The sequence below is a fragment of the Chenopodium album genome, chromosome 5 (assembly GCF_948465745.1).
Source record: "Chenopodium album chromosome 5, dcCheAlbu1.1, whole genome shotgun sequence".
Taxonomy (NCBI): Eukaryota; Viridiplantae; Streptophyta; class Magnoliopsida; order Caryophyllales; family Amaranthaceae; genus Chenopodium; species Chenopodium album.
The window spans coordinates 20,769,852-20,829,333 of record NC_137838.1 but is presented as its reverse complement, the minus strand read 5'-3'; the positions used below and the strand labels follow the sequence as shown (position 1 = coordinate 20,829,333).

At 36.3% G+C, this 59,482-nt stretch overlaps 1 protein-coding gene and 1 non-coding gene across 2 annotated transcripts; both read left to right on the top strand.

The window, feature by feature from the left end:
- The first annotated feature begins 11,058 nt into the window (after nt 1-11,058).
- On the top strand, nt 11,059-11,165 carry LOC145633338 (small nucleolar RNA R71). Its single transcript, XR_014112670.1, has one exon. It is a non-coding gene; the product is annotated as a small nucleolar RNA R71 (small nucleolar RNA).
- A 17,912-nt stretch (nt 11,166-29,077) lies between these two features.
- On the top strand, nt 29,078-29,647 carry LOC145632726 (uncharacterized). The gene has a single exon (XM_081685069.1). It carries the CDS (start codon nt 29,078-29,080, stop codon nt 29,645-29,647), a length of 570 nt encoding a protein of 189 aa, XP_081541195.1.
- Nucleotides 29,648-59,482: the final 29,835 nt, after the last annotated feature.

Below are 59,482 nucleotides of genomic sequence, written 5' to 3'. Positions count from 1 at the left end.
AAACTAAACTAATCAAAGCAATAAAACAAGTCATGATGGAAGGAGTAAAATAAATAACTAAGATTAAGAGAAGAGAAATCGTTACCAAACTAATCTGTATTAATGGAAATAATTAAGAACAAGAGTTGAGAGAAGAGTTAAGAGAGAGAAAAATCCTCAGTAGAGAGAGAAAGTCTAAGAAAGAAGATCATCAAAATTCCGTACAAAAATCCTACTTAAACGTTTTCTAAAACAAAAATTAAGACTAAACTAATCAGGTCCTATAAAAAACGCGCGCCCGATCGGGCGAAGGGCCGCCAGATCGGGCCCGCCTTTTTCTTCGCGTCCCTTCTCCGCAGCATCGCCCGATCGTGCTAGACGCTCGCACGATCGGGCGCGCTATAAGCCACGCACAGCACAAGCAGCGCCGCGCCCGATCGTGCTAAAGGTTGCCCGGTCGGGCCCTTGCTTCACTTTGAGGGTCGGACTTCGATTGGGCTTGATTTCTCGGCCCAATCCGGATTTCCTCTTCGGGTCTTGAATACTCGGTCCAAATGCCTCGGGATCCCAATTACCAAGCCCTTAATCACCGGCTCGATGACTCTAACCGACCTTGGGCTTCAAAGATGGTCGTGCACTTCTATTCCCGTAGTCGCTCCATGAAAATCCCGAGAAAATGCTCCAAAGGCGCAATTTCCTACAAAACTCAACAAAGACTACGAAAACACTAGAAAACACAAATTAGTAATAAAAGTGGCTCGAAAGAGCCAAAAACACTACTAATTATGACCAAGGGACGGGGGTAAATTATTATATAAAATGGACATATCAAAATCCCCCAAGCCAAACCTTTGCTTGTCCCTAAGCAAAGAGCTCATCAATGAACATATAAAACATACTTCACCCCAATAATCAAATCAAGTACCAACGATTCAAGGCAAATCTAATGAACATGCTTCAACATTGTAGACATCCAATTGTGTCTCCCCAAAACCAAACCCAGTGATGAGTACCTTTCACGTCGAATCATAATCGAATGAAACGAAAGTGTGGAAAGTCTAGTGTTGCGGAAAGTTTTTATTTCTTTTCTCTTCTCTCTGTTTTTGAAAACTTATTTTAAGGAAAACAGCCAATCCAGTTTGGTTGGTCCATGATATGGGCCCAGTAGTAGTGTAGTTGGATGGGGTTTGCAAAGACCTTTCCAACGATATATTATAAGCCCAATTCCGATGAATATTGAGGAAGTTATGGCCAATTTACTAAACTGGGCCCGGTTTGAGCTTTATGTACGGCCCAATGATCTAGGGGAGGGCCTAATATGATTTATCATTCCTAATGCAATTAAGAATGGTTTTAGTCTTCTAGAATCTTCTAGAAGGTTCTTTTCATTCCTAATTCAATTAGCATTGATAAATTGACTTTTGTTGACTTTTCAGAGTTTTAATCAAAATCAAATAGCATTTTTGAAGAAATTATATGATTTTATCCTCCAGTACGGTAAACTTATCTGATTTTCGAAAACGCGTTGAAATTAGGCTTGGCACCTAACCCCAAGCCTTGGCGCCTGGAACCAGGCCTGGCGCCTAGCGCTAGCCATTGGCGCCTGGCGCTAGTGTTGGTGCATGGCGCCAGCTAGCCAGGGTTGGCGCCAACCTCGTTTTGCGTGCGTCAAACTCTGTTTTGTTTAATTTATCTTTTTGGCTGATTTTCCTTATAAATATCGTATTAAAAACTCCGTTTGCATTCATCATCTACATTCATTCACCAATTGTTTTCATTCATCATACCTATTCTCATTAATCATTCATCACCAATTCTCCTCATTCGCAAGTTTTCATTCGCAATCATTAATTCATTAGCATTCTCTTAATCAATCTTTCAATTCTTTCTTACTTTGTTTTCTCATGCAAAATTCCGCATTCATAAGATCTAGAAACACCTAGCCATATTCGAAGTTGCCTTCGCCCTAGACGTGAAAGGTTTTAATTTCTGAAGGTTTGGTCCCAAATCTCTCTTTCAATTATTTAATTTAATTGTTTGTTTATTATTTTCCTTGAAGTTACTAACGTGTGTATTTTGTTATTAGAAAGAGGTACGAGGCATCGAAGAAAGTACTTTAATGATTTATTGATATTATGATGTAGAAATCATGTTTATATTGTTATTATGATATTCCTAGTATCATGTCTAGGGTATTTTTAACGTTAAATATGATTGTTACGATGCTTCCTATGTTCTTCCTAATATTTATGATTGTTAGTATCATGTTAGGGTTAAAGATTTGATTTTTATTGCTTAGTGACATGCTAGGGTTTGTTATTAATCTTGTTAGTATCATGCCTAGGATCTTGCTATTTTTATTATGCTTTAATATTAACATGAATATGATTATGATTATAATTGTTATAATTTATGATGGTTATGATTATTTATTATGTTGCTTGATGCTTATTTATTGTTATTGCTTGATCACCTTTTTTATGCATGTTTAAAGGGAATTGGTACTTGTAATCATGCTTAATAAGATAATTAATAATCTTGTTTAGGGTTAATTGTGATTATAATTTCAAGTGATCGCCAATAATAGTTTATTTGTGCATTAAATTCAACCAACATAGATAAACAGGTTTAGGGTTAATCCTATTGATTGCATGTTAATCAGAAAGCGCACATGAATACGATCAGAATAAAGTAGAGGCCTATTATTAGGGCAGGTTCAATCTCTTTTAGGTTGGATTTGTACCTTCATCCCCGAACCCTTATTTGGTTCTTGACCTTATGGAGTTGAAGATCTCTTGGATCGTTAAGGGGTGTAACCTTCACCTCGTGAATGGTTTACAAGTTCCTAAAAAAACTTGTTGGCGACTCTTTTGCTCTATCTTCTTCCCTTTTGGACGCCACCGTACTTTAGTGTATGATCACAGTGGGGTTCAAGCTAGTGGGATTTTAAAGGCTTGAAAATATTCCCTACAAACATCAATCAATCTTATTCATCTAATCACCCTTCCTCCCCAACAATTATCAAGTAGAGCAAACCACAAGAGCATATAGAATTCAAGACTAGTGCTTACACACTCAACTCTCATTTATGTGGCGAGTAAAAGATGTACTCGATCGCTCTCCAACCAACCCCTTTAATGTGAACAATACCCTCCCAACTCACACTCTCGTGTGTATAAGAACAATGAACGCTCAACCTACTAGTCGACCCGAAATATGCCAAGTCATAACTTGCATTGACAAACAACACTTTCACATTTACATAACTTCTATGCACAAGGTCGGAAGGTCTTTAAAGATTGTAATGTAAGGCTAGGGTAAAGGGTAGGATAGATTTGGGATTATGTGAGAGAAAAGCCATGCATTAAGGGACCCAAATCCTAATAAACCCATGATCAAAATAAAAGATGATCATACATCTCCATCAACATAACTAACTCCAACAACAACCACCAAATACAACTCTAATCATCATAAACAATCCCAACACTTACAATAATCACTCATAAAAATATGATAATGTAGAACTTTGAGTGAAAAACAAACTTTGAACTCATTCTTTTTTTTTCCTACTTGAATTTTTTCTCTTTTTTTTTTCCTTTTTTTTTCTTTGAACAACCTTCAAATAGAACATTTGAGCATTAAATTTTTTTTTCTTTTGCTCCTTTTTTTTTTAACTCATATTAGAAATTTCAACTTTGAAACACAATATCAATATTTTCCAATCAAAAATCAAAGAACAAATACTCTTCTTTTATTCCCACATTGTGCAAATAATGTGCACACCACAACTCCCTCACCTCACCAACTAATAGCTCCCCCAAGCCAAGCTTGGGATTAGTAACCAATGGGGCTCATATAGGCTTGTAATGTGGCTAAATAAACAATAAAAAGGCACAAGCAACAACATGGGTAACAAGAAGGGAACAAATGTATCTAAATACTCTGAAGGCCACCTAAAAGAATGAACGCCTTCGTCCTCCTCATGTGCATAATAATAAGTCATGAAACACTACTCATAGTTGCAAATCAATACTCAAATTCATTGACATGCCAGGAATTATGGACTATCACACATTTCCTAACCAAATCAACTAGTCAAGCACTATATTCACAAATAGTTGGCAAAATTGACGCATGTTTAGGAATCCAAGCAATTAAACTTCAAATCATGACCAACAAATCCATAATGCTCATTATCAATAACCAAGAATCAAAACAAATTTTCTCAAGTATGGGGCACAGGGAAGCATGATTTACAATTCATTGGAACGTATTTTTGAATTTTTTTATTTTTCATTTTTTTTGTATTTTTCGTATATAAGAAAGCAATAAAAACTACACTAGGAAAGTGTAGACACCCATTTTTGTCTCCCCAAAACCAAACCCAGTGATGAGTACCTTTCACGTCGAATCATAATCGAATGAAACGAAAATGTGGAAAGTCTAGTGTTGCGGAAAGTTTTTATTTCTTTTCTCTTCTCTCTGTTTTTGAAAACTTATTTTAAGGAAAACAGCCAATCCAGTTTGGTTGGTCCATGATATGGGCCCAATAGTAGTGTTGTTGGATGGGGTTTGCAAAGACCTTTCCAACGATATATTATAAGCCCAATTCCGATGAATATTGAGGAAGTTATGACTAATTTACTAAACTGGGCCCGGTTTGAGCTTTATATACGGCCCAATGATCTAGGGAAGGGCCTAATATGATTTATCATTCCTAATGCAATTAGGAATGGTTTTAGTTTTCTAGAATCTTCTAGAAGGTTCTTTTCATTCCTAATTCAATTAGCATTGATAAATTGACTTTTGTTGACTTTTCAGAGTTTTGATAAAAATCAAATAGCATTTTTGAGGAAATTATATGATTTTATCCTCCAGTACGACAAACTTATCGGATTTTCGAAAACACGTTAAAATCAGGCTTGGCGCCTAACCCCAGGCCTTGGCGCCTGGCGCTAGCCATTGGCGCCTGGCGCTAGTGTTGGTGCCTGGCGCCAGCTAGCCAGGGTTGGCGCCAACTCTGTTTTTTGTGCGTCTGACTCTGTTTTGTTTAATTTATCTTTTTGGCTGATTTTCTCTATAAATATCGTATTAAAAACTCCGTTTTCATTCACCAATTATCATCATCTACATCCATCATTCACTAATTCTCATGATCTATAATCAGTTTTAATTAGCATTCATCAATTCATTCTCTCTTTTTCTAAAACTTTGCTTTTCAAATACAAAATTCCGCATTCACAAGATCTAGAAACACCTAGCCATATTCGAAGTTGTCTTCGCCCTAGATGTGAAAGGTTTAATTTCTGAGGGTTTGGTCCCAAATCTCTTTTTTAATTATGTAATTTAATTGTTTGTTTATTATTTTCCTTGAAGTTACTAACGTGTGTATTTTGTTATTAGAAAGAGGTACGAGGCATCAAAGTAAGTGCTTTAATGGTTTTTATTGATATTATGATGTAGACATCATGTTTATATTGTTATTATGATATTCCTAGTATCATGTCTAGGGTATTTTTAATATTAAATATGATTCCTATGATGCTTTTTATGTTCTTCCTAATATTTATGATTGTTAGTATCATGTTAGGGGTTAAAGATTTGATTTTTATTGCTTAGTGATATGCTAGGGTTTGTTATTAATCTTGTTAGTATCATGCCTAGGATCTTGCTATTATTATTATGCTTTAATATTAACATGATTATGATTATAATTGTTATAATTTATGATGATTATGGATGTTATTATTATTATTATTTTGATGATGATTATTTTATTTTGATGATATTATTATTATGATTTTTATAATAATTATTCATAATTATTATTATGTTGCTTGATATTTTATTTATTGCTTGATCACACCTTTTATACATGTTTAAAGGGAATTGGTACTTGTAATCACGCTTAATAAGATAATTAATAATCTTGTTTAGGGTTAATTATGATTATAATTCAAGTGATCGCCAATAATAGTTTGTTTGTGCATTATATTCAACCAATATAGATAAACAGGTTTAGGGTTAATCCTATTGATTGCATGTTAGTCAGAAAGCGCACATGAATACGATCAGAATAAAGTAGAGGCCTATTATTAGGGCAGGTTCAATCTCTTTTAGGTTGGATTTGTACCTTCATTCCCGAACCCTTATTTGGTTCTAGACCTTATGGAGTTGACGATCTCTTGGATCGTTAAGGGGTGTAACCTTCATCCTATGAACGGTTTACAAGTTCCTAAAACTTGTTGGCGACTCTTTTGCTCTATCTTCTTCCCTTTTGGACGCCACCGTACTTTAGTGTATGATCACAATGGGGTTCAAGCTAGTGGGATTTTAAAAGCTTGAAATTTATTTCCTACAGAAAGCAATAAAACTATACTAGAAAGCAAATAAAAAGAGAAAAAGAAGAGAATTACCAAGCGAAAGAACACCCCCCCAAGACAAATCAAGCAATGCCCTCATTGACTTGGGAGTGTAGCCTACTCCTCATCCTCATCCATCCTCGAATAGCCCCCTCCGTCGCTAGAATCGGCTCCTCCACCACCTCCATAACCCGAACCACCTGCAAAGTAGTTAGGGTCCACATTCCCCCAAGCCCACCAAAAGGTACATCGGTCCCATAACCATGGACCGATGAGTAGTCGACATAGGTACCAAAGGCACTTGGGTTCGTATATCCACCTTGTGGATATTGGAACCAATCGGGGACAAGTGAATCGGGGGGAATAGCCCCTCGACGGGCGTAGTCATCATACATGGGGTATAAACCCCTCCTTAGGTTCCTCTCCACATACCCTACCCTTCTATTTAGAGACCCTACTCTAGTGTCCAAATCCCTAACCAAACCCTCAACTCTCCCTTGCCCCATCTCAATCCTATCTAATTGGCTCCTAAAAGCCGGGAAGTCGTAAGGGGCGTTGGGGTCTATGTTTTAGTTGGTAGAGGAAGTGGGAATATCATATGTAAAGGGTGGAGGTGGTGGATAGTGTGGTGAATGGTGATGAGGTGAGTGGTCTATGGGAGATTGGTGGGGTTGAGGTGAAGGGTGAGGTGGTTGAACCTCACCTTGACCGTTAAGATCGAAAGTGTAAGAAGGCTTCCCCTTCTCAAATTTGGTCAAGGTGGGGTTAGGTAAAGTGAAAGCATTATCCCTCCTACCCGATTCCCATTGAATCACCCACCAAGTCTCCCCTCCCAAGACATTAACCCAATTAAGGCCACCTAAATAGGGTAGGTCCATAATAGTTGGGCCGACTACCTTACCGTCATCGTTAGGGACAAATCTAAGGTGTTTGACCGCTATGTGTGTAACTAGGCCACCAAAGTAAATGGGTACCCTAGACCTACCCGCCTCGGCCGTATTGGCTACCCGTTGGAAGTGGTTGGCCATTTTGTGGACTATATTGAGCTTTTCACTCCTAGGGATCATGTACGACCCTAGTAATTCAAGCTCATCCCACCTAACATTGGCGGGTTCATGCCTTCCAAAAATGGTAAGGCCAACAAACCGTTGCCAAATCTTTGGCACGGGATGTTGTATCCAAGTGCCCTTGGCATGTTGGAGGTTCAAATTAGGATCCCCCGTAAGGGATTGATAGACAACGACAATGTTGTCTTGGGGCGGTTCAAGGGGCCTATCCGATTTTAACTCAAAAAGTTTACCAAATTTTTTCAATGTCAATCTAACATCATTATTGAATAATCGAAATTGAACATGAGAAATTAAAGCATTTGATTTTATGACATTAAAACTAGAAACGAATTCTAAGGTTAAATAATCATAAGTATCGTAATGCATGTTAAAGAAACCACTCATGCCAACTCCCTTGAACAATTTTTCTACATGCTTATCAATTCCTAATCTAATAAGGGTGGGGTGATGAATGAAACGAGTGGGAATTACCTGCCTCGTAGTGAGGTTGAGCATCCTTTGTTTTTGCTCTTGGGTGGTGATGACCACCCTCTCCCATCCCGGAACTTGCAAATCCGGGTCAATTCTGGCCTCTTGTTACCTTGAGCTTTCCCCCCTTACCGTTCTTGATCTCTTGAGAGCCATTGTGATTAGAAAATATAGGAATTGAATAGTTTCTCTCTCTTAGGGTTTAGAGAAAATTAAGAGAAAATGGTAGAAATTAGGTGTAGATTGTAGAGAAAAATGAAAGGATTAAAAATATGCAAAAAATTTTGAGTTTTGATGGAAGGATTGGAGAAGATCTTTGAAAATAAGTGAGTTTGAAGGTGTAAAAATGGAGGTTTTAGAGAGAGAAAGTAATGGAGAAGAAGATGAAAGAAGAAGAAAGTGAGGAAAGAAAGAAGAGGAAAAGTATAAAGGGGACGGCCAAATAGGCGCGCCCGATCAGGAAAGCCTCGCCCGATCGGGCGGATAATGTTGATTTCCAAAACCTTAGTTGCGCGCCCGATCGGGCGCGAACACGAACGAAAATTTTCGCCCTTTCACTCGCCCGATCGGGCAAGCTTTGCCCGACATATATCTTTTCCTTCACTCGATTTGCGCCCGATCGGGCAACCTCGCCCGATCGGGCGAAATTTGCTCGAGTTTGTGAATGCGCTTGCGCGCCCGATCGGGCAACCTAGCCCGATCGGGCGAAGTTTGCTCGACTTCCAGGTCTCTTTTCGCGCCCGATCGGGCGAAATTAAAGCTGAGATTTCCCTTGGTTGCGCGCCCGATCGGGCCCGTGCCCAGTCAGATTTCCTTAGCTTTTTCTTTGTCTTCAAATTTTTCTAAGTCTTTTGACCTCTTAAACCTATACATGTACAAAAACACTTATAAACGGTAATATTTCACTCTCCTCGCCTCTCTAAAATAAAAAAAAATAAAAAATAAAGAAAAAGGAAAACTAGTCTAGAAAGCAAGGAATACGGGTTGCCTCCCGCAAAGCGCTGGTTTATCTAGGTCCCGCACGACCCTCTTACCACAGTGAAATAACTAGGACCCTTGGCCTAACGCTTGATCGGGTGGTTTCTCACCCGGTCTAGCGGTGTTTAGGCTGCGATGCGGCTTCCTGACATACCCTGTGGGACGCCAAATCACCTTATCTGGTGGATCCTCCTTAACTTGGACTAGGCCGGGAATCTTCAATGCTACGCACTAAGAATCCTTCTTTGATTGAAGGTTGCTTCAAATTGTGATTGCGTTCAACACTTGCAACTCGATCTTGCGGAACACTTACCGTAGGCTCGATTCGCACAACTTGCTCGATCGGTTCCACCTGTTCATCTTCGAAACCAAGACCAACAGTGTAAAGCGCTCTTTCTATTGCATCGACTTCCTTCTGCCATTTGTCTATCTCATCTGAAAGGGATGTAACACAAGATACCGCCTCCAAGGGATTTTTTTCAAGAGCTTGGGGCTTGTTAGAATAATTTTCAACCACATTAGCAATAAAACATTTCTCCTCAGTCATGGAGCTTTTAGGGGCGTTATTCAGATTAAAAACAACTTTATCATCCCCTACTGATAATGTTAACTTACCACTTCTTACATCTATGACTGCTCCTGCAGTGTTAAGGAATGGTCTACCCAAAATTATTGGGGTTTGCATATCCTCAGCCATATCAAGAACAACAAAATCTACAGGTATATAAAATTTACCTACTCTGACGGGGACATCCTCTAAAACACCTAAGGGGTATTTGAAAGAACGGTCGGCCATTTGTAGAGTTATATTGGTAGCTTTTAATTTACCCATATTTAACTTAGAACACACAGATTATGGCATGACGCTAACACTAGCACCTAAATCACATAATGCATTATCAATCAAGAGATTGCCAATATGACAAGGGATAGAAAAACTACCCGGATCTTTTAATTTAGGTGGAGATTTATTTTGAAGTACGGCACTACACTCTGCAGTGAAAGCTACTGTCTCTACCTCACTAATAGACCTTTTCCTCGTCAATATTTCTTTCATAAATTTTTCATACGAGGGGATTTGTGTGATTAATTCAGTGAAGGGAACTGTTACCTTCAAATCTTTTACCACCTCCAGGAACTTACCAAACTGCTTATCCAAGTTTGTCTTCAATTGACGATTGGGGAATGGAAGTTTGATAATTGGCTTTGGGGCATTAATGCCCTTATCTGGAGTAGCCACCTTCTCTGGAGTCGTGCCCTGCAATGTAGAATTAGATATGTTAGTACTATCCTTTAGCCCTGCAGGGCTATCAACTACATTGTTTGGTTTAACGGAATCAAGATTATCATTATTTAATAAAACAGGTTCATCAACTCTGGGCATAGGGGGCCCTTCATAGTTTGAACCACTCCTTAGAGTAATTGCAAATTCTTGATCCGTAGGCCTGGTCGGCTGTGCCGGCAGAGCTCCCTGTTGGCGGGCTTGTAGAGTAGCGGAAAGTTGCGCAATTTGATTGTCTACAATTTTATTATGTGCTAGAATTTGATCTGATCAATTGTCGCATCTCTACTCTCCATGTGCTTTTGCATATTAACCAACATTGCTCTAATTTCCACTAAAGAAGGGTCAAAAGATGAGGAGGGTTGTTGTGGTTGGTTCTTCTGGCTAGCATTGGGATGATAATATTTCTGCTGCTGTTGGTTCTTGTGGTGGTGGATTTTGAACATTAGTGCTCCGGTAGGAAAGGTACGGGTGATTCTGATACCCAGGATTGTAGGTGTTGGATTATGGGTTATTCTGCCTATAAGCTTGAAAGACATTAACTTGCTTCACGGAACTCCTGCAATCCTGCTCCCAGTGACCTACAATACCACAATTTTCACAGAAAGCCTCATTAGAATTATTATTAATCGCAGAAACATTAGCTACATTAGCAGAGCTAAGATTATCTAATTTTTGGCAAATAGAAGTCAACTGAGCTTGTAGAAAGGATACAGAGTCAACACTATGTTTCCCTTTGTTAGCAAATCCTCTAGGATTCCCATATTGGGAATTGTGTATTGCCATATCTTCGATAACCTGACCTGCATCATCAACATTAAGATTCATAAATCTCTCACTAGCTGGAGAATCTAAAATTATTCTAGAGGAATTTCCAATGCCGTTATAAAAGGCTTGGATTAACTGCCATTGAGCTAAATTATGGTGAGGGCATTCTCTTTGTAAGTCCTTGAACCTCTCCCAAGCCTCATATAAAGATTCATCGGCTTCTTGAGCAAAGTTCTGAATCGCACTCCGTAGTACGGCTGTTCTCTCTACAGGATAATACTTGTTATAGAAATTCAAAACAAGAGTTTCCCAGTCAGTTATACCAAGTGTAGTTCTATTCAAGCCATTAAACCACAATTTAGCTTTTCCAGTTAAAGAGAAGGGAAAGAGAATCTCCCTGATTTGGTCTTGAGTGACCTCGGCTTGCCTAATGGTGTTACAATATTGACAATAGTTGGCAATGTGAAGATTCGGGTCTTCACCCTTGGCTCCACTGAATTGCTTCCTCTCTATCATCGTTATAAATTGAGGTTTAATTTCAAATCGAACCCCATCAAGAACCGGAGTGGGGGTGAGATGTGGAAAATCCATAAGCTTTGGTTGTGAATAATCACTAAGCTTCTTTGGAGCCGTCATCTCTGATTCTGGATCTAATGATACCTCTGAATCGCTAGAACCAGTTGGAGGATCTCGGTGATTATTGTTATTATCAATAGAATCCGCCAGGATTTGCTTGTAGAGATTTTTCTGTCTATGGAAGGAACGTTCGATCTCAGGATCGAATGGGATGTAACCTGATCTGGAACACCTGGGCATAAACAGAAACTAGAAGCAAATATGAGATTTTTCCCCAGAGAACTAATGCTCTCTGAGACAAAAGGAAAATAATCTAGACTACAAAAACAATCAGAAATAAAAATAAAACCGTTTTCCCGGCAACGACGCCAAATTTTGACAGGGTAAAGTCGTATCCCCTAATCAAAAGTAATTCCTAAGTCCTCTAACTAACGTAGATAGGGAAGTAGGGTCGATCTCCACAGGGAAACAAGTCTTTCTATTCCTAATTAACTATTATATTCTAGATTATTAGGTAACCAATATGTGAATTTGAATGTAAAACTAAACTACGAAGATTAAGAATAAGGAGAGAATAATATATAAAAGGATCTAGAGCATAGGTTCACCAATAAATAATATTCCAGGGTAGAATACAATAATCATTCATCAATGCATGTATTAATCAGATTATAAAGGGCTTTCGCTACATATTATAATCACACAATTAATTTACCGGTATTAAATCTCATCTTTTGAATCTCGACCTAACCATTTATAAATTAACCTGCCTATTGAAACTAGACCTAAACATCAATTCTCATCTGTCGAATCTCGAATAAATATTGTTAAACTCATGCATAAAAAATCTGCGCAAATCTAGTCACAGAGCATTAAATCAATCAATAGGAAATTAATCTAGCATTGACAATCAACAACAATAAATTACCCCTTCATATTATTTATGGATCCCCATAACCCTAGAAAGAAAACTACTCACACATAGTAAAAACTAAACTAATCAAAGCAATAAAACAAGTCATGATGGAAGGAGTAAAATAAATAACTAAGATTAAGAGAAGAGAAATCGTTACCAAACTAATCTATATTAATGGAAATAATTAAGAACAAGAGTTGAGAGAAGAGTTAAGAGAGAGAAAAATCCTCAGTAGAGAGAGAAAGTCTAAGAAAGAATATCGTCAAAATTCCGTACAAAAATCCTACTTAAACGTTTTCTAAAACAAAAATTAAGACTAAACTAATAAGGTCCTATAAAAACGCGCGCCCGATCGGGCCCACCTTTTTCTTCGAGTAAAATAAATAACTAAGATTAAGAGAAGAGAAATCGTTACCAAACTAATCTGTATTAATGGAAATAATTAAGAACAAGAGTTGAGAGAAGAGTTAAGAGAGAGAAAAATCCTCAGTAGAGAGAGAAAGTCTAAGAAAGAATATCATCAAAATTCCGTACAAAAATCCTACTTAAACGTTTTCCAAAACAAAAATTAAGACTAAACTAATTAGGTCCTATAAAAACGCGCGCCCGATCGGGCGAAGGACCGCCCGATCGGGCGAAGGACCGCCCGATCGGGCCCGCCTTTTTCTTCGCGTCCCTTCTCCGTAGCATCGCCCGATCGTGCTAGACGCTCGCACGATCGGGCGCGCTATAAGCCACGCACAGCACATGCAGCGCCGCGCCCGATCGTGCTAAAGGTTGCCCGATTGGGCCCTTGCTTCACTTTGAGGCTTGGACTTCGGTTGGGCTTGATTTCTCGGCCCAATCCGGATTTCCTCTTCGGGTCTTGAATACTCGGTCCAAATGCCTCGGGATCCCAATTACCAAGCCCTTAATCACTGGCTCGATGACTCTAACCGGCCTTAGGCTTCAAAGATGGTCATGCACTTCTAATTCCCGTAGTCGCTCCATGAAAATCCCGAGAAAATGCTCCAAAGGCGCAATTTCCTACAAAACTCAACAAAGATTACGAAAACACTAGAAAACACAAATTAGTAATAAAAGTGGCTTGAAAGAGCCAAAAACACTACTAATTATGACTAAGGGACGGGGGTAAGTTCCTATATAAAATGGACATATCAGCCGCCAACAAGCGTCCCAACCACATCGCAATTCCTCCTGGATCCACCCCCTCAACCAAGGGTAACGCGTATCTCCTCCCCTAATACTTCTATCTTGCCTTATGCTAGAAACATTATTGAAGCAGGTAGAAGGCTTGTGCATTCTCTCACTAGTAGCAGGGCTACTTTGAGAGTTTTCCCGGAACCTCTGCCAGATAGTGCTCCGCTCTTTGAGCCAAATTTCCCTCACATGCCGACAATGGAGTATGATTCTCAAAACTCTCCGGCCTCGCAAGATCTGCCTCTCAATGAATCGCGTATGTTGAGCTTGATGGATTGTACAGGGGGTTGGCCGAAGAAAAGAGAAAGGGAGGACATCCACTATATGTCTCGATCTTGTGATGATGGGTCAGTCAGGGAGAACTCTTATGACTTGGATTGGGTATCAAGGAAAAGACGTCAGACTTTAGAAAGGTGGTCAGAAAAGGGAGGTTTCAGTTTATGGCAAAGGGATAAAGGAATGTGTTTCGAGTTCAAATCGAAGGCAATTTCGGATGTGGATATGGCAAGAAAATGGGGGGGGGGTAAAAGTACGTTCTTCTCACCTCAAGAAATACAAGGGAAAGAGGAAAATTCAAAATTCCTCTTCGTCCTCGTACTCTAGCCCGTCCAAAAAGAGGAGAAGCGAGGAAGTGACTTCAAGGCAAACTAGTGGTGATGATGACATGGAAATTGAAGTACAAAATGCAATTATAAGCTCGATGGATGAATGTTTTGGTGAGGTGGCTGCGCCAGATCAACCCTCGATAGATATATGAAAATTCAATTTTGGAATTGTAGGGGTCTCAATGACACACAAGCCCCTACACATCCTTACTTAGTGTGGCTAATTACTACTAAATTTCCTACTTTCTTGTTCTTATCGGAAACTAAGATGTCCTTTAATGATGTTAAGCTTTTAGTTGATCCATTTACTCCAAATTTTTCTTATGGAGTAGACTCGGAAGGTACTAGGGGGGGCTTGCGGTTTTTAGTTGGTTTCATGGGGATTGTAGTTGCATTGTCCTAACTCCAAACTTTATCTTATGTAATCTCAAAGAAGTGAATGGAAGTAATAGAAATGTTTTGTTTTTGTACGGAGAGCCTAAGGTTGAGGAGATACCTAGAGTATGGGGTGAACTTTCTACTTTACTTTCTTTAACCCCAAATTGTCAAATTATGTGGGATTTTAACCAAATTGATTCCTTACAAGACAAATTGGGTGGCTCTACTTTAATTAGGGGTCTTAATGATTTTATGGATTGGCGCTTGGAAAATGATTTTATGGATGTTCTATTCTCGGGACCTCGGTTTACTTGGACGAATAAAAGGTTGAATGGGGGTCTCATCATGGAAAGATTAGATAAGGCATTATGTATTAATCAATGGTTTGATGATTTTACGAAAGGGAGAGTTCACCATGAACCAATTATGGTTTCGGATCATGCGGCAATTTGTATGAATCGGATCCAACACTTCCAAGATCAAATCGACCTTATCAACTAGAAAGATGGGGCTTAAATTTTTTAGAAATACACTTGAGGGCTGCTGATATTTGGGCGAGTACTGTGAATGGTTCAAGCATGTTTGTTCTTGCCGAATTTCTTCATTATTTTCGTGCAAAAGCTCAAAAATGGTGCCTTGATAATATAACTTTTTGGGGAGTGAATTGGAGAAATGTCACTAGTAATTTATCCCTACAAGGGTCAACGGTTTCCACAATCAGTGAGGGAGAAGATTTTGTAATAGGAATCAACAATATAATCCCGAACTGTGCAATCGATTTCCATTACTGGCAACAACGCTTAAAGGATAAGTGGGTTAGGGAGGGGGACAAGACATCCTCGATGTTGTACAAAAGGGTTAAACAAAAACAAAAGTGAAGAAAAATTATCAGTAACACCCTAGAAATTCCCTTCTTTTAAAGTACCTGTTTTGCCCTGTTTAAAACTTTAAATAGGAATATCTAAGACGTTACCGCCACCTTGAAAAATGTTAAGGCAACTATCAAAGACACACAGCGGAAGACTAATTTCAAAACCATTCAAAACAAGTCAACTTAAAAAGTCAATCAACGAAAGTAAAGTCAAATTAAAGTCAAACGAAGTAAAATAAAATCAACCTACAACTCGGAACCATTGTAGGCCCTTATTAAAACAAAACTGAACTCAAAACCCTTTTTGTTAGTCACAAATAATAATATAGTCATAAATAAATAAAGTAATAACACATTCATATACTTATAGAAACTAGCATGATTCGCTCTTCACTCATGCCCATTCATGAAAATGCTTCATCACCTGAAAAGCTTATCTCTACTCATTTCCACTACTCTCCATTAAAAATGGGTCATCATAGGGCCAAGATAAAGACAAGGCCAACAAACACACAAAACAAACAATCAGCAAAGCTGAGTACATAAGCGTAATTAACACACTAACATATAATTTCCTATCAACACACATCTTACCTCATTGCACCTGTTTTTCAAGCATACAACATTCAATAAAATTCCTCACTAGACACTACATAATTTATTTAATGTTGACTACGCATTGAACGGGTTTCCCACTCAACCTCCCCCAAATAAATTAAGGTTACTGACACGGGAGCTAACCGTGCTAGGCCAACATCAATAACCACACATAGGTGGCAGAATTCCTGCGCATAATAATAATAAAAGGAATGTACAGCGTCCTGTACGTACTCCAGTAGAAGTTGCGATCAAATATAAAGTCACATAACTCCCCCCATATGTTCATACTCAAGGTGTATACGTTCCAAGAGTTTTGGTGCGTAATCTCTTTCACTTTACGTTATTTACATATTATTAGACTTGGTGATGAGTCTTAAACCATAATCATTCAATCAACAATAATTATTCAATCAATAAAATATGCCAATTTAATTCTTGAATAATTAGTGAACACATAATATTTAATGTTGAATCCTTTTTAATTCTACCTCGGTGCCAATGACACCTTAAACTCACAAAGCGCCACAAATCCTATCCCTCGGTGTTAAAAACACCTTAAGTGCACTAAGGCACCAACATACAATAAATTCCTCGTGTACATAGACTCTTATATAGCTCATTCCTATGCTGATAGCATCAAATAAAATTATATGAACCATAATAAAATTCATTTTCAATATTCCAAACCCAATTAAACAATTAGTTTAATTAAACATGTTCTCTAACATGCCACAAATAATATGTGGTTCATAAACAATATTCCAAACTATAATTTTTCATCCAATAATCCATCACAAATAAATCATGCTTCACAATCCAATCACCAATAACATCCAAATCATAATTTCCATTCCAAATCTAGCATGATACTACTTGTAATCAATTAAACACATTTAGCATGCTACTACATCAATATAATTATGCTAAGTACGTGAACGTACCTTGAATACGATCTTAGAATCGCCACAACTAATAAAAATCGCTCACTTCAAAGTCTCCTTAAAGAAACTTGATTTTAAATGCTCCACCAAATATTCCAGCACTATATTTTAGTTAAAACTTGCTATAATTAAGCCCTAAAACACTTTAATCAAAGATCTAAACCATTATACATCATAACCCTTCAATAATTTACAAATCAAGAACCTAGAGTTTCAAAAATTGGGGCTTTTTAATTAAAAACATAATCTGAAAATTAATTAACATAATACTTAAAATCAAACATCAAAATCAAATCCCAAAACTCATAATTAACAATTAGATTTAGTCATAATTTATTTTTAACATTAAAGATTAATTATATATACATACATATATATATATATATATATATATATATATATATATATATATATATATATATATACACACACACACACACACATATATATTCGAAAGGGGAGAGGGCAGCGACAACCACCACGCCGGCTACTAGTGCTAGTGGCTGCCTGCTGCTGGCGCCGAGCGGCCACCTACTGCCGGTGGTCGACGGTGGTGGTGAAGGGGAGCCGAAAAAAAAGAAAAGGGGAAGGAAAAAAAAGAAAGAAAAAGAAAAAGAAATAATATAAGGAGAAGAGAGAGAGAGAGAAGTTTACCTTGGGTTTTCTCCACTCTGGGCAAAGTTTGATTTGCCTCATATGTGGGATATTTATACCCCTTCTCTACAAACCCTTTTTCCTTAAATTTGCTCTTTTAATTTTTTTAATCCCGTCCCTAATAAAACTTTAGTAAAATAAAAATTTCCTTAATTTAACCTCCAACTTAATCAAATTAATTAATTAAATAAACTTTCCTTTTATAAATATTTCCAAACTTATTTAAAATAAATAATTAAAATACTTTAAATAAAACTATTCAATTTACTTAAATACTTCTCAAAATACTTATTTTAATTAAAATACGTATAAAAATATGAGGTATTACAGTCTACCCTCCTTAAAAGAAGTTTCGTCCCGAAACTTTGGGGAAACAAAATTCAAAGATTTTCCTCACTTAGTATAATATTGCTGTACTTTTTGTCATACCTTTACCTTTTTTTTTTCTCATTGAGAACACAATAACCCAAAATACTCATTAATATTGTGCAAAAAAACAAAAATAACTGAAAATATAGGGAAAAAGCACGAAATTCTACCGCATTCTACCCCCCTAAAAGAAAGCGAGTTACGTCCCCGTTACTTAACATACCTGAAACAACTCTGGGTATTTCTTTTTCATTTCATCTTCTGCCTCCCAAGTGGCTTCCTCATATTCTTGGTTAGACCATAGCACTTTCACAATTTTAACATTCTGATTGCGTGTATACTACGCACTTTACTGTTAAGAATTTTGACAGGTCTCTCTTCCATAGGTTAAACTTTGGTCTAGCTCAATGGTTTCAGGTTGTAGCTCATGGGATTTATCAGGTATGTACCTTCTTAATTGAGACACATGAAATAAATCATGCACTTTGCTTAGCTCCATAGGTAAGGCCAACCTATAAGCTACTTTGCCTATTCTTTGTAATATTTCATATGGAACAATGTACTTTGGGCTTAGTTTTCCTTTCTTCCCAAATCTCATTACTCCTTTCATTGGTGATACCTTTAATAATACTTTGTCACCAACATTGAATTCCTCCTCTCTACGCTTCAAATCTGCGTAGCTCTTTTGGCGATCTTGAGCTGCTTGAATCTTAGCTTGAATTTCCCTTGTTTCACTGTATCCTCGATCATTTGAGGCCCTAGAATCATTGTTTCACTTATATCGTTCCAACAAATTAGACTACAAAACTTTCTCCCATATAATGCCTCAAATGGAGCCATTCCAATGCTCGCATGATAACTATTATTATAGGAACATTCAGTCAAATCCAAGCTATCCTCCTGTAGACACCCAAATGCGTCTCCCCAAAACCAAACCCAGTGATGAATACCTTTTATGTCATTGATTATCGAACAAAGAAAAAGTGTGAAAAGTCTAGTGATGAAGATGTTTTTATTAAAATATCTCTTCTTTCTGTTTTTGAAAATATTTCTTTTCTTACCCTATTTTTGAAAAACGTGCATTCAAGTTTATTTTGGTCCATGATATGGGTCTAATAATGGTGTAGTTGGATGGGGCTTGAAAATACCTTTCCAACGATATATTATAAGCTCAATTCCAATGAATAATGAGGAAGTTATGACCAAAATACTAAACTGGGCCCAAACCGGTTTTTACCTACGATCCAATGATCATGTGGAGGGTCCAAAGGTCTAATCCTATTCCTAAACTAATTAGGATTAATTAGAAGCTTCTATAAGTTTCTAAAAGATCTTAATTATTCTTTTTGAAAATATAAGATTAAAGAATTTAAGTTAAATAAAAACTTTCCTTTCTTAAATCCTAATTCTATTCGAATTTAAAGATGTTCAAAGACAGTCAGATATTAATTTTGTGCCTCATAATATTTATCCAAATTTTATATGGTTGGATATATCTTGAAATTATCTTTCCAATGATACATTATAATATTAATTCCAAGCTATAACGAAAAAGATATGAAAGAAATACAAAACTCTATCCAAAACCGATACCGTCCTACTATTTCGGCCATATCTTTTTATCTAAAAAATATTTTAATCTGATTCTTATTGGGTTGGAAAGTAGACTTCAAGATCTTTCCAACGACATATTATATGCCTTTTTTGGAAATTTGGATCAAAAGATATGATAAAAACAAAATCTGCAAAAACTGCTGTCCATCGAGTTTTATTTCGATTCGAATTCGGATTCTTTTCTTATTCTTTGACCCTCTTTTTTCTCTATAAATAGAGGTCATATCTCCCCTTTTTCAAATCATCAACTCTCATCAAGAATTTCTTGATTTTCTCTCTCTTTCTAAAAATTCCCCACTCATTAGCACTAGACACACCTAGCCAAGTTCGAAGTTGCCTTCGCCCTATACGTGAAAGATTTGATATTTCTGAGGGTTTGGTCCTAAATCTCTATTTCAATTATTTAATTTAATTCTTTGATTATTATTTTCCTTGAAGTTACTAACGTGTGTATTTTGTTATTAGAAAGAGGTACGAGGCATCCAAGTAAGTGCTTTAATTGCTTTATTGATATTATGATATAGAAATCATGTTTAGGGTGACAACAATAAGTTCCTTATATCAATTATGATTTTTGTGATGCTTCCTATTTCTTTCCTAATATTCATGTTAGTATCATGTTAGGGTTAAACTTTTGATCTTTAATGTTTAGTGACATGCTAGGGTTTGTTATTAATCTTGTTAGTATCATGCCTAGGATCTTGCAATTATTATGCTTTATTTTTAACATGATTAATTTTATTATTATTATTATTTAGCTAATATGATTATGATTATTATTATGTTTCTTGATTGTTATTGCTTGATCACGCCTTTTATGTTTAAAGGGAATTTGTACTTGCAATCACGCTTAATAAGATAATTAATAATCTTATTTAGGGTTAATATGATTATAATTCAAGTGATCGCCAATAATAGTTTTGTTTGTGCATTAAATTCAACCAACATAGATTAAACAGGTTTAGTATTAACCTATTGATTGCATGTTAGTCAGAAAGCGAACATGAATACGAGAAAAATAAAGTAGAGGCCTATTATTAGAGCAGGTTCTTTCTCTTTTAGATTGGATTTATACCTTCATCCCCGAACTTCCAGTCTTGGTTCCAGACCTATTGGAGTTAACGATCTCATGGATCATTAAGGGGTGTAACCTTCCCCCTGTGAACGGTTTACAAGTTCCTAAAACTTGTTGGCGACTCTTTTGCTCTAGCTTCCTTCCCTTTGGACGCCACCATGCTTAAGTGTATGATCACAGTGGGGTTCAAGTTTGGGGTAATGCTTGAAATATTCCCTACACCTCCCATCCTCCTTGGAAGTCTATAACACAAGCTCTCAACATGTCCTCCAAGGTTTGAATGGTTCTCTCAGTTTGCCCATCTGTGGCAGGGTGAAATGTTGTACTCATCTTAAGTGTCGTACCAAAGTTTTCCTGCACGCTTTTCTAGAATTTTGAAAGAAACCTGGAATCTCTATTAGACACAATATCCTTTGGAACTCCATGTAACCTCACAACATTCTTGATGTAAGCTTTTGCAAGTTTTTCCATCTTCCAAGTCTCCTTCATTGGTACAAACACCGCAGATTTTGTAAGTCTGTCCACCACTATCCAAATGGTGTCATTTTCACTCTTTGATTTTGGAAGGCAAGTCACAAAATCCATTGAAATGCAATCTCACTTCCATCTAGGAATTTCCAATGATTGCACAGTTCCCTGTGGCCTCTTGTGCTCTATTTTCACCTTTTGGCAAGTCAGAAATTTTGCTACAAACTCCGCAACTTCATTCTTCATTCTAGGCCATCAATACACCTTTTTCAAGTCCTTATATAGTTTATCCCCTCCTAGGTGTACTGAATAGGGTGTATTGTGTCCCTCTTCCATTATCTTTCTCTTCACTTCTTCACACTTTTGAGGTACACACCATCGACCTTTGTACCTCAAACTTCTATCTTCATGAATTTTGAAATCTATAGCCTTGCCTTGCTTTAACTTCTCACAAATCCTATCCAATTTCACATCTCCTGCTTGGTTTTCCCTTATCTCATCGAATATGGTTGGTTGGGTAGTCAAATTCGCAAGAATGCCAGCTGGTACTCACCATTCTACAACTTCTAAATTCATTTTACTCATTTCCCTACATAACTCATCAGCCACTATCAAGGTATTTAATCCATGACTGGTCTTACGACTTAGAGCATCTGCAACTACATTTGCCTTTCCTTTATGACACTATATGTCTAAGTCATAATCCGTTGTATACTCTAACCATCTCCTTTGGTGAGAGTTCAAATCCTTTTGAGTGAAAATGTACTTCAAGCTCTTATGGTCTGTGTAAATTCTACATTTCACTCCATACAAGTAATGACGCCAAATCTTTAGTGCAAAAATAATTGCAACAAGTTCCAAATCATGGGTTGGATAATTTACTTCATGATTCTTTAATTGCCTTGATGCGTATGCAATCACTTTTCCATTTTGCATAAGTACACACCCCAAACCATTCTTTGATGCATCACTATATACATCATAAATACCACTATCGTCTGGCAGAGTTAGCATTGGTGCTGTAACCAGCTTCTATTTCAAGAGTTGGAATGCTTCTTCACACTTATCATCCCACTCAAACTTCTTGTCCTTCTTCATTAGAGTAGTCACAGGTTTAGCAATCTTCGAGAAATCTTTCACAAAACGCCCATAATACCCTGCTAAACCTAGGAAACTCCAAACATCAGACACTGTTTTGGGCGTAGGCCAACTCTTCACAGCTTTGATTTTGGCTGGATCTACTTCCACGCCATCCTTAGACACAAAATGACCTAAGAATGCTACCTTTTCCAACCAAAATTCACACTTAGAGAACTTTGCATAAAGATTGTTTTCTCTCAATGTTTGCAGAATTGCCCTCAGGTGTTTTATATGCTCCTCTTTGTTCTTCGAATACACCAATATATCATCGATGAACACTACTACATACAAACTTATCCATAAATTGATGAAACACCTTGTTCATCAAATCCATAAAGATTGGTAGAGTATTTGTCAATCCAAATGGCATTACTGTAAACTCCTAGTGTCCATATCTTGTCCTAAAAGCAGTTTTAGGAATGTCTTCATCTGCAATCCTCAACTAATGATATCCGGACCTCAAGTCAATCTTAGAAAACACGGTTGCGCCTTTCAATTGATCAAACAAATCATCAATCTTGGGAAGTTGATGTTTGTTCTTTATTGTCACCTTATTCAACTCTCTGTAATCAATGAACAACCTCATGCTCCCATCTTTATTTTTAACAAACAGAACTGGTGCTCCCCAAGGAGATGCACTTGGCCTGATGTACCCTTTGTCCAACAAATCCTGCAATTGCTCCTTTAACTCACTGAATTCTGCAGGTGCCATTCGGTATGGTGCCTTGGATATTGGTGATGTCCCTGGTACTAAGTGTATGGTGAAATCAATTGCTCTCTTGGGTGGCATTCCAAGGATTTCGTTCGGAAATACATCCAGATATTCATTCACTACTTTTATATCTTCTGGCTTAGTTGCCTCCTCATGATCCATGTTTCTCACACTACAGAAGTACACTAGATGTCCCTTTTTCACGTATTTAGCCAACTTCAACACATATATCAACCTAGGGCATTTGGCTTCGCCATGCATCGAATAAGTCATCGCCTCACTTTCACTTGTGGTCATTTTCACTTTCTGCGACCGGCAACTTATTTCTGCATTGTACTTGCTCAACCAATCCATTACTAGGATGACATCAAAATCCTTTAACCTAAACTAGATCAGGTCAGACTGAAACACTTTCCCTTCGATCTCTAAAGGTAAATTCCTAAAGGTTTTGGTACAATTCACTACCGCACTCGTTGGAATGGTTATTGGTAAATCTACTACATCTACTATTTTCAAACAGTCTTTGAGTTTTGAAACAATTCTTTTCGAAATGAAAGAAAAAGTTGCACCAGAATCAAATAAAACTTTAACAGGAATAGAGTGAATAGAAAAATACCAGTGATGACATCTTTCGTGGAATCAACCTCATGCCTACTCAACACATTCAATTTTCCTACAGGTCCACTTTTCTGTTGATTATTCCCATTGTTGCTGTTATTGCTGTTCTTTGCTCCATTATGTTGCGCTCCCTTATTCCCATTGAAGTTATTGTTGTTTCCCTGAAAGTTCCTTTGGGTCCTCCTAAATTATTGTTTTGTTTATTTCCATTAAAACCTTTGGAGAAACACTCGTACTCTCTATGCCCCTAACTTGTTACAAGCACGACAAATAACCAGATTTCCATCACAGTCCCTTCCAAGATGGTTATTCTTGCACCTCTTGCAAAAATAACGCCTCTCATTTATGTTATTCCCTTAGTTATTGTTTCTAGCCCCTCCATTGAAGTTACGTCCTCCTTAACGATTGTTACCTTGGGAGTTATTGTTGTTGTTGTGGAAGTTATTGTTGTTGTTGTGGTATTTCTGCTTCTTGAAGTTATTCTGGTTACCTTGTTGGTTCCCAGAGTTCTATCCCACCTCTTTCCTTTTTTTTTTTCACTTCCACATCACCCAGTTCCTTCTTTTTCTTCACCTCCAAAGCATACAAGCGTGCATCTCTACCATACACTTCGTCCAAGGTTTCAAACACTTGCCCACACAACTTCGGCTGTAAATCAGTAGTCAAACCACTCTCAAACTTCCTAGCCTTTGCCTTCTCTGTAGAGACAGACTCTTCAGCAAAACGAGACAGCTTAATAAACTTAGTATTGTATTCAGCCACTGTCATTCCCTCCATTCTGAGGTTTGAGAACTCCTCAGCCTTCTGCTTCTGTAAGAAGCTAGGGTAAAACTTGTCTCTCACCTTCTCTTAGAACTTAGTCCAATTGAATCCAGGTAGCGCTCTAATAATTCTCTCCTTTTGATGCCACCAAAGATCGGCTTCACCTCTCAAGTAATAAGTAGCACAACCCACCTTAGAATTTTCTAGGCACCCAACCGCCCCAAACAATTTCTCAAACTCTTTTAACTAATTTTCTAGTATGGTAGGGTCAGGCTTTCCTTGATAGGTTGGTGGTTTGCTTTGGGCCACTTTCTTAAAAAGCTCACCCTGATCATCCACATTATTGGTTGAATTCCTGGCCAACTGTTGGGCTACAGCTGCCAACTGTCTCACTACTTCATTCAAATCATTTCCATCATTACCAAAATTATTTCCCCCTGCCATTTTGCTTCTCCTGAATCAAGATCAAGGATTTATATAAGATATAGATTTGGTATCTCTCAAGGCATACATTCATCTATTACTTAACACCCTTGAAACATTCACAATAAAAATTGAAGCTAACAAATTGGGATAGCAAAAGCTAAGAATTCCCTGAATTTGTATCTTTGTCAATCAATTATTGATTGCTAATCAACCATAAATTTAATAAAGCATCACATCAAAAATAAAAATTAATTCCCGTAGATCTCCATAGCTTAGAAATAATCTATTGGAATTAGGTTGCTTTGAATTTTGGCCATTGGGATGGTGATGTGAAATGGAAGATTTTTGGAGAATAAAATATATTATTAATCAATAATAATAATTTAGCAAGGAAATAAATAAGATTTTTATTAATTAAAATAAACTAGAATTATCAAAATAATATTAATTTCTAGAACTTATGTACTGCATAAGCTCACTGACTCAATGTGGTCATGCCACTTATTAATTTAAAACTGAAATAATAGAAATAAACTGACATTAAAACTGATTGTCCAAAACGAGAAAACTATAAAATTTAATCCTTCCGGATGTTGTCTCTTTTGTCGGCCGACTGCTTGTAGCTACCAGGGTCAAACTCAGGATCATCTATCTCCTCCATTTGTTCAGGTGACTCAGGTTCAGGTTCTACTTGCACGAACTCTCCCTCTTCCTCATCATCAGAAGAAATATTAATAATGATTGGAGTTGGAGGTGGATTTGGGTTTGAAATCTCCATGATTGAACTATTTACCTCCCCTTGCTCTCCATTCTCTGCTTGGCCACCATGTGAAGAAGATGAAATCTCCGATTGATGGCTAGGATAAGGGGGATCTTGTCCCACTGAATTTTCATAGTAATAGTCAGGGTATGGAAGGTTGAATTGTCTGGAATGAGCTTTTTCTACCCTAACAAGGTAGGAAATCAGGGATCTGTAGTCAGGGTACCACTGTCCATAGTAGTCCCTATATTTATAATAATTTGGGATGTCCCCTGGTAGGTAGAAATCACCAATTTTTTTCTTTGACGACATAATATGGGGGCTCCTTAGGCAAACAATTAACAATCATGGCTGAAATACGATCGGGGCTATCAAAAATCCTGTCCCTTAAAACGTTACTCCTGTAGAAACAGTAAAAACAAATCTTTTGAACATAATCGTAGGGATGTTCATTTGGTTTCTTTAGGAGAGTTCTTAATTTGGTGCAACTGCTAGGAAGGTTCGGCATCTTGCAAAGAAAAGATTTAGAAAAAAATTCCCTTTCCCAAAAATAAAATAATACAGTTCTTGCATGAATTAGGTCCAATGTTCAATCAAACAATTTTAATCATTCCTAATCACATAATTACATGCTCAAAAGCAATCCATAAACATGATTAAACATCACAACCTAAATATTAATGCATACAAGAACATGATTATTTCTAACTTATATGCCCAATTTCTTTCCTACCCATTCTCACCAACATGCTTTTTAAAATCTATTAACACATAATACTTACCTTAATCCTTGCTTTCCTGCAAAATGAACAAACTAAAAATAATTTTGACTCCTTTGTAATTAAATTTCTCGAATTAAACAAGGAAGAAGACCAAAATTTCGGTCCTCCCTTAAAAAAAAATTTCGGACCTTCCCTCTAGAAAAAAAATTCAAAACATTTAAAAATAAAATAAAAATATATTTTCGGTCCCTAAAAAAAATTCGGACCCTATTAAAATAATAAAAAAAATTCGGCTTTAAATTTAATCAATAAATATTTAATCCTTCCGAAATAAAATAATTAGAATAAAATAGAATAAAAATTAATTCTCTAAAATTTTTGCCAACAAATAAGTACTTGGCCAAGTTTAAAATTAAAACACTTTAAAAAAAGTTTTTGGCTTTAGTTGTAATAAAATCTCAACCAAAGCTCCCAGATACCACTTTGTAACACCCTAGAAATTCCAGTAGAAGTTATGATCAAATATTAAGTCACATAACTCCCCCTATATGTTCATACTCAAGGTGTATACGTTGCAAGAGTTTTGGTGCGTAATCTCTTTCACTTTACGTTATTTACATATTATTAGACTTGGTGATGACTCTTAAACCATAATCATTCAATCAACAATAATTATTCAATCAATCAAATATGCCAATATAATTCTTGAATAATTAGTGATCACATAATATTTAATGTTGAATCCTTTTTAATTCTACCTCGGTGCCAATGACACCTTAAACGCACAAAGCGCCACAAATCCTATCCCTCGGTGTTAAAAACACCTTAAGTGCACTAAGGCACCAACATACAATTTATTCCTCGTGTACATAGACACTTATATAGCTCATTCCTCGTGCTTATAGCATCAAATAAAATTATATGAACCATAATAAAATTCCTTTTCAATATTCCAAACCCAATTAAACATTCAGTTTAATTAAACATGTTCTCTAACATGCCACAAATAAATATGTGGTTCATAAACAATATTCCAAACTATAATATTTCATCCAATAATCCATCACAAATAAATCATGCTTCACAATCCAATCACCAATAACATCCAAATCATAATTTCTATTCCAAATCTAGCATAATACTAATTGTAATAAATTAAACACATTTAACATGATATTACATCAATATAATTATGCTAAGTACGCGAACGTACCTTGAATACGATCTTAGAATCGCCACGACTAACAAAAATCGCTCACTTCAAAGTCTCCTACAATTTAAAATCATAGAACTGTATTAAAATTTACTCTACACAAATTTCTAGCAATATATACTATTATAAAACCCCTCATAATTTAATTAAAATAAGCTGAAATTATATTTAAAACATCGTAATTTAATCCTAATTAATAGGTAATTAAAATTCCTTAAAGAAACTTGATTTTAAATGCTCTACCAAAAATTTCAGTACTATATTTTAATTAAAACTTGCTTTAATTAAGCCTTAAAACACTTTAATCAAAGATCTAAACCATTATACATCATAACCCTTTAATAATTTACAAATCAAGAACCTAGGGTTTCAAAAATTGGGGCTTTTTAATTAAAAACATAATCTGAAAATTAATTAACGTAATACTTATAATCAAACATCAAAATTAAATCCCAAAACTCATAATTAACAACTAGATTTAGGCATAATTTAGTTTTTAACATTAAAGATTAATTTTTTATATATATATTCGAAAGGGGGAGAGGGCAGTGGCATCCACCACGCCGGCTGCCAGCACCGGCGGCTGAAGCTGCTGGTGGCGGGCGGCCACCTGCTGCCGGTGGTCGGCGTTGGTGGTGAAGGGGAGCCGAAAAAAAAAGAAAAGGGGAAGGGGAAAAAGAGAAAAAAAAAGAAAAAAAATAAGGAGAAGAGAGAGAGAGAGAAAGAGAGAGAGAGAGAGAGAGAGAGAGAGAGAGAGAGAAGTTTACCTTGGATTTTCTCCACTCTGAGCAAAGTAGGGTGACTTCGCGTGAAAGTAGGGTGGATGATATTGATCTCTTATTCCGGGAAATGGTGCTTCCACAGTTAGAAGAGGATGAGGTAGCTTTCCTTATTAAACCTTTTACTTCTCCGAAAATCAAGAATGCTATGCTCTCTATTCACCATCTTAAATCTCCAGGGCCGGATGGGATTATTGCGGAATTTTTTCATGTTCATTGGAAATTAGTGTGGTCGAGGCGGTGCAACATTTCTTCAACACTGGTTTCCTCTTGAAAGTATTTAATGCCTCCCTTTTGATTTTGATTCTAAAAGTGGAGTGCCCGGAGATAGCGGCACATTTCAGACCAATTAGCTTATGTAATACGATTTATAAATGCATCACTAAGTGCATGGTCAAATTGTATGAAAAAATCACTTCCGCACTTGATTACAGAGTTTTAGCATGCTTTTGTCCCGAGAAGGTATATGGAGGACAATATTCTTCTAAGCCATGAGTTGACACATGTCATCAACAATAATTATATAAGATGCCCTCTGGCGGCTCTTAAGATCGATATGTCAAAAGCTTATGACCGTGTAAGTTGGATTTTTATTTTAAAAATCCTAAGAGCTTATGGATTCCCGGAATAGTGGGTCATTTGGGTTGAGCAGTGCATTACGACTATGTCTTACAAGTCCATGATTAATGGGAGAGTTACGAATCTTTCAACCCAGAATGCGAGTTGCGCCAGGGTGATCCTTTATCTCCTTATCTCTTTCATTTCTGCATGGATATATTATCTAGGATGCTCCTTTTGGCAGAAGATATCAAGTTATTTCAAGGTATTAAGGTGTCTAAAAGGTCCCCGTCGATTTCTCACTTGTTTTTCGCGGATGATGCTATGATCTTTTTCAAAGCTACAACAGATTCCTACCAGAATCTTGCAAACCTCTTAGCTCGTTTTGAAAAGGTATCTAATCAGCAATTAAATCTTCAAAAGTCCTTTAAAAAATTCAATTGTGTTACAGCAATTCAGGAAAAGGAGATTTTTAAAAATATTTTGAGGATGGATAATAAGGAGAACTTAGGAATACATCTAGGAGCTCCAATTGATTTTTCCAGGAAAAAAGCTGATACCTTCATGTACTTAGTTGACAAAGTGGCTACAAAAGTGATGAGTTGGAGTTCTTTGAAGTTATCACAGGCGGCAAAGCTGAACCTGATTAATACTGTCCTCATCAGTATTTCATCCCATGTAATGAAGTGCTTCCATCTCCCGGTTTCAATTGTTAAGGCCATTGACTCCATCATAACAAGGTTCTTCAGGGCCTCAAATGGAGATAAGGGGATTCACTAGGTCAAAAGGGCAATTATCCACCTCCTAAAGGGAATGGGCGGGTTGGGAATCAGGTCAGTTGGAACCCTTAATGATGCAATGCTCTTCAAACAAGTGCAAAGAATGCACTGCAATCCACAGCTTCTAGCACTAGTAGAATAAATGTGATGGGCAGCTATAATTGGCAAGCGGTTTTCATAATCCGTTTCCCATTACTGAATTAAAAATAAAAATAAAAATTAAGCAATGAATTGGCAAGCGGTTTTGGCGCGAACCGCTTGCCATTTAACTAATGGCAAGCGGTTTAGGGTTGAACAACTTACCATTAGTTAAATTGGCAAGCGGTTCAACCCCAAACCGCTTGCCAATTTTTTTTTTTTTTTTTTTAAAAAAAGCGGGCTTTCTTCTTCTCTTTCTCTCCTCTCTAGAGATGCTGCCTCACTTAATCAATTTTCCAAAAATTTCACACTCTCTCCTTCACTCCTCCTCTCTGTCTGTCCTTACCCTCTCTTCTCACTTCATCTAGGTTTTCCGGCCACCACCACCACCACTCTATTCACTTGCTTTTGAGGGTGTTTGTGGGTGCTGCTCGCGCGTGGGTGCTGTTTTGAGGGTGTTTGGGGTGCTGCTCGAGTGTAGGTTCGTGGGTTGTGTCGTGGATGGGTTAGTTATGGTGGTTGCTGCTCCTAGTTGCTGGTGGTGTTTGTGCATTGGTTACATTGAGTGGTGGTGTTCGTGGGTGGTGGTGAACCGAGCCCAACACACACCACAACTCTTCCTCATCCCTCAATCTTTCTCTTTCTCACTCTCAAATTTGGGTGAGTTTTGCTAAATTTAAGTTTCATATGTATTAATTTGTATTAATTGTTTGTTTATTCCAAAATTTCAAGTTAGGGTTTCAAGTAGTTAAATCAATTTTATTTTAATTGTTTTATCATTTGTTTGTATATTAGATAATGTTTATTGTTACTTTAAATGTTTAAATGTTATATATATGTATATATATTGTTTGAATTTGAGTAGTTTTAAAGTGAAATTTTTTAATAGAATATATATTAGTTAACATTTTAGTTTGTTAAATTAAATGTGGTTAGTAAATTGCATTGTATGAATATAATGGATTGCTATATTGATTGTATGTACGTTAATTTAATTATTAGCACTATTTAAATGAATGAACTTGTTTAATGTTGAATGTCAAATAAATGCAAATTATTGAATGATTGCATCATCATTTGCCTGGATACCCGTTCGAGTCTTTCTCAATAGGAGAAAGTCTTGAATAGTCCCCAGTTGGGACTGTTCTTGGACATTTAATCTCACTTAGGTAGTGAATGTATGTCTCTTTTTCGATTTTAAGGAGTATCCGGGCTTCTCATTTTCTCACCATGTCCTCTAGGTACATATGTAGGTTAGTTATTACCTACATTGTGTACTTGGAGAACTGGGGGAAAATGCTGCCGGATTTTCCTTAAAATTGAAAAGTTGACATACATTCACTAGTGAGATTAGACGTTCAAGGATGGGTTATGTTGGAGTGATAAGGACCTTTTGGGAGCATTCATTTTTACGCGATATGGATGATATATATGCTATGTACTTTGATTGACATAATATATGTTACATTTATACATTTTTTGAAATGTGTTGGTATGTTTAAAGGCAATTTAAAGCGTCAATGGATCGCGGTTGGATGTATGGTAGACGTGATACATTGGAATTTTTTAATGGGGTTCAAGAGTTTTGCAAGAGTGCTTCAGAGTATCAGCTTAGAACGGGTGTCAATTACCTTTATTGTCCTTGCGTCAATTGTAATAATGTCACAAGGGTCAATAGTGTTGATACCATCATGGCTCATGTACAATGTCATGTGTTTAGGCCTCAATATCATGTTTGGATTTGGCATGGTGAAAAGGGATCGTATAGGGAGAATGTTGTTGGCAATGAGACGCATGTTGAAAGTGCTGAGATTCATGTTGAAGAAGAAAATGGGAGTGATGATGGTGGTGAAGGGGATGACACCGAGGATGGTGGTGGTGATCACTTGGATGAGATGATGCGTGATGTTGAAGGTGAATTTGGTGACCGATCTGATGTATTTGAGTCATTATCAGAGGCTGCCAAATAGCCTTTGTATCCCAGGTCCAAAAAATACACAAAACTCTCAGCCGTGCTTACACTATTTAACAATAAGTCTAAGCATAATTGGAGTGACACTAGTTTCACTTCTTTGTTGACTGCGTTATGTGATATGTTGCCAGATGGGAATGAACTTCCTAATTCCTATTATCATGCAAAGAAACTAATGAGTCCATTTGGTTTGGAGTATAAGAAGATACATGCATGTCCTAATGATTGTGTTCTGTATCGAAATGAATATGAAGAGTTGGAGGAGTGTCCACGTTGCGGTAAGTCGCGTTACAAGCGATCAAGCTGCAATGCTAGTATGAAAGGACCTCCTGCCAAGGTGTTGTGGTATCTTCCTATTATTCCAAGGTTAAATCGTCTATTTTCAATACCAAAAGACGCTAAGAACTGAGATGGCATGATGAGGGAAGAAAGAAAAATGGTTTTTTGAAGCATCCTTCTGACTCTCCACAATGGAAGAACATCGATATGAAGTTTAGGGCATTTGGTGGTGAAGTCAGAAATTTAAGGCTTGGGTTGTGCACGAACGGTATGAATCCATTTGGCACTCTTAGTACTAAACATAGCACATGACCGGTACTTTTAGTGATTTACAACTTGCCTCCGTGGTTGTGTATGAAACGAAAATATTTAATGCTTTCACTTTTGATAACGGGGCCAAGGCAACCTGGAAACGACATTGATGTTTACCTTGAGCCCCTTATTGATGATTTGAGAAAGATGTGGGACGAAGGTGTTACCGTTTATGATGCCCATAAGAACGAGATGTTTATTTTGCGTGATGCCCTTATGTGGACCATCAATGATTTTCCCGCATATGGCAATCTGTCCGGGTACAAGAACAAAGGGCATAAAGCATGTCCCATTTGTATTGATGACACACCGAACGTGTACCTTGAGCACTATGGCAAAGATGTGTACGTGAGGACCCAAAGATTTATTAGGCGCGATCACCCGTATCGTAAGCAGAAAAAGGCCTTTGATGGAAAGTTGAGGAGGGGGTTGCGCCTAGGCCATTGAGTGGAAAGGAGGTTTATGCTAGAGTGAAGGGTATACCATGTGTTTTTGGTAAAACAATGAAACCAATTGACCCACATGCTCTTTTTAAAAAGGAATCAATCTTTTGGAAGCTTGAGTAGTGGAAAGAACATGATGTTAGACATTGTCTCGATGTGATGCATACAGAGAAGAATGTTTGTGATGCAATTATTGGGACAATTATGAACATTCCTGGAAAAACGAAGGATGGAAAGAGTGCGCGCTTAGATTTGCAAGCGTGGGGTGTTCGTCCAGAGTTGTGGGTTCAAGCTAAGGTAGGGATGGCAAAGGTAAAGGAAAAGGGAACCGAAGATGGTGGTCAAAGCCGTAAGGGGAAGTGCAAGGAAAAGGCCACAGGTATCGCAAAGAAGAAAGGTGATGGAAAAGGCAAGAACCAAAAGGTGTATTTACCTCCAGCTTGCTACACATTATCAAAGGAAGAAAAACGAAGGTTTTGTGCTTGTTTGTATGACATTAAGCTTCCATATGGGTTCTCGTCAAACATGAAAAGGTTTGTTTCCTTAAATGGAGAATTAAAGTTGACAAGTATGAAATCCTATGATTGTCACACGATGATGCAAGTATTCCTACTGAATGCAATTCGTGGTATTTTACCAAAGCACGTGAGAGAAGTTATAACAAGCCTCTGTGGGTTTTTCAATACTATTTGTAGCAAAGTTCTTGATCCCTTTACACTTGATGCTCTCCAGGCGAATGTTGTGGTAACTTTGTGCAAATTTGAGATGTTTTTCCCACCGTCACTTTTTGACATAATGGTGCATTTGATTCTGCATTTGGTTCGTGAGATTAAGTTGTGCGGTCCAGTCTTTATGAGGTGGTGCTACCCTTTTGAACGACACATGGGTACACTGCAAGATAAGGTAAGAAATCCAGCTGTAGACACCCAAATGTGTCTCCCCAAAACCAAACCCAGTGATGAATACCTTTCATGTCATTTGATTATCAAACAAAGCGAAAGTGTAAAAAGTTTAGTGATGAGGATGTTTTTATTAAAATATCTATTCTTTCTGTTTTTGAAAATATTTCTTTTCTTACCTTATTTTTGAAAAACGTGCATTCCAATTTAGTTTGGTCCATGATATGGGTCCAATAATGGTGTAGTTGGATGGAGCTTGAAAAGACTTTTCCAACGATATATTATAAGCCCAATTCCGATGAATAATGAGAAAGTTATGGCCAAAATACTCAATTGGGCCTAAACTGGATTTTACCTACGACCCAATGATCATGTGGAGGGTCCAAAGGTCTAATCCTATTCCTAAACTAATTAGGATTAATTAGAAGCTTATATTAGTTTTAAAAGATCTTAATTATCCTTTTTGAAAAGATAAGATTAAAGAATTTGAGTTAAATAAAAACTTTCTTTTTTTAAAACTTTCTTTTTTCTTAAATCCTAATTCTATTCGAATTTAAAGATGTTCAAAGATAGTCAGATATAATTTCCGTGCCTCATAATCTCTATCCAAATTTTAAATGGTTGGATAGATCTTGAAATTATCTTTACAATGATATATTATAATATTAAATCCGAGCTATAACGAAAAAGATATGAATGAGATATGAAACTCTATCCAAAACTGACACCGTCCCACTATTTCGGCCATATCTTTTTATATACAAAATATTTTAAACTGAATCTAATTGGGTTGGAAATTAGACTTAAAGAGCTTTCCAACGACATATTATATGATTTATTTGGACTTCTGGATCTAAAGATATGATAAAAACAAAATCCGAAAAAACTGTTGTCCATCGAGTTTTATTTCGATTCGAATTCGGATTCTTTCCTTTATTTTTCGACTCTCTTTTTTCCTATAAATAGAGGTCATATCTCCCCTTTTTTTAATCACCAACTCTCATCAAAAATTTCCTGATATATTCTCTCTCTCTCTTTTCTAAACCTACTCTTTTTCTTACAAAATTCCGCATTCACAAGACCTAGATACACCTAGCATTATTCGAAGTTGCCTTCGCCCTAGGCGTGATAGGTTTTAATTTTTGAGGGTTTGGTCCCAAATCTTTATTTCAATTATTTAATTTAATTGTTTTAATTATTATTTTTCTTGAAGTTACTAACGTGTGTATTTTGTTATAAGAAAGAGGTATGAGGCATTCAAGTAAGTGCTTTAATGATTTTTATTGATGTTATTATGTAGAAATCATGCTTAGGTTGTTATTATGATTTCTAATGTTATGTTAGGGCGTTTTGATCTTCCTAGTATCATGTCTAGGGTAACTTTAATATCAATTATGATTAAAAGTATGATGCCTTTTATGTTCTTCCTAATATTTATGATTATTAGTATCATGTTAGGGTTAAAGCTTTGATTTTTATTGTTTTGTGACATGCTAGGGTTTGTTATTAATCTTGTTAGTATCATGCCTAGGATCTTGCTATTAATATTATGCTTTAACATGATTATGATAATGATTATTATGATTATAATTGTTATGAAGATGATTTATGATTATTATTATGATTTTGATTATTTTGATGATTATTATTATGTTGCTTGATGATTTTATTGTTATTGCTTGATCAGGCCTTTTATACATGCTTAAAGGGAATTTGTACTTGTAATCACGCTTAATAAGATAATTAATGATCTTGTTTAGGGTTAATTTGATTATAATTCAAGTGATCGCCAATAATAGTTTTATTTGTGCATTAAATTTAACCAACATAGATAAACAGGTTTAGGGTTAATCCTATTGATTGCATGTTAGTCAGAAAGAGCACATGATTACGATCAGATTAAAGTAGAGGCCTATTATTAGAGCAGGTTCAATCTCTTTTAGGTTGGATTTGTACCTTCATCCCCGAACTACCAGTCATGGTAAGACCTATTGGAGTTAATGATCTCTTGGATCGTTAAGGGGTGTAACCTTCACCTTGTGAACGGTTTACAAGTTCCTAAAACTTGTTGGCGACTCTTTTGCTCTATCTTCTTTCCCTTTGGACACCACCATACTTTAGTGTATGATCACAGTGGGGTTCAAGCTAGGGGTAATGCTTGAAATATTCCCTACAGTTTTTGGCGACTTTACTAGGGAGGATTTCTATTTTAATTCCTGAAATTTATTTCGGCAATGATTTAGAATGAGTAGATGAGACTCGAAAAGTTCTAAGTATTTCATGTGCGTAATTTTGATTAACATTATTGTCATATGCATAAAAAAGATCTCATTGGAAATACCATCCGTAATGAGTTAAAACATAGGACTTTTACACGTAGGAAATTTGAGGAATATCTTTCACAACTAGGATCGAAATAATGCTGCGCGAAACTGGAAAATTTTATCGAGCACAGAAAGCTGCTGAGGCATGTAGGAACTAGCGTCAGCAAACAAAGTCTAGCGCCAACAATTTGACATTAGCGCCAGGCGACAACTTCTGTCGCCAGGCGCTAAAGCCAAATTGTGGCGCCGACCTCTGTTTGCTGGCGCCAAGTTCTTCCAATACCGAGCCAGAAATATGCGTTCTAATTTTGACCAGTTTTTAGCACTGTTTGCTCGATCCTACTTCCTGATTAAGTTTTTCTCACTTTTCTGAAACCCATATGTGTTCTACATATGGACATAACCCTCTGGGAATTCATGCTCTATCTACCTGATTGAACGCTCTGAGCAACAAAGGGTACATCCGAGAATGTTGAATTCACCAAACCATGGAAGCGAGTTTTTCTTAACTCGCAGTGTCCCATCCACTCGCGCCAACCCTTCACGGTTAGGCTTCCGCGCGGTGCATCCGGACAATTAACCATGGAACCTCTTTGACTAACCCATATCCCGAACTTTAGAGAAATAGAGCCATGGTTAGGTTGCAAACTCATTGCATCATATTGTGCCTACTTGACAAATTATGCATTATTTGTTGTGCATACTCTATGTGATTTTTCCTAGCCGTTTGTTTGACTTGTGATTAAGCCTAAATAAACTAATTAATGACTAAAGGACTTTGTTTAATTAATTAATTAATTAATTAATTAATTAGAGCTAATAAATATGTCTAAAATCGAGTTATAGTCCCTTTAAGTCAACCCGGATTTTTATTCCCGTATACAGCACAAATGTCAACTTGTTTTGGTCATATCCGGAGTTCTAGGAAGACCTACGAGTCGTATAACCTATGGATCTGTAGCCCCGAGTTTTATATTTAATATGGAGTTGGTTTCATCCCAATCAGAGTCACAGATCAAAAGTTATGACTAAAATACCACTTCCTGTCCAGTTTAATGCATATACGTGAAGTCTTAAATGAGTCTTTGCTTGAGTCTAGTCACATGGTCATGACACGAGTCTTAACATGTCACCTACACTCACTAGTCTTAGCATACACTTTGAGTATATATCACCATGACCATGTCTTAGGTTCATGCATGAGTCGGTTTTTTCCGTCGGGGGTACATTCCATTCCTAATTCTTCATATCTCTCCATCTACATCATTTTTCTTCACATCACAACCTTCATTCTTCCTACCTTCTTTCATCTATGCATGTTGAATAGAGTTGAGTCAAATAATTAACAATGAATATCCCTAATTTCCCTTTCCAGAGTACTTGGTCAAGGAGAGAAGGGCGATTAATCAAGGATAACACCTTTGTTCAAGTCTTACTTTTTGATAAACTGATTCGTCAAAAGAGGAAAGCTAAAAAGATAATGGCAACTCAAGAAGAATTCAACGAACTTAAGAATCAATTGACTACCGTGACTAAGGCATTGAAGGTTTTAACCCTCAAAATCAATGACCCTATGAAGCAACAACAGATGGACCTAATGCAAGAAAGCTTGAGCAAGCTATCTAGTGATTACAAGTTTCAAGGCATTAGTTCACAAGGGGTCTTAGTGGACAAAGAACTTCTTCCGCATAAGTTCAATGCCAACGACATCCCAAAATTCAAGGCAACAGATAATCCTTACCTTCACTTAAGAGCCTTTGAAACTATGATGAACATTAAGGGGATTGATAAGAAAGTCTTTCATTCCTTGTTTTCCTTATCTCTTGAAACCGTTTGTCAACAATGGTTCTTCTCCCTGGACAAAGAGAAAACCTCTACCTGGGAATCGATGGTAAACACTTTCATTGATAGGTATAAATGCAATATCCAAGTCGAAACTGATTATAGACAACTTGAAATGCTAAGACAAAAAGAGAATGAAGGCTTTACTTCTTTCTTCAATAAGTGGAGGGAAACTTCCGCTAAGATGATTGAGGTCCCCACCGAAAAAGTGTCTGTGAGGATGTTTATCAAGAATCTCCAAGAAAAGTATTCAAAGCACTTAAAATATCAACACAACTTGAATACTTTCAGAGCCGTCTATGACATAGGTATCGAGATTGAAGACAACCTCGCAAAGCAAAAAGCTACTAACAATAGTAACCACGGTGGCTGGAAAGGAAAGAAGAACGACAATCCTCCTTCTTCTGAAAACGCCCACTCTAGTAACAATGTTAGTACCTTTGATCTCAGTGAAGTTTTAGCCATGGATAACCAAGGACCTAAGAAGCAACTAAGGAAAGACTTCACCCCCATTGGGATGAGCTACGATACTGCCTTCGACCGACTCCATGCCAAGGGACTCATTACTCCCATTGGACCTATTCAAGACCCCGCACCTGAAAAGAGATTGCCTACTTGGAATCCAGATGAACACTGCAAGTACCATCAAGGTAGGGGTCATGCTACTGAGAGCTGTTGGAAGCTAAAGGAGGCTATCCAACATTTGATTGATAATAACAAGCTTCCCATGCCTCCAGCTAACAAGAAGAGCTAGTGATGATAAAGCAAACACAAGACAAGAGGCGAGCTTCAACGACAAGATTTCGTGACCTCTTTTTCTATTTCTTATTTTTTATTTACCCTTTCCCCAATAAGTCTAGCATAGGCACCTTTTTATTCCTCTTAGATTAATTTTGTAGATTCTTTCTTTTTTCCTTTTAATAAAATGAGCATTTATTTTCTTGCATATGATCATTTCATTACATTGCATTAAAAAAAATAAAACTAAAAAAAACCATGCCAAATTAAGTACAAGGTATACCGATGATTTGAGGCACCTCTTGTAGCCATATCATACCTTTCTCCCTTTAAAATATACAATCCTTTCTTGATACACAACTTTGAGCCTAGTCTAACGATAGACCATGAATTTTTCAACCCATATCTACCTAACTTTGGGATGGGCAGTGTGTAACTTATGCAATTTAAAAAAAAAAAAGCTTGAGTGATTTCAAAAGATCAAAATAAATAAATAAGCAATAAAAAAAAATAATAAAAGTGTACAAAGGGCAAGTGTTCCAATGTCTTTGACATGAACATGTCTTTGATATGAACACGTCTCAGATTGCGTCTCTTATCGAGTGCTTGGTACCGTGCCTGAGAAACATGAATGCCAAGTGAGTGATAGACCGCATGATCGGGATTGCCCACACTTATAAAAATGAAATAAATGCTAAAGCAAAAGAGAGAGCTAAAAAAGAGTCAAAAACCTCAAGCATGAAAATGCAAATATTCAATAGCAAAGTTGCACACCTTAGGGGCTTATCGAGGGTCTTGAGCTTTTATCCCCTTCTTTTATAACCTTTAGCCTAACCACGTTAAAACCCTTAAAAAGACCTTTTTGAGGTATACACACTTGTGTGAGGTTCGGCTAGAGCTACGTTTGGCCTGATTCCTAACGGATACCTTAGCAACCTCACATCGAGGTGCGGCCGTAATAAAATGCATTCATATTCACATTCACACACTTACACCATGATCATATCAAGGGATCTCCTATGCTCATCCTTATTCACTTAGAGCTAGACTTGGGGGCTTGATCCCTACATCATTAGCTTACCTAGCCTAAGAGTCACCATTATTTGACTCTTCTAAAAATAATATTTTCTCCACACACTTAGCCTTTGAGGCCTATTTTTAGTGTCACTTTCACACACTGCACAGATACATGACCAAATATACTTCCCGTAGGAACCCTTTGTCATGGAATCTTAACACAACGCTGAAGCATGCCTTGTCATATCAACATCACTCATCAATCATAATTGTCATTACATCACGAAGTATGAAGTGCTTAGCCTCTGTGCCTAAGTTACCCAAATACTTTCATCATTGAGTCAACCATTGAGATAGCCTAGGATGAATTAATCCTTGAACCTTGAGAGATAGTATCAAACAACATTTGACTGAGCTCATTCAACATGCATTCAAAAACTTTGATTCTTTTTCGCGTCTTTCTTTTTCGGGAGAAAGTCGGTACCCTCCACAAAAATGACGGAAAATTTTTGTTAAAGGTTAAAATTTTTGCTTTTTGGCATTTTCGAGTCGCACGATCACATTACGATGCACACATGAGTCATGTACACATTTAGTCATGTCGTGTCATATCACCTTGATTTGAGTCTAACACATGTATCAAACACTTTGAGTCGAGTCAATCACAGCGAGTCAAGTTTATACCTTGAGTCACGACAAGTCAATGATTCAAGCAACACTAAGTCTTAAGTTAACTCTAAAGAAAGACAATCAAAGTCCTATAGTCAAAGATATAAATGCAAGTGCATCCCAGCAAGCGACGACATTCCCGAATTTTTTTCTAAAAAACCGCGAATATGACCACAGGAGATTCCTCCAAGATAGGAGGAGTTACATTGATCGGTAAATTAGAGATGAAGAGATTTAATATACAAAAGACTTGAGCGGATTTGGTTGTAAAGAAACGACCAAGCTCAAAGTTTGGAGCGAAATCAAGTAAGAGCGGCAGAAAAAGCAGAATAGGGAAGACCCGACTCCAGTGCCAGACGACAACATCCAGCGTTTGGCAATAGATTTCAGCGCCTGGCGCTAGATCCCAGAGTCTGGCGACAGAGCAAAATCGCGGCGCCAGAGATATTTCAGCAGCGACAGAGCTCGAAGCCTCTCAGAATAGCAATTTCGGGTTCCTTGGTACGCCAGTTAGCCCCTATAAGTAATTTGACATGATTGAGTAGTTGATTTGATTACAACCGCAAATAAGTGATCGACCTGAGGAAAGATAGTCTCACTTAGCTTAAAGCGCCTAAAGATTGGCTCATCACAAAGGCACCGAAATACTGGTTCAGAAGCACCGACATAATGGTTCACAAGCAGCAGAAGCGCCGACGCACTGGCTAAAGCAAAGTTCAAGCGAGCTTTAAAGATCGACAAGCGTTGGTCTTCGGTAGTTTTCTTCGGAATATTATCGCAACAACTGAGGATGACTTCAAGAGAGGTTATTGATAGATGACATTCGCTAAGATTGTGGAGGTTGTCACCGAGATTTGAGAAGATAGCACGAGATGGGCGGTCTTCGATGACATTCGCTAAGATTGTGGAGGTTGTTACCAAGATTTGAGAAGATAGCACGAGATGGGCGGTCTTCGACGGCATTCGCTAAGATTGTGGAGGTTGTCACCAAGATTTGAGAAGATAGCACGAGATGGGCGGTCTTCGACGGCATTCGCTAAGATTAAGGAGGTTGTCACCGAGATTTGAGAAGAGCGGTTCGTGATGAGGCGGTCTTCGACGAATTTTGCTATGATTGGAAAGGTTGTCACTATGATTCAAGAAAAGGCTTGAGATGTAGCAACATTGATCGACGGCATTCCCTACAAGCAGCAAGATGGCGTTCCCCAGATTGTGGAAGGTTATCACGACAAATATAACAGCAATGCAACAGCAACAAATCGGTTACCCTTCAGTGACGTGTGCTCGACGGTGCAAGATACGCGTTTCTTAACTCTTTTATCTGTTTTAAATAACGCTAGTTTGCAGGTATCGGCATTACAAGAATGATTTAGGATCGCAGAACGTTCTGAATCATTCTCCGTCCCTATCGATACTTTGACTTTTGTTCTCGAAACTTGCGTTTCTCCAAACTCAGTCAAAGTGGGGGATCTGTAGACACCCAAATGTGTCTCCCCAAAACCAAACCCAGTGATGAATACCTTTCATATCATTTGATTATCAAACAAAGCGAAAGTGTGAAGTCTAGTGATGAGGATGTTTTTATTAAAATATCTCTTCTTTCTGTTTTTGAAAATATATCTTTTCTTACCTTAATTTTGAAAAACGTGCATTCCAGTTTAGTTTGGTCCATGATATGGGTCCAATAATGGTGTAGTTGGATGGGGCTTGAAATGACTTTTCCAACGATATATTATAAGCCCAATTCCGATGAATAATGAGGAAGTTATGGCCAAAATACTCAATTGGGCCTAAATCGGATTTTACCTACGACCTAATGATCATGTGGAGGGTCCAAAGGTCTAATCCTATTCCTAAACTAATTAGGATTAATTAGAAGCTTCTATTAGAATATCCTTTGGGACTTCTTTCCAAAAAAAAAAGAAGCTTCTATTAGTTTCTAAAAGATCTTAATTATCCTTTTTGAAAAGATAAGATTAAAGAATTTGAGTTAAATAAAAACTTTCTTTTTTTAAAACTTTCCTTTTTCTTAAATCCTTATTCTATTCGAATTTAAAGATGTTCAAAGATAGTCAGATATAAATTTTGTGCCTCATAATCTTTATCCAAATTTTATATGGTTGTATAGATCTAGAAATTATCTTTCCAATGATATATTATAATATTAAATCCGAGCTATAACGAAAAAGATATGAATGAGATATGAAACTCTATCCAAAACTGACACCGTCTCACTATTTCGGCCATATCTTTTTATATACAAAATATTTTAATCTGATTCTAATTGGGTTGGAAAGTAGACTTAAAGAGCTTTACAACGATATTATATGCTTTATTTGGACTTCTGGATCTAAAGATATGATAAAAACAAAATCCAAAAAAGCTGTTGTCCATCGAGTTTTATTTCGATTCGAATTCGGATTCTTTTCTTTATTTTTCGACTCTCTTTTTTCCTATAAATAGAGGTCATATCTCCCCTTTTTTAATCACCAACTCTCATCAAGAAATTCTTGATATATTCTCTCTCTCTCTTTTCTAAACCTACTCTTTTTCTTACAAAATTCCGCATTCACAAGACCTAGATACACATAGCATTATTCGAAGTTGCCTTCGCCCTAGACGTGAAAGGTTTTAATTTATGAGGGTTTGGTCCCAAATATTTATTTCAATTATTTAATTTAATTGTTTTAATTATTAGTTTCCTTGAAGTTACTAACGTGTGTATTTTGTTATTAGAAAGAGGTACGAGACATTCAAGTAAGTGCCTTAATGAATTTTATTGATGTTATTATGTAGAAATCATGCTTAGGTTGTTATTATGATTCCTAATGTTATGTTAGGGAATTTTGATCTTCCTAGTATCATGTCTAGGGTAACTTTAATATCAAGTATGATTAAAAGTATGATGCCTTTTATGTTCTTCCTAATATGTATGATTATTAGTATCATGTTAGGGTTAAAGCTTTGATTTTTATTGTTTTGTGACATGCTAGGGTTTGTTATTAATCTTGTTAGTATCATGCCTAGGATCTTGCTATTAATATTATGCTTTAACATGATTATGATAATGATTATTATGATTATAATTGTTATGAAGATAATTTATGATTATTATTATGATTTTGATTATTTTGATGATTATTATGATGTTTCTTGATGATTTTATTGTTATTGCTTGATCACGCCTTTTATACATGCTTAAAGGGAATTTGTACTTGTAATCACGCTTAATAAGATAATTAATGATCTTGTTTAGGGTTAATTTGATTATAATTCAAGTGATCGCCAATAATAGTTTTATTTGTGCATTAAATTCAACCAACATAGATAAACAGGTTTAGGGTTAATCCTATTGATTGCATGTTAGTCAGAAAGAGCACATGAATACGATCAGAATAAAGTAGAGGCCTATTATTAGGGCAGGTTCAATCTCTTTTAGGTTGGATTTGTACCTTCATCCCCGAACTACCAGTCATGGTTTAAGACTTATTGGAGTTAACGATCTCTTGGATTGTTAAGGGGTGTAACCTTCACCTCGTGAACGGTTTACAAGTTCCTAAAACTTGTTGGCGACTCTTTTGCTCTATCTTCTTTCCCTTTGGACGCCACCGTACTTTAGTGTATGATCACAGTTGGGTTCAAGCTAGGGGTAATGCTTGAAATAATCCCTACACCAGCCCATGCGGAAGGCAGTATGATACAAGGAATTGTGTCCGAGGAGATTAGGATTTTCGTGGCAGAGCATGTTGCCGTTGCCGAACCTATTGGGCTTCCCACTTTCCGACATAAAGGGAGACTTGATGGTCATGGCAAAATTGGGTCAAAAAGGATCTGGGCTGCTCGAGATCAAATCATGCAAGCTCACCTATTTGTGCTTCATCCTATTGCGGAAGTTCATCCATATTTAGAAGAGCACATGGATAGTTTGCGTGTTGAATATCCATCAAAAGGGTAAAGAGCACTAATGTAGTTGCATAATAAGATGTTTGTGAATTGGTTCCATGATCGTGTGATGCGTCAATTGGATGAGACTGTGTCTGATACAATAAAGTGGCTAGCTTATGGTCCAAAGGAAGATATTCATTCAGTTGAGGTATATGACATAAATGGGTACACATTTTGGACTGAGAGTCGGGATCAGAAATCCTCATCGACTCAAAATAGTATTATAGACAATAAGAACTTTGGTAAATCTATCGTGCAATTGACTGGTGGTGTGCTATGCATGGGATCGACAAGAAAACCGGGAAGTATGTCATGCGACCGGATAAGAAAGTAGTAGCAGATGCACTTGTAAGCAAACTTTACTACTTATTAATTATATTTTCTTGTAAAGTACATCTTACTTAGAACCGATAACTGTTTGTGTTGTTACAGCTCGAGCATACTTTGGAAGTGATTGAAGGCAAGCTGACTCCAAGCATCGAAAATGATCCTTTCACCTTAGCTTTGGGAAAACTATACCACCCTAGGCGAGTAATTGGTTTTGGCGGGAAACAACTAGGGTGGGAGAAGGTGATGGGTTCAGAATACACCAAATCAGGAAAAGGCAGATCAAGTGTTAATTCGCCACATTGTATTGATGAGAAGGAAAAGGAATCAATTAAGGCGGAGATACACGCGGAGCTGCAAGAACAGATGCAAAGTCAATTCAAGTCCATTCTGAAGCACATGAACTTGCCGCTTTTTCCATTTCCCTCGAGTACCCCAGTAGACTCATGTAGTCACCCAGGAGGCCCCGAGGACGATCCAGTAGTTGAGAGAGAGGTAATTTTAGTACAAGGACAAATTACGTCATATGAAGTTCGTCAAACGAGGTCTTTTGCATGCTTAATTATTTTACTTTTGCAGGATCCTAGTCCTATGGATGCAGAGTCATTGAAGAGAGCAAATCCGATGCCTTAACCTTTCCCAGATGTTATTGTAAACTTCACTACGTAATCAACTTTTCTTATGTTAGGCTTTCGTTTGTTATTTCATAACTTATGTCCTAACTCCTAATCAAATATGTAGGAAGAGACGCCTTGTGAGCTTCTTCACCCCGGGGAAAAAAATGATGGACAATTGCAGTTGGTAGGGTATGGTAGTGCACAACCTTTTGACAAGGTCCATTTTAAGTATAATACTAGCACCCACTACATCTCGGTCAGGATTGATTCTATAGTTGCTGGGTTTGAGGACTTACCACTACCGGTTCCTAGAGAGGAATATGATTTTTTTAAGTTGCGTGCAGTGACGCGACCGATATCTTTGTGCAATGGCCACGTGATCGGTTGAGGTTGGTAGGAGGGGTAAGTAAACACTACTTGTATGTAACTACTTGTATGTAACTAGATTAACATGTGCTTTGTGCAATGACCATGTTCTTTTATGTTACTAGATTACTATGGAAAATTAGTCCACTAAAAGGAAGAAGGTGGAGAAGCCAAAATCCAAGGAAGAAGGTCCTCCGAACATGGAACAAGGACAAGTGTCGAAGAAGAGTTCGAGAGCTTCTTGTACTCCACTGGTAGAAGCCGATGTCCTTAAGTCGCTTTCAAAGCATGTACTTTTCTTCACAACCGTGTTAGTGAGTTGCCTACGGGTACACATATTCAAGTGAACTTTCCTAAGGCATTGTTCCACTATGATGAGGATGCGATCGCATACATTTCTAGAGAGGATGTGACGGAATTTCTAACCGGTTCCATGCTTAACATTTCCATCATTCAGACTTTCATGAGGTAAATTAACGAGACTATTTCTAAAAATATTGTATTTTTGTTATTTTCGTACCAAAACAATGCAAATAGTAATTACTTGCACACATTACTTTCTTGAAGGTCACTACAGGAGCTCCTGAGTAGTAAACCCGATGGTGAAGCAGCAGTAAGGTGGTTATGCCCCGAGCAGACCTCCGTAACCAAATGCTTGCATAACCCTCGTGATGTCACTACTATATTTTTATCTAATGCAACGTCAAAAAAAGAGCTGATGCAACGCCTCTCCTAAAAACCGTTGCAATAGATAGGTATGCTAATACGACAATTCTATTTATGTTATATCTAATGTCACGGTTCATTATATGTCGTTGCATTAGATTAGCCTAATACAACAGCACCAAAAGCTATCACAACGTCATTGGTTGATGCAATGACCCAAAAAAGCTAACACAACGACTAAAAAAAAACTTTACTCTTCGTATTATTTACCTAAATATTCGAAATTCAAAATGAGTGACCAGTCAGACGATTGACCACACATTGACACATATTGAAGCACCCCCTCTTTCACATCTCTATTATTAAAGTTAAAATAAGAATATGAAATAGATCTCCACATTACCCATCTTCTAGAGAATGTAGATTTTGAGAGAAAATCCAAATTAACTTCCCAGCTTTCATTACAAAAATAAGATTGGAGAAGTAGAAATTCATGGTTTTTTTTTTCTTTTCTCGATCGTTTTTCAGTTCAAAGGGTTACGGTTTATTATAAATTATGGGTTTGAGTTATACTAGTTCGAAGTTCGTTAGATCTACACTTATGATCCCCGACAATCCGACTGTCTTCCTCCAAAAATCACCCAGCCAAAAGTGTGTGGTCACGTCAAATCGAGAGATACCATCGTTGCTTCAGCAACAACAACTTAAAACCCTAGAATTTGAACACTCTCGCACTTCGTCCAACTACGATGCTCATGTTCAGGTATAATAGATTATACAACATAGTTTAGTTTTAAATATCTCTGAAGTTTTGGTAATTTTGGAAGGTGATTAATTTATATTGGACTTGCTATTGGTTTTGTAGTAAATAAAATTGCTTAGGAAAATGGGGGAGATTGATACACTCAAGCAAAGAGATTTGATGAGTGTTCTCCCTTAATACCCACAAATGTGTCAAGAGTGGGCTAAAGATGAAACTACTTTGTCTTCTGGGTATTGAACCTTTGCTCCTTTCTTGTTAATCTTGTTTAATTTATCAGAAATTATTATAATCACATTTCTAAATTGGGTATTTTTATTAGTAAGATTTGAATTTTGAAATGGTAATTATTACAATTTTGGAGTTACTTTGAGCTAATAATTTTGATTTTAGAAATGTGATTAATTGATTTTTGTTTAATTGTGTGTAATTCTGATTTTTGAAGACAATTAAATGATTATTACTACTTTTGAAGTACTTTTAAGTGTATACTTCTGATTAGAGAGTAATGATTTATTTGTTTTTTCATTATTGGAGTGACTTTAAGAAGTGTATAATTATGATTTTGATATGTTGAGTATATATATTGGTGCATTTATATAGTTGTTTGAATGCAGAATTTTAACGTTTAATTGGCATTTAAAATAAGAAGTGAATTGGTATGTAATTTCTAAATATAAGGGTCTCATCTTCTGGCAAAAATGCTAGAATACTTGGAACTTGGTAGTGGCTAAGTGATCAAAGGTACCCTGAGAGGCTGGGATATGTTGATTTCATGACCTCACTCGAGTAAATATGCACTATTTAATCTTATTTACTCTTCTACAAATAACAAAATTGATTAGTATTCCAAATATTTGACTGAGAAATCCACTTTACAGTTTTAGACTATGATATATATTTAAAGAAGGCATTTGGAGATCTTACAAATTGCAGAGACTATCTTTAGCTCCCTACACTCTATTGTCCATCTAACTTTACTTAGGGTGATTCCTGTCACAGTGTCACCTAACAAGCTTATTAGATGAAACTTCGTTGGATTTTTACTTAAGTAATATGAACTTGTCTACAAAGTCGATGAGTCTATATATAAAGAAATTTTCTCATTATGTAGTTGTTAACAAGCCGCCCATCTTTCCAACAATTGGGGAATTTGTGATAGCTGAGACTAATGTTTGCAATAGTTGAAGTCATTTAAGGTTCTTGTATATGTTCAAACCTTCACAAATGAATTTGTCAGCCTGGCATATGACTTTCAAGACTGATTAATCATGTCATGAAAGATGGAGTTGATGGCATCATTTAGACTTTACAAAAACATCAGTTAATTATATAAGAGTAATATTTGACTTTGTCTTTAGACTTTTAAATTTGTTATTGTTACTTTGCTTTCCTAAGAACTCCAATAATTCATTTTCCCATGGGTTATCCTTTTATAAGAAACTAGATTCTTCTTTACTATAGTTAAGTAAAGAACATCATTATCCATATTGGGTCTTCTGACATATATTGATTTTTCATGCTAATTTCATTTCTATGTGAGGTATAATATGGGATTCTTTATCCCCTTTGCAGGAAACCCGTCTGAAGTTGAAAATTGCCTCAGCATACATTTCAGCCTGGTCAACTCAAGCTATCAGAATGGAGCTCAGAGGCCTTTATCAGAATGAAGCCTTGAAAACAGAATGCCTGATTTGATCATATGAGCATGGTGGTGCATACATCATAGCAAGACTTAATGGGATAGAACACTCACTGATTTAATTTTGATATTTTTTTCTTAGTTTAATTAGTGCCATTTAATTATGTAATTTTCTATAAGGGTAACAATGTACAATTCCTCAATTTATATTAACAAAATTCCAATTAAATTGTCTTAATGATTATTATTATTATTATTATTATTATTATTATTATTATTATTATTATTATTATTATTATTATTATTATTATTATTATTATTATTATTATTATATTTATTTATTATTATTTATTATTATTATTATCATTCTTATTAGTATTATTTACTAAATTATTTATTTTTTATGGTCGTTGCATTAGCAATTTGGCCATTGTGTTAGGTATATATGGCCATCGCATTAGCTAAGTGTAGCTAATACAACGGCTATAAGGGTGTCGTCGCAATAGAAGTATATCTAATGCAACGGCTACAATTTTACCGTTGCGTTAGATCATTTTACCGTGACATTAGGCCTATTGCAACGCCAGCAAATGCCACGGTACAAGTCCGTTGCATTAGGTCTAACACAACGGTTTTTGACACCTAATGCAACGGATTTAGGGGTTGCAATAGATCAAAAATTTAGTAGTGTGATAGATTACCTTGAGCGGGTATTAGAGAATCAATGCGTGCGGGAAACAAGTTCATATTAGCCCCTTGCTTTGAGGAGTAAGTTTAAATATGTCACTCTTAATTTGTTTGTTAAGTATAGATGTTGACGTATAACAATTGATGGATTGATATTTGCTTAAATATATATGTAGTCTACATTAGAGCCTTATGGTGATTTGTGTTTCCAATAACACAATCTAATACTTTGACTCGGCTCGTATATGGCCACCAAGGATGTTGCTAGTGAATAACCTATTGAATAGGTACACACCGCTTCCTATTGTTTTATATCATCACCTACGTCATTGAGTGGCCATGTTCATAAATTTATGCTTTTTTTTTTTGAAGTGTTATGAAGAAGTTGAATTGTCGTTCGGTTGCGGGTCCTACGTGGAAATATTCGAAGGTAAAGCCTTGATATATTGATTTATTTAATAAAATTACCTTGAGTTATGGCTATGCATGACTAGTTTAACTTTGTGTCATGTTAGTGTGCGCAACAAGACAACGGCGTTGATTGTGCCCTGTACATGATGAGGTTTATGCTTGATTTTTACTTTTTTTTTTCTGTTTGATTTTGCATAAAATCTGTCCTAAAACTAAATAGAATGCTAATTTGCTATGATTTCAAACATTAGACACCTAAGACTATTTGTAATTGACATGTTATGATAAAGAAATAGCTCATTAGATAAGAAATGTAGAAATCGGGCAAAGTAGTAGTCAAATAGGCGATTTTGGGTAAAAGCCGTCCAAATACTTAGTAAAATGATCTTTTGATATGATTTTAAACATTAGACACCTAAGAATAGATAATAATGACATGTTATGATAAAGAAATAGTTCATTAGATAAGATTTGTAGAAATCGGGCAAAGTAGAAGTCAAATAAGCGATTTTGGGTAAAAGCCGTCCTAAAACTTAGTAGAATGCTAATTTGCTATGATTTCAAACTTTAGACACCTAAGACTAGTTAATATTTACATGTTATGATAAAGAAATAGTTCATTGTATAGTAAATGTAGATTTCGGGCAAAGTAGAAGTTAAATAGGCGATTTTGGGTAAAAGTCGTCCTAAAAGTTAGTAGAATGCTAATTTGCTATGATTTCAAACATTAGACACCTAAAACTAGTTATAATTGACATGTTATGATAAAGAAATAGTTCATTAGATAAGAAATGTAGAAATCGGGCAAATTAGAAGTCAAACAAGCAATTTTGGGTAAAAGTCGTCCTAAAACTTAGTAAAACCATCTTTTGATGTGATTACAGACCTTAGACACCCAAGACTAGTTAATATGGGTCTTCTCTGAGGAAAAATTAAGTCATTTGAAACAAAATGTAAAAAATGGGAAAGTGAGTACCTGAGGCAACTGCAGCACCCGAGGCAACTACAACACCCGAGGCAACTACAGCACCTGAGGCAACAGCCTCAGGTTATGTCAGGCAGCTGCAAGCTGCCACCAGGCCACTGCCCAGGCAGCTGCAGCAGCAGCCTAGGTAGCCGCAGCAGCAGCAGTAGCCAGGCAACTGCCTAGGCAGCAGCTGCAGCAGCCGTGCAAGCAACCGAGCAGCTGCATCAGCCATGGGAAGCAGCCCGGGGATTAAGTTTTTGGCCTTGTCATTGGCACCTCATGCAATTTTGTGTATTTTTTGCGTAATTGTTAGTGAATAAGCTAAATAAGTCACTTACGCCGATTTTTGTTAAAAATTGTACTAAAACTTAGTTGGGTGCTCATTTGATGTGATATCATAAGTTACATGCCTAAGACTAGGTAATATGGGCATTGTATGAGAAAAAAATGTTCAAACGAAATAAAATGTAAAAAATGGGCAAGTAGAAGTGGAATAGGCGATTTTGGGTAAAAGTCGTCCTAAAACTTAGTAAAATGATCTTTTGCTATGATTTCAAACAATAGACACCTAAGACTATTTAATAATGACAAGTTATGATAAATAAATAGTTCATTAGATAAGAAATGTTAAAAATGGGCAAGTAGAAGTGGAATAGGCGATTTTGGGTAAAAGTCATCCTAAAACTTAGTATAATGCTAATTCGCTATGATTTCAAACATTAGACACCTAAGAATAAGTAATATTGACATGTTATGATAAAGAAATAGTTCATTAGATAAGAAATGTAGAATTCGGGCAAAGTAGAAGTGGAATAGGCAATTTTGGGTAAAAGCCGTCCTAAAACTTAGTAAAATGATCTTTTGCTATGATTTCAAACAATAGACACCTAAGACTATTTAATAATGACAAGTTATGATAAATAAATAGTTCATTAGATAAGAAATGTAAAAAATGGGCAACTAGAAGTGGAATAGGCGATTTTGGGTAAAACCCGTCCTAAAACTTAGTAGAATGCTAATTCTCTATGATTTCAAACATTAGACATGTAAGAATAAGTAATATTGACATGTTATTTTAAAGAACTAGTTCATTAGATAAGAAATGTAGAAATCGGGCAAAGTAGAAATGGAATAGGCGATTTTGGGTAAAAGCCGTCCTAAAACTTAGTAGAATGCTAATTTGCTATGATTTCAAACAATAGATACCTAAGAATATTTAATAATGAAAAGTTATGATAAATAATAGTTCATTAGATAAGAAATGTAAAAAATGGGCAAGTAGAAGTGGAATAGGCAATTTTGGGTAAAAGCCGTCCTAAAACTTAGTAGGATGCTAATTTTCTATGATTTCAAACATTAGACACCTAATACTAAGTAATATTGATATTTTATGATAAAGAAATAGTTCATTGGATAAGAAATGTAGAAATCGGGCAAAGTAGAAGTGGAATAGGCGATTTTGGGTAAAAGCCGTCCTAAAACTTAGTAGAATGCTAATTTGCTATGATTTCAAAAATTAGACACCTAAGACTAGTTATAATTGACATGTTATGATAAAGAAATAGTTCATTAGATAAGAAATGTAGAAATCGGGCAAAGTAGAAGTCAAATAGGCGATTTTGGGTAAAAGCCGTCCTAAAACTTAGTAGAATACTAATTTGCTATGGTTTCAAACATTACACACCTAAGACTAGTTAATATTGTCATTTTATGATAAAGAAATAGTTCATTAGATAAGAAATGTAGAAATCGGGCAAAGTTGAAGTCAAATAGGCGATTTTAGGTAAAAGTCGTCCTAAAACTTAGTAGAATGCTAATTTGCTATGATTTCAAACATTAGACACCTAAGACTAGTTAATATTGACATGTTATGATAAAGAAATAGTTCATTAGATAAGAAATGTAAAAATCGGGCAAAGTAGAAGTCAAATAGGGCGTATTTGGGAGATTTTGGGATAAAAACCGTCCTATAAATTACAAAACCCTCTTTTGATGTGATTTCAAACCTTAGACACCTAATAGAGTGATTTAATATGAAAATGAATGATATTTGAAATATTTAACATATACATTATTATTTAATTAGTTTGAATTTTATGTAATATATGAATGATGTTTAATGTTTGGTATTTTTTTTTTCAAAGGTTTGTAAGATTCAAAGGGAAGGCCCTTTAACAAGGGAAGAATTTGATGAAATTCGCAACATGTGGGCTTTTTTTGTGACATTTGATGGCATCTAGGTAGAATAATATGTGTTAGATAGTGAGATTGAGTTTTTTTTGTTATTATGAACAATTAATATTTAGTTACTATCTTTTTTTTTTTTTTTAATATGTACATTACTTATTTGTAATTAGTACTATATATTATTTGTGAGTTTTATATATGTTATTCTTATTATGCATTTTATTGTTATTGAATTATTATTCTTAAATTTGTAATATTTTAATTTAATTATTATTAATTATTAATATTAATTAATAATAATATTAATAATAATAATAATTTTTAAAATTACAGATTAATGTGAATATCAAAATAGGTCACTAATACTATTATTATTAATTAATATATATTTAGGGGAAAAAAATAAAAAAAAAATAAAATTAACAAATGGCAAGCGGTTTTGGCGCCAAACCGCTTGCCTTTCCCCCCTAATGGGAAGCGGTTCTGAACCGCTTGCCATTTAAATGGCTATTGGCAAGCCCCCTAAACCCATGCGGTTCAGAACCACTTGCCATTAGGGGGTTTGAACCGCTTTCCAGTACGTTTTTTCTACTAGTGTAGTTTCTAAGATTTTCTATAAGAAGGAGTCTAATCCCATGAATGTTGGAAGGACTTTTTCTTCGACAAGGATAAACACATCATGGGGAAATAAGGGGCTGCAAAGGGTTACTAATAGATTGTTAGAAGGTTTTGCTGGAAGGTTGGAGATGAGAATTGAATCAAGTCTGCAAATATGAAATGGGTAGGTGGAAGTGTCCCGGTTGTAGCTTCCGACCAGACTTTGAGAGGAGTTGGCACAGGCTTGGTTAGTGACCTCATTTTAAGGCAGCCAAAGAGATGGGACGTCCTGAAGGCAAGGAATTACTTTGAGTGGGAAAGTGCAAAAAATATTTTGAACTTGGAATTATTTGATTCACAGGAGGAGGATGCCCTATAGTGGGGACATCATAGAACGGGTAATTATACAACCAAGTCGGGGTATGCTTTTCTCCAAGGTTTAAAGATGGTAGAATCTGATAGTGGGTTGGATCAGGACTTCTGCAAAATTTTATGGCGTCTTAAGATTCCCCCAAAATGGAGTCCTTTTCTTTGGAAATTGGTGATGAAGGGGATATCAGTTAACTCAAATCTTCATCATAGGGGAATTCCAGTACAGTTGGGATGTAATTTTTGTGAAGGGGAAGTAGAAGACATAGATCATCTTTTTCGAGATTGTGCTTTAGCTCAGAGTGCATGGGAAAAAAGTTCTTTAGGTCCCATTTGGAATTGGCTGAATCTATTTCGATGTGTATGGTTTCAGAGATATATCCTGCTTTTCTATAGCGAGGATGGTATTCATAGCGATAGGATCACTAGTTTTATAATGATTCTATGGTGTTTATGGATTAATAGGAATGAAAAATTCTTTAGAGGAGATGATGGTGATTTGCAAGCTCTGTTACGACATATTGGGAAAGCAAAAGAAGATCTAGAGACATTCAGAAATAGGTCAATCTCCTCTACATGCAAGGAAGGAGGATCTAGACCTCTGGGCTTCAACTATGCTTCTTTAAGTAAAGAGTTTTTTCATCTCCGGACCAATGGGGTTTGTTCTCAAGGGGTCACAATTCTGATAGATGGTTCGTGGCAGAAAAATACAGGAAATGCTGGGATGGGCTGGGTTACTAAGAATGATTCCAGAAGTTTCCAGGAAGGGGGTAGACACTATTGTAGGGTTGCTTCTGCTTTTCATGCAGATGCTATGGTGTGCGCCTGAAATTTAGATGGGCCTCTTCTAAAAACTGGAAAAGGATAGTGATTTTCACAAACTCTTCTGTTCTGATCAGCTTCCTTGGAAATCGGCAAAAACTAGACATCGACATCCTGTGGATGATCCGCGATATACAGAGAGTGGCTAGCGGATTCCAGTCTTGTGTTGTTTGGAAGGTAAGTAGGGAACAGGTCCAACAAGCGCACTAGGTGGCAAATGATTGCAGGATCTCAACTACGACCTTTATTACTTAGTCTTTATTTTAGTTTTGTTGGTTTAAGAAAAACAAATAAACTAATCAAGTTAAGTTGGTATACAGTTATATATGGACTATCATAGTCAATGTCTCAAAATCATAAACCAGTTGTCTTTCGTCATCAATTAGATAACTTTGATACATTTGAATTTTTCATGACTTTCACATGAATTATAACAAGAAATCAGAAATCATGTAACCATATAGTTGTTATCCTTTCCATCAAACAATCTCACATTCACTTCTAGGAATGAGTTTATCTAATTGGTTATAATTATTACTCGTAACATTCTTTTTCACCCATACTTCACTATTCTGTTCATTCAACAATAGATAACATATCAGTGATCGAAAATAAACTTTCTTAAAATTCTCTGTATTGATACTTTTTCAACAAGATAGTAGTGCCATGAAAATAGAGCATATTGCTTGTCAACATATTTGAGGAACTTAAAGTCTATATATACAAGTTTTCATATCTTAATATGATTATTGACAATATTATAATCCATTGTACTATTTAGTACTTCACTACATACTTTGACTAGCTCATCATAATGAAACGTTATTCTACAAAAAGAGGAATGTAGATGGTATATTTACTTGATTCAATCAAAGTTAGGCACCTAAAGTTGATTTGTAACACATTATAATTATATATATACTCCACAACAAAAATACAAAACGTTTATTAGTAGTTAACTAGAAAATAACATTTATGCTTTAAACAAGTAGGAGTAACTTATAAAAATAATTAGTTAGCCCATATAATTTTGACTTGTAATTACTAATTTGGCAAAAATATAAATAAGAACATGATTTTAAGCAAAAATTCTAAATCATGACATTTCTTATACGTATAACTCTCAATTTAAGAAGAATCACTACAAGCACATGACTAATGACAAAATAAGCAAGTTTAAATGAACTTATTTTATAGCATTTGACGTGGGGAAAACTAGGTCGTTGGACTAATTCTCCCTAAGCCAAACAAAATTTATAAACACTCAACAAACCTAAATACAAGTATAGAGGTAAGTCAAGGGTCGAACCCAAAGGAACGGTAATGTCTAAGTGCTTCCAATTATGTGCCTAAGCTAGGTCGAAGACGAAGGGTAAAAGGTGACTCTAACAACTACTATGACGAAGAAACCAAACAAATAAAGAGCTAGGGATTAGGATTCACCTATAATAGCAATGAACATAGCAAATTGGGATAAGAAGTTGACTAAGTCAAGCAATGTGAGGGAAGATCAATTATGCAATCAAAAGAGCATATCAAGCTATTCTCCTAGATGTCTAACTAGCGTCAACTACGATAAACTCTAGCTAGGAAACATCACAAGACACCTCAATCGTGTAAATGCAAGCCACAAATCAATGGTCCGTATCAATGTGAACGTGCAATGCAATCTAATGCGAATAACTAGGGTGATCAAGCCTAAATCAAACACACACATGCACATAATCAATTAACCAATTTAATCACATCATCAACTCCATCAATTTCCCCAATCTACATCAATCCATTACATGATATAAGTTTCACCATATCCCTAACCAAACAACTACTCTAACAACATCATGAAATCAACAAACAACTAAAGTAATCAACAATCAACAATCTAAGAAGAAAAATTAAACTAATCAAATATCATTCATCAAATTCCAAACAAAATCAAACAATCCAAACATGAATACTAAACAAAACAATAAATGAGATAGAGTTTAGAAATGCTCATTGATAATAGAGAAGATCTCCAATACAATTGTCACCAATGAATCTTCAATCTCTCAATCACCATTGAAATTCCTCACTTTCTCTCTCTAAAATCTACTCCTAAAACTAACCCCTAAATCTAGAGAGAGAAGCTCTCAACTAAGCTAAGAATATGATCTAATTGTAATATGAAACTTTTCTTCTTGCAAAAATTGGGTTCCAAAAGGTATATATAGAGGCGCAAACTCACCAAAAACCGATCGAAAAGAACCCACGGCGGCGTGGCCGCACAACAGGGGATGTGCGCCCGCACTACCATGGTGTGCGGCCGCACCACCCGCGCGTGCGGCCGCACCTAGCTGGGTTTCTTCGATTCTTCAAAGCTTCGAGCATTTGCGATGGGTGCATGACTTATGATGGTGATGAACACTAGAAGTGGCAGTAGCTAAGGCTTAATATTGGTGGGCACACACCCCTTTGATGGTAGCACCGCATGCGAGCGCAAGAGAAGAGACAAGACTTGGAACTTCCACTTCTTTGCATCTTGAGCTTCCCGAATGCCATGAACTTGATCCAAAAGCTTCCTCCACCATATTGGATCACCAAAATCAAGACCCGAACCTCGTTCAATACCTACAAACACGAAAATAGAGCAAATAAAGGAGAAAAGACTAGAAAACCAACGAAATCCACGAAAACTACAAAATAAGAGAGGAAAGGTAAAACTAAGCAACAAAGCATAAAACTAAGCACTTATTAAGCATGAAAGCTATGTAAAGAGGATAAAAAGGACCTAAATGCTCATCAATTGTGTGCCATTTATGACACACATCAAATACCCCCAAGCTTACCTTTTGCTCGTCCTCGAGTAAAACAAAACCAAGGGAGTGAAAATGACGAGCTTATTAAAACAAACTAGAGAAAAGAGGAGACAAGAATATACACTAACTCACTTTTGTAGGAATCACGGTCAATTTTAGCAACTATGACAAGCCATTTAAACCCCTAGATCGCCCTAGAAGACGAGTGATGCTCTCGTAAGGGTATCCTAAGAGTTTAACCCATAACTCTCATAATAATACAAACAAGGAAAAGCATGAAAAGAAATCAAGAGAAAAGCAAAACAAACACATGTTCATGAAAGGACTTTTCCAAATGTACAAGCACAAATGAATGCAAATCTTTCTAAACAAGTAAGGGAGTGCACGTTCCAAGATACCCAAGGTTGATTGAAACATAAATATGCTAAGCATAGGAACTAGCTTTCACAATCCACTTTCATCCCAAACGATCTTACCACGTTCTTCCTAATAGCTTCAAATTAACCTCTAGTGAGCATCCCAATGATTCCTCGAAGGAACCGGAAAAAGAGAATTTTTAGGCTACTCGACATCTTGACTTTTGCATCCCCTCTCCCTATTCCTAAAACTCGCATTCCTCTCCACCGATGAATGACTCAACCATTTAGGTCAAAAGGTCTTTCCCCAAGGTTGTAACGTTAAGGCAAAAGGGTGAAGGTAGGCTAAAATTTAAAATTTGGTGGTTTTTCCTAATAGTGAAGCAAAGAACGGGCCCTTTCTTAGAATCACAATCAAATAGTCACCAAACAAAAACAAACTAACACCCCCAAGCTTAATAAAATCTATACTCACAAACATATACACAAAAAGCGTGAGAACGCTTCCCCCCAAGCTTAAATGGAGCATTGTCCTCAATGCTCAAAAAGGGAGAAAAATCACATCAAAATATTTTTGAATTTTTTCATTTTTCACTTTTTTTTTTCCTTTTTCATTTTCAATAATGCTTTGTCCTCGCCTCTTTTAACTTTGGACGGCTTTTTCGACTTTGCACTTATTTGTCCATGCCTTTTATAATGTAGGACGGCTTTTACTCATACTCATTTGCCATTATTCACAAAGAAAACATAACACAATCTTGCTTTCATAAGAACCAAACATTCCAACTTCTCCACCACAAACTCCATCAAGAATGATCAATTGCTTCACAAAAACCAAGAAAAGAAAGAAAATGAAACAAAAGGCCAAAGATCTAAGGGAAATTCTATTTGGTAACACTCTAGTTTTTATTTTTCTCAGTGGTAAATTGCAAAAAAACTTATTATCATTGGTAAACTTTAACTAGTTATAAATTTTCAATGGTAAACTTAATGAAATAATTTAGTTGATTATTAACTATGGTTAAGATTATTTCAAAATAAAAACAATAAAATTCCTAAAATACCCTTACTTAAAACACTTAAATACCTAAAATGCCCCAGTTAAACATAACCTACCATCATCATCTTCATCCTTACATTTCATCATCTGACAAACAAGCTCCACCCCATTGCCACCGACCAGCCACTTCTCCATCACCTCCACCCACTCAAGCACCCGCACCTAGCCCTTCCTTTGCTTTGGGCTTGTAGCAGAATTCTACTAACAATAATCGATTTTTGCGAATTTTTGTAATTGATCTTCAAATTGCAAAATCAAATTTTTTAGCCAACCCCATTGATCTTCTTGTTGTTGCTATGATTGTTGCATTTAGGATTGAAATTAGGCTAATTACTAGAGAATTGTCCTACAAATTAATCAGAGAATCAAACCTTGCAATTAAATTTGGGGAAATTAGGTTGATAATAAACCGAATTGGGGCTTTATATGCTGAAATTGACGGGCCACTATCTTAATTAAAGAGGGCTAGTTGCGAATTTCGATTGGTGCTGCCTTGAGGATCTTATGTTGGTGGCGAATGGTGGCGAGTGCGGCTGTGATTTTTGCTAAGCTGCGGTGTTGCCGTTGTTGTGGCATTTGCGATTGTGGAGCAGTTGATATGTGGGTCGAATCGGAGCAGCGCCAGT

Bases quoted from the DNA above. Each gene is read 5' to 3' on its own strand.
- LOC145632726 (XM_081685069.1), top strand. From the start codon at position 29,078: ATGGATATATTATCTAGGATGCTCCTTTTGGCAGAAGATATCAAGTTA.